Source organism: Saimiri boliviensis, chromosome 19, assembly GCF_048565385.1.
Source record: "Saimiri boliviensis isolate mSaiBol1 chromosome 19, mSaiBol1.pri, whole genome shotgun sequence".
Classification (NCBI taxonomy): Eukaryota; Metazoa; Chordata; class Mammalia; order Primates; family Cebidae; genus Saimiri; species Saimiri boliviensis.
The window spans coordinates 22,480,609-22,552,697 of record NC_133467.1 but is presented as its reverse complement, the minus strand read 5'-3'; the positions used below and the strand labels follow the sequence as shown (position 1 = coordinate 22,552,697).

Sequence of the window (72,089 nt, the reverse complement as noted above, 5' to 3'; positions counted from 1 at the left end):
TCGATTGTGGTTCAGCAGTTATTTATCTTACTCTTGTCTTTTCTTTTTTCTCCACCCAAAGATTATAAAATACTGGATAGAGTCAAAGGAATTCCCAAAGAACAGAGGGAACCAATTCATTATGACTTTCTTCTTAAATTTTAAATTCAGAAAAGCACAGAAAATAATACAGCAAATATTTGTGTGTCCAGATTTTCTTTAATAAAAAAAAGATTATGGAAAAAGTTGATTTAATTTTTTTCTTCATTCTAGTTTTAATTCTCTATCACTATGATGCATGTGGTATTTATCCTCCTATCCAATTGTGTTTAAAAATATACTTTATATCAAAAATACTGTTTTTCACCCAACAAAAATACTATTCAGTATATATTCTAATTGTATGGTAATTGTCATACCATAAATATTATTCTGTACTTTTTTCATAATTTTCTATAGCTACCCATGTTTAGATATATAATCTTAGTCCATTATTTTAATTGCTATTTCCATTATATGAAGAGATCACAATTTATTTAATGTTAGAAATTTTTTTCAACTGTTTTTCTATCAAAACAAAGCAGTGAAAGCATTTTTAGAATGGTAGGGTAAGGACTTCTGCTGTACAGAAAGCATGGCTGCAAAGGCCTCAGGAAACTTTCATTCATGGCAGAAGGGGAAGCAGGCATATCTTACATGGCTGGAGCAGGAAGAAGAGAGAGAAAAGAGAGAGAAAGGGAAGATGCTACACACTTTTAAACAACCACATGTTATGAGAACTCACTATCATGAGAACAGCAAGGGGGAAACCCACTCCAACAACCCAATTGCCTCTCACCACACCCCTCCTCCAACATTGAGAATCATAATTTGTCATGAGATGTGGTGGGAACACAAATCCAAACCGTATCATTCTGCCCTTGACCCCTCCCAAATCTTATGTCCTTCTCATATTGCAAAATACAATCATCCCTTCTCGACAGTTCTCCAAAGTCTTATTTCAACATTAATGCAAAAGTTCAAAGTATCATCTGAGACAAGGCTAGTTCCTTCTGTATATGAGCCTTAAAGATCAAAAACAAGTCAGTAACATCCAAGATACAATGGTGGTATATACAGGCATTAGGTAAATACTTCCTTTTCAAAAGAGAGAGATCAGCCAAAACAAAGGGGCTACAGGTGCCAGGCAAGTCCAAAACCCAGCAGGGAAGTCTTTATATTTTTGTTGTTTGTTTGTTTTAGGTTTAGGTTTTTGTTTTGTTTTGTTTTGTTTTGTTTTGTTTTGTTTTGAGATGGAGTCTTGCTCTGTCACCCTGGCCAGAATGCAATGGCTCAATCTCGGCTCACAGCTCGGCTCACTGCAACCTCCACCTACCAGGTTCAAGCCATTCTCCTCCCTCAGCCTCCTGAGTAGCTAGGATTACAGGTGTGCACCACCATGCCTGGCTAATTTTTGTGTTTTTAGTAGAGATGGGGTTTCACCATGTTGGTCAGGCTGGTCTTGAACTCTTGATCTTGTGATCTACCTGCCTCAGCCTCTCAAAATTCTGGGATTACAGGTGTAAGCCTCCAGGCCCAGCCCAATCTTTAAATCTTAAAGCTCCAAAATAATCTCCTTTGACTCCATGTCTCACATCCAGGCAACAATAACGCAAGGGGTGAGCTTCCAAGGCCTTGGGCAGCTTTGCCCCTATGGTTTTTTTGTAGGGTATTGTCCCTACAGCTGCTTTCACAAGTTTGCACTGAGTGCCTGCAGCTTTTCCAGGTGCACTGTGCAAGGTGTTAGTGGATCTATTCTGGGATCTGGAGGACAGTGGCCCTCTTCTCCCAGCTCCAGTAGTCAGTGCCCCAGTGAGCACTCTGTGTGAAGGCTCCAACCCCACATTTTCCCTCTACCCTGCTCTAGTAGAGGTTCTCCATGAGGGCTGTGCTGCCACAGCAGACTGCTGTCTGAACATCCATGCATTTCCTTATATTCTCTGAAATCTAGGTGTTGGCTTCCAAGTCTCAACCCTTGCCTTTTGTGAACCTGCAGGCTTAACACCATGTGGAAGCCAGCAAGGCTTATGGTTTATACTTCTGAAGCAGTGGCCTGAAATGTATATGGAGCTTTTTTAGCCACAGTGGAAGTTGTAACAGCTGGGATACAAGAAGCAGCGTCCCAAGGTTGCACAGGGCCGTGGGACCCTAAGCCTGGCCCTTAAAACCAATTATTTTCTCCTAGGACTCCAGGCCTGTAGTGGGAGGGACTGTCATAAAGTTCTCTGAAATGCCTTCAATTCATTTCCCCCACTGTCTTAGCTATTAACTCTAGCCAGGAATCGCAGAATACACTTTCCTCTCAAGTGCATGTGGGACATTCTTTAAGATAGATCATATGAGGCCATAAACAAAGCTACAAAACATTTAAAAGGATTGAAATCATATGAAGTATGTTGCCTATATATAATGGAATAAAATTGGAAATAATTACAGAAGGAAATTTTGAAAATACAGAAACATACAAAAATTAAACAGTACACTTAGATAGCCAAAAAGTCAAAAAATAAATCATAGGGCAAATTAGAAAACATATTGAGATAAATGAAAACAAAAACATAACATGCCAAAAGTTATGAAATGCAGCTGAATTTGTAAGAGTAAAGTCCTATATTAAGAAAAATCTCAAATTAATGACTTAACTTTTTACCTTAAAAAGCAGAAAAAAGAAGAAAAAACTAACTGCAAACTAACAGAAGGAAAGAAAAAATTAAGATTAGGATAAAAATAAATTAAATAGAGATTAGACAAAGAAGTTAAATAAGACTAAAAGTTGGCTCTTCAGAAAACATAGTCAAACTGACAAATTCTTGCTAAGTCGTCCAAGGAAACAGAAAGAAAACGTAAATGACTAAATTTAGTAATGAGAGACCATTATGACCAGCCTTATAGAAACAGAAAGGATTATAGAATACTCTCAACAATATATGCCAACGAATTAGATAACATAGGTAAGATGAACAAATTTCTGGAGAAAGAGAAGCTACCAACATTTATTCAAGAATTTGAGAAATCTGAATAGATCTACAACAACTAAATAAATCGAATTAATAATCAGAAACCGTCTCATAAAGAAAAGCTAAAGACCAAATGGCTTTACTGGTAAATTCTATCAAATGTTTAAAGACAAATTAACACCAATTGTTCACAAAAGTCTTCCCCCCCCCCCCCAAAAAAAAAAAAAAAAAAAAAAAACAGAAAATTTGGAGCACACCCCAATTTGTTCTGGGAGGGCAGCATTACCTTGATACCAGAATTATAAAAAGGAATAACAAGAAAACTACAGACCAATATTCCTTATATAGATGTAAGAAAATAACAGCAAACTGAATTCAGCAACATGTAAAAAGGATTATAAACCATAACCAAGTGGAATTTATTTCAAAAATGCACTGTTGGCTTAGTATCCAAAAATTAATTAATACAAAACACCAAGTTAATAGAATGAAGGGTAAAAAAGCATTATGAGCATCTTAATAAACACAGAAAAAATTGACAAAACTTAACACTTTCATGATAAAAGCATTCAACAAAGAATAGAAGAGAAATTTCTCAACCTGATAAAGGGACTCTACAAAAAAAAAAAAAAAAAAAAAAAAAAAACTACAAGTGACATCATATTCAGTCGTGAAAGACTAAATAATCTCACTACATCTACCTACATCTATAATATTAACATTGTACTAGAATTTCTAACCAAGGCAATTAGGCAAGAAAAGGAAATAAAAGGTGTCTAGATGAAAAAAGAAACAGTAAAACTACCTTCATTCATAGATGGGAAAATCTTGCATATAGGAAACCACAAAAAAAATTGAAACTAATAAACAAGTTAATCAAGTATTAAGTGTACAATGTCAATATACAAAAATCAATTGTATTTCTATGCACTAGGAATAAAATTCCCAAATGGAAATTAAGAAAAGAATTTTCTTCATAATCACAAAAAAAAATAAAGTATTTGGTATACATTTAACAAAAGAAGTGCAAAACTTTTATACTGAAGGCAACAAAACAATGTTAGATGAAAATTAAATAAAACCTAAATAAATAGAAAGACATTTCATTTTCACAGATTAGAACTTAATATCATTTAGATGGCTGCATTCTCTAAATTAATCTACAGATTTGACACAGTCCCTACTAACATGCCAGTTGCATTTACTGTAGAAATTGATAAGTTAGTTCTAAAATGCATATGGAAATTCAAGGAACTCATGATGGCTAAGACAATCTTGAAAAAGGAGAACAAAGTTTGAAAATTCATACTTCCTGATTTCAAAACTTACTACAAAGTCACACTAATCAAGATGGTGTGCTACTGGTATAGGAAAAACATATAGATTAATGGGATAAAATTGAGTTCAGAAATAAGCCACTTTAGTGAATTTATTTTTTACAAAGATGTGAAGACAATGAATCAGGAAAAGAATCATGTTTTTAACAAATGATATGAGACAATTGAATATCCAGATGCAAAAAAAAAAAAAAAATAAATTAGACCCCTACCTTACACTGTATAATAAAACTAATTCAAAATGAACCAAAGATCTAAAGGTAAGGCATAAAACTCTTAACAGAGTTCTAAACTTTTGTGATATTGGGTCAGGGAATGCAGGTAATGCCTTTTTTTGTTGTTGTTATTATGATACCAAAAACAAAAGTAACAAAAGGAAAAGAATGGCAAATTAAATTTCACTTAAATTTGAAACTTTTGTGCTTCAAGAGGTACTGTCAAGAAAATGTAAAGGCAACGCATAGAAAAGGTAGAAATATTTGCAAATTATGTATTGAATGAGAGACTAGCTTCTAGAATATATAAAATTTCACAACTCAAAAACTAAACAACCTAATAATAAAAAGTCATATATTATATAAATCTATTTACATAAAATATCCAGAAACAGAAAGAAGATTAGTGGTTGCCAGGTACTGGAGAGAGAGGGAGGGAGAATGTCTGCTAACAGGTACAGTGTTTCTTTGAAGGTTGTTGAAAATGTTCTAAAGTTAGATAGTAATAATGGTTGTATACCTCTGTAAATGTATTTAAAATGATTGAATTATATACTTTGAGAGGATAAAATGTATGCTATATGAATTATATCTTAATAAATCTATTATAAAAAGTGTTGCAAAGAACATCCTTCCCCATGTCTCTCAGTGCATCAATTGCATACATGTTTATATCCTCTATGGACCTACAATTGGAAATTCTGAGTTGCAGATTTTCAGTTTTGCTAAAACTTGAAACATTGCTCTACAAACTAGTTTTATGCATTTATAATTCCACCAGTCACGTGAGAAAGTTCAAGTTTCTTTTATCTTTGCCAATATTTGAAATTATCAATTTTTTAAATTATTTTTACTTGTATTTTAGTATTTTTAACTTATTAGCTAGGAAATAGTATTTCAGTGGTTTACATTTTCATAACTTCAAGTAAGATTAAAATCTTGTAAAATATTGCCCATTCAGTTTTCCTTTTCTGTGAACTTTTCTATTCTTATCCTTTGCCTAGCTTCTATTGGACTGTTGGTCTGCAGAACTACCTTTCAGTGCTGGTAACACAGAAACCAGAAACTTCCCTGCCCCTCAATAGTGACAGGTGAGAATTAGCAGTCACTTGGGCATGCCAGAACATTCTACCACATTCATTCCAGAATGGAATCTTTGAAATATATGGTTGCCATGACAAGTGACAACATTTCACAGGGTTTGCTTGGTTGGTAACTATCTAGATTATTTTACCTTTGGCTAAGAGGTAATATACTAGAATTTCTATTCACAACTTTATCTCATGAGTGATTACAGAGAAGTTAAAAATATGTAAGTGAATTTCTATTAATATTTCAGTCAGTCAAATGCTTTTCTTTTTTTTCTAATCCTGACCACTTTTTAAAATTTTTGTTCTGTTAAGAGAAAGAACTATGAAAATATTAGAAAATTATATTACTATGGGCCCTTATCCGGAAATCTTGCCAAATTTGCCAATTGGAAGAATTCATCTTTTTTTTTTTTTTTTTTTTTGAGACGGAGTTTCGCTCTTGTTACCCAGGCCGGAGTGCAATGGCGCGATCTCGGCTCACCGCAACCTCTGCCTCCTGGATTCAAGCAATTCTCCTGCCTCAGCCTCCTGAGTAGCTGGGATTACAGGCACGTGCCACCATGCCCAGCTAATTTTTTGTATCTTTAGTAGAGACGGGGTTTCACCATGTTGACCAGGATGGTCTTGATCTCTCGACCTTGTGATCTACCCGCCTCGGCCTCCCAAAGTGCTGGGATTACAGGCTTGAGCCACTGTGCCCGGCCCAAGAATTCATCTTTGTCAATTAATCTCCCAACTTCATAACTTACTAGTAAGGGTTCTCTTACTAGTAAGGGTCAGAGAAAGCACAACTGTATAGATAAATATATTTATTATAAGGTATCAGTTTACACAATAATAGAAGCTAGGAAGTCCTAGATTCTACTTTCTGCAAGGCAGAGATCCAGGAGATCCACTGGTGCAGTTTGAAGGCCTGAGAACAAGAAAGTTGATGATAAAAATTCCAACCTGGGTCTGAGGACCTGCCAACCAGACCAGTGAGGACAGCAGATCAGTGTCCCAGCTCAAGTAGAAAACTAAGCATTCTTCTGCCTTCTTGTTTTATTCAGGCCCTCAACAGGCTGAAAGATGTTGACCCACATTAGGGAGTGTCATCAACTATACTAAGAACACCAATATAAATGCTAATCTCTTTTGGAAATACTCTCACAGACATTCCCAGAATGTTTACCAGATATCTGGGCATCCTACAGCTCACTCAATGTGACACATAATATTAACTAACCATCATGAGTTCCCACTTTGAAAATCTGGCACCCATATATATATCCTTAATCCATATTTAATCTCCAAATAAGGTCAATAACAAGCTCATAATTCCATCTAACATGTAACTATGTAACATATGTCCTGAATACAACTAAAAATGCACTAAACCCTTCTCAGAGGAGGAGATAAAGTAACTTTGTGAGGTTTACTCTCTTCCTTAATGTCCTGTAACTTAAATACTATGATGTAACATTAACAGTACTTACATACTAGAATATGAAGTCAATGCATTTTATACTATAAGAGGATAAAAAATTTTTTGATATCTAATATATACACACAGAAATGTATTTAGAACAAAATTAAGAGGAAATATTCATAATAATTACAGTCCTCATTTCTGCACTGATCACAGCATCATAATTGGTATTTTAAAATCCCTTTTTTCTACTACCCATTCTGTAGTTCCTTTGCTTTCATTAAGCACCTCAGCTGGTTGTGGTTCTTTAAATACTAAAGTGACCCAAGAAAGGTCTGGGTCATTAGTAGTCCCACCTGGATTTGATGGTTGTAGTTTTCCATTGATCTTAGTCACAGGACACAGTAATACTAAGAGACACACTAAGGGATATTTCTTATTGCAGACACTTTTCCTTACCTACACTATGGAATAGTAGTCCAATTTCTCTTTGGTAGTCTGGGTCAGTCAATCCAGCCAGCACCATAACTCTCTTCTTAGCCTATTGACTCAGAAGCACAAAGAAACCAAGGTGGCCAGGTGGCAGTCTTCTAGTTCAACTGAATTATTGTGTCTCCTGATGGAATAATTCTTCCCTCCAGAACAGAGATTTCTAAGTCAGCAGAGCATAATGTCACAGGAACAGGAAGCTACTGGGTCACTAAAGATATTAGTGAGTGGTGCAACTCCTATTTTTATCCCTTAATCCCTAGGCCCAGGAATCCTGGTTATAGGAGAAATAGCACTATAAATTGAACATATTCAGAACATATTCAGTTTTCTGGAGAACTTTGCCCCAGCTCTTCCAAGTACTGACAGCTAGCTGGTAATATAACTGAGTCTTCAAAAGGTCATTCCACCATTCCATCAAACAAGCGGCTTTAGGATGGTGGGGAACAACATGGTAAAACTAGTGAATTCCATGAGCATAAGCCAATTGCCTCACTTCTTTTGCTGTGAAGTGAGTTCCTTGATCAGAAGCAATGCTGTGTGGAATAACATGATAGAGGATAAGGCATTCTATAAGTCCATAAATGGTAGTTTTGGCAGAAGCACTGCATGACCGGAAGACAAATCCACATCCAGAGTAAGGGTCTATTTCAATAAGGACAAAATGCTTCCCCTTCTATGATGGAAGCAATCTAATGTAATCAACCTGCCACCAGGTAGCTGGCTAATCACTCTGGGCTACATCAAGGACTCAAGTGTTTTTCTCTGCTACTGGTATATTGGGCACTCAGTAGTGGCCATAGCTAGGTTATCATTGATAAATCAAAGTCCATGTTGCTGGACCCATACATAACTTCCATCCCTGCCACTATGGTTACTTGGCTCATGAGCTTATTGGGTGATGACAACAGTGGCTAGAGAAACAGCCTAAATGTTATGTCTGACAGAATGGGTCATGCTATCTACTTGATTATTCAAATAATCCTCAGCTGAGATCACCCTTTGGTGAGTATTCATATGGAACACAAATATCTTCAAACTTTTCACTCATTCAGAGATGTCTATCCACATATCTCTTTCTCATATTTCCTCATGAATTTTCCAATCACATCCCTTCTAAGTTTCTGACCATCTAGGAGAATCATTGGCCACAGTTCATGAATCAGTCTATAATCATGCATCTGGCCATTTCTCCTTCCAATCAAAGTAAAAAATCAGATTCAGTGCTTCAAGTTCTGCCTATTGGGAGAATTGAACTGCTTGAGATTGTGCCCACTGGGAGTATTTCTCTTGACCATTGTCCTTCAGAGATGTCTCAATTGGGGGCTATAGGGATACAGTCATTTACTTTCAAGTTGTGCCTGTATATTATGCAGAACCATCCATAAACCAGGCTGAGTGTTTCTTCCTCTGTCAGTTGATCATAGGGAACTCCCCATGAGGCCATAGTTGCAGGCTAAAAAAGAGAAAGCAGAGTAGCAGGAGGAAGAATCATGGGCTTTTGGCTACTTCTTTATGTAATTTATTTGTACCTTTAAGACCAGCTCAGACCTGATCACGCATATATATCACTTCCAGTTGATGATCAACTACTGCTGTGCACACTCAACTTATGGCTTGGTGTACTGAATAACACCCAATTCAGGACACATGGTAACTTGGTGTTACATGGTCAAGCATTCAGTCTCTACTAAGGCCTAGTAGCATGCCAAGGGCTGTTTCTACAAAAAAAGACTATCTGCAGAAGATGGTAAGTCTTTGCTCCAAAAATCCTGGGGGCTTGCACTTCAGTTCACCTGTAGAGACCTGCCAAAGGCTCCAAAGAGCATCATTATCTGCCACTGATGTATCAAGCACCATTGGATCTGCTGGATTCTATTGTCCAATACCAGAGCAGATTGTATAGCAGCCTGGGCCTGTTTCAGAGTCATCTTCTATTATGGGCTCCATTCAAATTAGCAGCTTTTTAGGTCACTTGGTTAATGGGTTGGAGTAACACACCCAAATGAGAAATATGTTGCCTAAAATATATAGAGGACCATTGGGCATTCTGCTTCTTTTTGGATTTTAGGAGGTGCAGATGCAACAAGTTACCTTTAACCTTAGAAGGGATATCTCAACATGCTCCACACTACTGAACCGCTAGAAATTTCACTGAGATAGAAGGGTCCTGAATTTGTGTCAAATTTATTTCCCACCCTCTGGCACACAGGTGTCTTGCCAGTAAGTTTAGAGCATTGCTACTTCTTGTTCAGAAGGTCCAGTAAGCATAATGTCATCAACATAATGGACCAGTGTGATGTTTGTGGATGGGGAAGTGATCAAGATTCCTGAAAACTAAATTATGACATAAAGCTGGAGAGCTGACATGCCCCTGTGGTAGAAAAGTGAAGGTGTATTGCTGGCCTTGCTGGCTTAAGACAAACTGCTTCATGTGCACCTTACTGAAAGGAATGGAGAAAAAAGCATTTGCCAGATTAATAGCTGCATCCAAGGTATCAGGGAATATGTCAATATGCTCAAGCAATGAAATCACACCTGGTACTGCAACTGCATTTAGAGTTGCCACCTGGTTAAGTTTATGGTAATCCACTGTCATTCTCCAAGATCTATCTTCTTCATAGTCCAAATAGGTAATTTAAATGGGGATGTGGTGGGAATCACAACCCCTTAATCATTTAAGTCCTTGATGATGACACTAATCTCTGCAATCCCTCCAGGAATGCAGTATCGCTTCCAGCTTACTATCTTCCTAGGTAGAGGCAGTTCTTGTGGCTTCTACTTGGCTTTTCTCACCATAATATCCCTCACTCCACAGCTCTGGCAACCAGTATGTGGATTCCACCAGCTAATCAGTATGTCTATTCCAGTTATGCATTCTAGAACTGAGAAAATAACCTCAGTTATAACAAATAACTGTAATAACCCAAGATTGATCTGAGGACTCACTGAACCTACTGTGAAAAGGACCTGAGCTACACTCCATTCATCTCCTGACCTCCCTAGTTCCCTACTCTGACTAGAGGGACATAATGCCATTTTGGGTCTCCTGGAATCATTGTCAGTTCAGAACCATTGTGTAGTACTCCCCAAAATGTCTGGTTTTTTCCTTTCTCCAAGGCACACTTACCCTAGAAAGGCCATACGTCCCTTTGTGGCAGTCTGGGAGAAAGATTGGCAGTATAAATTTTGGTAGTATACTAAGGTCCTTCTTCAAAGGGACCCAGCCTCCCCTTCACTCAATGAGTTCTGGGTTTATAAGCCAGTTTAATTCTGGAAAATGATTGACAGATCATGACTCAATTTTTTAATTCATGTTAGATTTTTTTCCACTTGTCCTAGAACTTTTCTACATATACAAATCAAATAAGAATTTAATAGGCCTCCTATCTGTTTAACTTCTAAGAACATTATGATCAATTAGCCAATACCTTAGCTTCACAAGGGTCAGACTATTTTGACTGCTGCTTTGAATTTTTATCGTTCATTAAGGCAGCCACACTCGTCTTTCCATTGGCTGTCGAGCTTGCCTCTTTGCCCCTGCCACTATGAAATCCAATTATTCTCATCACATTTACATTTCCCTAATCCAGGCGTCCCCAAACTATGGCCTGCAGGCCGCATGCGGCCCCCGAGGCCATTTATCCGGTCCCCCCGCCGCACTTCAGGAAGGGGCACCTCTTTCATTGGTGGTCAGTGAGAGGAGCACAGTATGTGGTGGCCCTCCAACAGTCTGAGGGACAGTGAACTGGCCCCCTGTGTAAAAAGTTTGGGGACGCCTGCCCTAATCAGTGGCTGCAATTTCCACTCGAGAAGGGTTTGATCTGTAGAGAAGAGCAAGCACAGAGCTCCTCAAGGATGATGAAACTTCCCTTACAAATTGCTTGCTGTAGTGGTGAAAGGTGTGTCTTCTGGACACTCCTGGTGTGAGGGACTCGGTCTTAAATGACAAATTCACCCTACCATTCCAATCTCCCTAAGCCTTTGAATGCCTTTTCTACATTAAGCCAAGGCAGTTCTGGCATTTTTAACTTTCTCCTCGTGGGCCACTTTTTGGTCCATGTTTTAGCCAATCAACCAAACAAGTAGAGCCATTTCTAACTCCCTGTTGGTGGGAGTGTAAATTAGTTCAACCATTGTGGAAGACAGTGTGGCAATTCCTCAAGGACCTAGAAATAGAAATTCCATTTGACCCAGCAATCCCATTACTGGGTATATATCCAAAGGATTATAAATCATTCTACTATAAGGACACATGCACACGAATGTTCATTGCAGCACAGTTTACAATAGCAAAGACCTGGAAGCAACCCAAATGCCCATCGATGATAGACTGGACAGGTAAAATGTGGCACATATACACCATGGAATACTATGCAGCCATCAAAAATGATGAGTTTGTGTCCTTTGTAGGGACATGGATGAACCTGGAAACCATCATTCTCAGCAAACTGACACAGGAGCAGAAAATCAAACACCACATGTTGTCACTCACAGGCGGGTGTTGAACAATGAGAACACATGGACACAGGGAGGGAAGCACTACACACTGGGGTCTGTTGGGGGGAAATACGGGAGGGACAGAAGGGGGTGGGGAGTTGGGAGGAAGATGGCATGGGGAGAAATGCCAGATATAGGTGAGGGGAGGAAGGCAGCAAATCACACTGTCACGTGTGTACCTATGCAATAATGTTGCATGTTCTTCACATGTACCCCAACACCTAAAATGCAATTAAAAAAAATTTAAAAATGTGATCTCAAAGGAGAGATATAAGAATTTAGTAAAGAAATGGTGCAGCTCAGGAAAAAAGTAGAGTGTTAAAAATACTCTGAAAGGGCCAAAAAAATGTTGAAAACGATGCATAGAAAATGAATACTGCTAAAAATGTGGTAAGGCGAATTAAGGACCAGACTGAGGTAAACTAGAAAGATTTCTGAAATTAGATAAAATATAAGCATAACTGATATCACTAAAGAAGAGATCCAAAATAATAGAAGAAAATACGTAAATAAATTTTAATAAAATGTTCCATGAACATAGATTCAAAAGCAGACTATGTCCCTAGAAAAATTAAGTCAATCAATAATGAGCTCTTTCCTTGTAAAGTTACTTAGTTTCAAAAATAAACAAAGAATCCTTTGGAAATCCAGAGAGGGAAAACGAGTTTCATTTGATCTATACAGGAGAAAAAAAAAAAAAAGTAGCTAACTCTAACCTTTTCCACAACAATGCTAGATGATAATGAAACAACGTCTGTAAAATCCTTATGAAAATATTATACCTCAAGAATATTATATGCAGCAAAACTTTAACTCAGTGTAACAGTTTTAATGTGAAAAAAATCAAGGAATATGATTCTTATGAGTCTCTCCTACATAAAGTCAAAGACAACAAACTTTAGCTCAACAAGATATGAATGGAGAAAGTCTGGCAATATGCACAGAATCTATTTAGATGAAGGGCTAAGACATGAAAGAAGTAGGGTTATTCTTACAGAATTGAATATAAATATTATACATCTTGAAAGTATAAAAATGATATAGCTAATAACAATTATAACAAAAATAAAAGATAAGGGGAAAGTTAATAAACACATTGATTTCATTTTTTAAACCTAGGTGTTATTAAAGCAAACAAGCACTATAAACACAACTGCATAAACATTTCACTAAGTAAAGTAACTAAATCAACTAAAATTGCATGAGGAGTGACAGAGAGGAGAAAATAGAAATGAACTAATTTCATCTTTGCTCATAGTTTGCAATCAACAGATTCTGTCTAAAGTTTTGAGGAATAAATTATTATAAGGAGTTATTATAATCCTAAACATCATTACAACAGGAATATAAAAATTTTTTTAAAGAAAAACACAAAAACAAAAACACCACATCACACACACTCAAAGTAAGGGGGAAAATACCAAATAATAAAATATTTAAAGATAACAACAACAACAAAAGCATATACAAAATATAGTGACAAAATCTGTTATGTAATAAATGACAATGGATTGAACTCACGTAGAAAGAGAAAGAAATATGGTAAATTACTAATAAAGTCCAGCAATATGCTACACAATAGAAGCGCTTATAAAACAAAGTATCTCAGAAAGGTTGCAAATAAACAGATGGAAAAAAGGTATACCAAAAAAATATAAACAACCACAAAGTAGGTGTTGGGATTTTAATGCAGACAAACTAGAATTTCAGGCTTTAAATTCAGCTCTACAGCAGTAAATTTTTTTTTTCAAAAATGCATCACGTTATTAGAAAGTTTATAATCCATTATGATGATAAAATAATTATGAAAATCTATGTGGTAAGAAGAATTCTCAGATGGCTCCCAATATTCTTGTCCCTCTAGTATCCGTGTCTTGTATCAATCCCCCCACCTGAAGCTGAAATATTAAGAAAGGAAGATTATGGGATGAAGCTCTGAATATGGTGGGAAATCATTATCATGATTATGTTATATAACATGGAAGAAGGAATTGTACAGCTATAATTAAGGTTACTAATCAGTTATCTTTGAGTCAAAGGAAGAGTATTTGAATGGTCTGACCTACTCACATGAGCCTTTTAAGTCTGGGTCTGGAGGTTGGAGACAGAAGTCAGAGATTGGTAGCGTGAGATGGCCTCTGGAACGGGTCACATGGCAAGATACTGCAGACAGCTTCTAGATGCTGAGTGTTACCCTCAGCCACAGCCTGAAAAAGAATAGAGTCTTCAATTTGACAGCCTCAATTGAATTTTGCCAAAAATCTAAGTGACCGTGAAAGAGAACTCTGAACCTTAAATGAGATAGCACTCCCAGGTGACATCTTGAGTCCAGCTAGCTGTGTGAGACCCTGAGCAGACTACACTAAACTGAGACTGAACCTTCTGACCTACAGACACTGAAATAATAAGTAGGTATTTGCAAGCTATTAAATTTGTGATAAATTGATGCATATAGATAATTAACACAATCCTCATACTATAATATACCATAGTACCATCCAAATTTATAGAGCAAAACAAAACTATAGGAAAGTTTCTGGTTTACGTACTAATACATGATACTTTTTTGCAGCATTAGTAATGGAAGACTTTAATTCATCTGTCAACATGTCAACAAAGAATCCAAAAACAGGTAAGGCTTTAAGGACATAATAGATAGCAACAGGAGGAGGTATTTTTGTGTCTATGTGTTTGTATGAGTGACAGATGACAGAGAGAATCCTGGACATCATTCTGTCTCCGTGATAAAAAAGAATGTACCTTTTTTCCCCCTAATACCTGTAGAACATTCACAAAAGTAACCATATGTTAGGCTAGAAATTTCTGTATAAATTCCCAAAAGTAGAAATAGAAGACATATTCCGATTACAAAGCAAAAAATTAGAAACTAACAATGAATTCATAAAACAAATGAAAAACAACCTACCACTTGTCAAGTAAATTTTCTATTTTAAACAACGCATGGATCAAAGAAAAAATTAATAAGTAATTACAGAGTATTGATAATACTACATATCAAACCCTATAGTATACAACCAAAGGAGTCACAGAGAAAAATTCATAGCCTTTAATACTTAGAAAAATAAACCAGAAAAGAATGAGAATATAATGAAATCAAGTATCCAAAGCAATAAGTTATAAAAATAAAACAAAATAAATCTAAGGAAGGCAGAAAGAAAACGACACATATAAAGATGAAGTTGAATGTTTAAATTCAGGAAGAGAAAAATAGTAGGACTAATAAATAAATTCAAAATCTTGTATTTTGTTCATAATGAAACAGGCACTCTAATATTTTCCCCAAATCTATATTCCTGTTCCAATTATGTGAAAAACAATCATATAAATCCAAATTGAGGTACATTTTACAAAATACCTAACCAGTGCTCTTCAAAACTGTCAAGGTCATAAACAAAGAAAGATTGCTAAACTGTTAAGAGACCAGAGGAAACCATGGAGATATGCTGACTAAATGCAACATGGAATTCTGGGCCAGGTCCCAGAACAAGAAGAGTGTATTAGGGGAAAAATAGGTGAAATCCAAATAAACTCTGAATTTTAGTTAATGTAATTGTACTAATGTTAATTTCTTAGTTTTGAAAAAAATGTGCTATGATTATGTAAGATGTTAGTTAACATTGGGGGGAGCTGATTGAAGGATATATGAGAATTTACTGTCTTTGCAACTTCCCTATAGATCTGAAATATTCCAAAGTAAAAAGTTTATTATTAAAAAAAAAACAAAGAATATGTAGAAAATCTAAATACAAGAATTAAAAAGAAAACACAAAATAATTATCAAAGGGCTACCTCCTCCAAACAAGCAAAGAAAAACATAAGAGGCTCTAAAAATTTAATAAGGCAATTTATCAATCATTTCAGTAACTGATAACTCAACTTCTAATTAAATTATTTTGACAACATTGAAAAATTTAAAAGCCCCTCATACTCTTTCCCATGAAGTTATAATTCAAACAAAATTATATTTTCCTTTCTGATTTTAGTATACACATTTATTTCTATTTTTAAATTTTTAAATGATATTTGATGATACTTCCAGAAATGGTAAATGATGGTGGTAGTATTGATAATCTTTGTTGTATTCTATACCTTAATAAGAATGCTTCTAAGTATTTTTTTAATTTCACCTGTTACTGACCTTTTTAACTACCACATTAAGATATGAAGTACATATCCATTGTATTTTAAAATGTTATCAAGTTCATATTTAAAATCTTACGAATTTTGAACTCAAAAATTATTGTGTAGGGTTTCTTCTTTAGCGATTATAGATTGTCTTTTATTGAACCACCCTCTGTGTAATAAATACTACTTGGGTATAGTGTTTTAATCTTTTAATGTGCTGCCATAGTCTGCCTGCTAATCTTTTTGTTAAGTGTTGTCCAGTAATAGTCACAGTAAATTTATCTATAGTTTTAGTGCATGTGTGCATGCCCTTGTTGAGTTTGACATCAAGGTCATAGTAGCTTCAGGTTTGGAAATAAGGTCCCATTAAGATGATAAGAGGCTATGCTCATTCCCTTTTAACTAGTCTCCTTCTTTCTGGCTAGTGACTAATCTCCAGATTCTGCAATATGGCATGAAATGGCATCACATGGTAAGTGATATTCTATAAAGATGTCAACGTAACTAACATCTCTTGGAAAAAATAAACTTTTTACTGTCTCCATTATGAGGATGTTACAAGTAATGTTTAACGTATGTGTGTGGAGTAGAAAGGGGGGAAAAAGGCAATTTGGTTAAAAAGTGTTTTTACCTTTTAGGTCCCTGCACCGTAATTTCTTCCTCACTTTCTCATGCTCCTGGAATTGACCTTCAGTACTAATTCAAAAGGATGAAACATTTTACCCATCCTACTATTTATCCCACCCACCCTCCATCAACTGACTGGTCTCTAGGATAGTCTCCTCACTCATATTTTCCCTTCCAATATCACTGTGGAAACTCTTTCCACCAAATTGAAGCCCTTTCTACATAGCCTCTGATTGAATGATATTATTTCCTTATTTGAGAACCATTCTAAGTTTGCATTTTTCCTTTTCCATTTATCTTATTGTTTTCCAGGCCTTTGGCAGATTTCTTGTCTTTGATCTCTTTAGAGCAGAGATTGTGATTATTCATCTTTGTCTTCTCTGCAGTGTGTAGCAGAATGTTGTCTTGGTGGATATTCATCCAGTGGTTTTTCAAAATTGTATTAAAATTATGAACCTCTAATAGACTCTACCATTAATTTACATCCAAATTAACACAGAAGAAATAGTGAAGGATTATCATAAGAAAATATGTAATCTTCTCTCTTTAGAAAAGAAATGCTTCAGTGTGGATATTAAAACTTTTCTAGACTGTTTCTTCATAATCCATAGGTCAAAATCACTGATAATTAAAGCAAAACATTGATAATGTTTAGTGGACAAACTGATTTTTCCAGTCAGGACATAAGGAGAGTCATTAATAAAACCATGTTCTATTAAACAGGGTCTTTTAATCCTTTCCCATTTGCATAGTCCAAAGAGTCAGACAGATGCAGTTTAGAATTTCACTCATTCAATAGCTCATTCATTTATTCAACAAATATTTATTGAGAATCTGCTATGCATTAAATATTATGCTATCCTTTTGAGAAACAAAGTAGAATAAAATCCAAACACTAGCCCCAAATTGCTTATAATCCAATGGGAGAGATTTTTTAAATTCAGCAGTTAGAAACTGCTATAAGTTATGAAGAAGTTACAATATTCAGAAAAAGACGGAAGTACATTTGAAGGCACATTCAAATGTGACTTTGGGGCAGAGAAGATTTGAGCTGAACTTTGAAGCATGAGTAGAATGCCTAGATGAAGGTGTAGTATATTCCAGGAAGAGGAAACAGCACCTGTAAAGTCATGGAGAAAGAAAAAGCAACATACATTTGTAGAATTATAGATTTTAACTATGGTTTTCCAGGAAGCACACTGTAAAATAACAGTGGATGTGCTCTTTGGATCAACACTTGGATTAATAGTGGAGGCAAAGTCTAAGAAGCAGAATTGGGTACAAGGAGGCGCTGAACTGCAATACACTTGCAAAACAGGGTACCAGCTACTTCTGCAGGGTGCTCTGTAACTGGGCCTTTCATCCCAACTGACCCTCTTTGAGGCAAGGAGGCTTGGTCTTTATTTCCCCATGTCAACTAATCATTAAATGTAGTTTGCCCCCAGAGAGGGGATATGATCTTAGGTAGGGAGGCTCTTTGGCTAAGGGAATTCTCAAGAACACTTATCTAAGAGCTCTCAGCTGCCAACACTTCCACAAGCTGAGGAAAGAGTATTTCAATATTGAAATGGAGAGGGGTGGTCTAAACAAAACCCCGCAGCATCCATCTAAGACAAAAAGTGTATCTAGAATGAAGACTAGCCAAGAGGAAATGATAGGAGTTGTGGCTAGAGAGGTAAGTACAGATTTAGTGAAGAAAGTTCCTTAAAGCTTTGCTAAAAAGTTCAAAACAGTGTGGACTTATTTAATCAGGAGAGAGTGGGGTCGCTCCAGCAAAATTATAGACGAAACACAAAGAAACTCATTATAAGTAACAACAGACATCTGAGTTGAAGGGTATAATTGAGGGCTGATGGCTGTTGGGAACCCCTGCACATGGGTCCAGTGCGCTTGTGTTTCAAAAGTCAAAAACAACAACAAAAACAAAACACAGCACAGTGGGGATCTTCCAGAACATGTAGCTGGGCCTTGAAAGTGACACTGCCCTAGTGGATTGAGTTCAGCAGGGCTGTTGGAGGCACCACCTGCAGGGTCAGAATGAATCACAAACAGGAAGGTGACAAATTATTTCATGGATGAACCAAAAAGTAAAAATATTTCCCTTAATTTGTCAGCCACCCACAACTCCACAGATACAAAGACAGGGAACATGGGGAAGGGTACAGAGTACAGAGAGGTGTGAGATAGGGAAATCCCTTCCCCATTCCAATGATAGTAAAAATAGCTAAAATTTATCTAGTACCTATAACATGTTAGGCGTGCTCTAAGTGCTTTAAATGAATAACTCATTTAATCCCCACAGCAGTCCTATGGGGTAAGTACTATCTTGAAAATGGGGAAACAGAGGTAGAAAGTGACCTGCTCATGGTCACATAGCTAGCAAGTGGCAGAGCCAGGCTATAAACTCGATCCTGGCTGCAGAGTTGCTAGTCTAAGCACCAAGTTATACTGTGTTTACCCTAAAACCAAAGTCCTTGCCTGCTCTAGGGATCAAGAAAGACTTTTGAACAAACAATAACATTGAAGATTTTAAATAAACAGGATTCAGTATTAACAATAATGATGACACAGTATTAACAACCAAAGGAGATGGAGAATTTATGAAATCAAACTTAGAACAGCCCATAAAGGAGACAGCCATCTATCAGAGAAAGATAGGACAAGGAAGTTGGCTGAGAAGAGGGACAGAGCACAGTGGCAACAGTTATAGGAAAGCATAGAACCAGTCATATATACATACACATACGTATATATATATATATATATATACACATATATATATATATGTTGTATATATATATACACACACACACACACACACACACACACACACACACATATCTTAGAGGCTGAAACTGCTCATTCAAAAAAGTGTCATTAACATTCCTATATCGCATATCCTATTACTAGGAAGATGCACAGGAAAGCAGTAACAACCGCAGACTCTAGGGATGGAAATTAGGGGACAGGAGCCAGAGAAGGGGAAGACTTGAAGACATTGTTTACTGTTTACACTTTTGCACTGTACTGCACATGCATGTGTATTACCTTTTTACATGTTCAAATAAATACATAAGGTATACTATTTTAAAAGTCCAAAGACATGCTTCTATGAATAATCTGTTTTATTGCCAGATCAAACTGTATCTATATTTTGATGTAGTCTATATCTATATTTATAATCTGTCTTTTGCTCTGTAAAGGGGCTATCTACTATGCATGTTTGTAAATGTCCTTCACCCTTAAATCCTCCATTTTGTCTTAATTTTTATTCTTTAGTTTCTTTTAGCCTTTATTTTTATATCATTGAATTGTTTTTTTGTCTCTAAGCCACTGAAAATTCCCCTTTTTTCCCTAGTATGGGAGGGGAGTCCTAATGAATAAATTGAAAGATATCTTCCTATGTGGATTTGAAGGAATTTTAAAATAGAGACTTGCCATCAGTTAGAGATGACCACGCAAAATTTTGATACAGTTGGGTATATACACTGTTACAGAAGAAGAATAGTACAAACACAATTATTGCCAATAGAGTGATAAGGAGTTCTGTTGAAAATATAAAGTGCACAGAAAATTTAGAAAGTGCAAAGAGTTAATTGATGGCATTCCAATTACAGAAACAAATTAACTCCATCAATTTGTCTCTACAAGAATAACAGGACTTCGGGAACCAGCTCCTAAGCATGCATAGTAAGACTGTGGTTCTAAGAAAGCAAAGACTGGACTACCATGCCAGGTCTTAATTTGTTTTTCAGCAACAGAGTCTACATTTCTCTTAGCTGTGGAAAAGGTCAACTTCAGAAACCCAATTATATTCAAAAGAATGACACAGACTTAGGTTGGAAATAGGAGATGCAAGCAGAGAAAAGGAGATAGTCAAATGGCTCACTAGAAACAAAGCATAAACTTGATGTAGAGGTCAGAATTTGAGTTTAAACTGAGTTCTTGCTAGCATTGAGGCATGTCTGGGCCACTCAAGATAAGGTAGGACTGGCAGGATGGAAGAGCCTGCAGGGAAAGACACCTTCTAGATGAAGATTATCAAGGTGTATGAATATGATTCAAAGACGGTGGGCTAGTATGAGAGGTTGATGAGTGATTCTCACTATATTAATAGCACGGTCTAGCTGCTAACTCCTATAAAGACAGGGCTGTTGTAAAAGAGAACAAAACAATGACCATCTGAAAATGATGAGGGTGAATTCAGTCACCTGTGACTTTAGCTATAAAGGGAAAGCACCTTTTGTGCAGAATCTAGTTCTTTTGATAATGGGTTACAGTAGCCATGGGACTGTAATCAATAAGCACTAGCAACAGGATCAAAGCTTTCAAGAGATGGCAGAGGCAGCAGCACCTTTTGACTTCAGCAAGGATAGGCAATGTCAGCACATCAACTTATAGCAGTAAAGGAGGTATCAGACAAATCTTCAACTACTACAGATAGCTCAGATGTATAACACAAAACATTTTTTAATCTACCCAATTATTTCTGTTTTTCAAAAATATATTGGCTACTTTTAATTATTTACACTTTCAGAGGAACTTTGGAATATACTTGTCAAATTCCATAAGAATTTCTCTTGGCATTTTGATTTAAAACACGGATTTTGTAGATTAATTTATGAATACTTCCTTAAACCATTGTCTTGTCATCAGAAACATGTTTTATTCCTTGGTACTTACTTGAATATTTAGTAAAGATTTTTCTTTACTAAAGTGTGTAAAATGTATGATATGGAAATATATTCTCTCAGTATATGGTTTGTCTTATTTTTCTTAATGGTGTCCTTTGAAGAGCAAAAGGTTTAGTTTTGATCAAGTCCAATTTATCATTTTTTTTCTCTTTTGTGGGCCATGGTTTTAGCGTTGCATCTAAAAAAAAAAACTTTTCTAACCAAAAATGGCCAATATTTCAATATTTTATCCTCTAAAGGTTTTATAGTTTTAGCTCTTACAATTTTATGTAGATGCAAGGTAAAGTATAAATTCATCTTATTACATTAACATTTATTGTCTCATTCTTATGTTTGTAACATAAAGTCTTATAGCATTGGCCCACAAGTTTCTAACTTTCAGAGCTTAAGGAGATTTTCTTCATGAAGTGGAAATATGATTAATTTCAAATGCTTTTATAGTCTTACAAAAAATCACATCCTCTCATTTTTAAAAGCCATGCAATGTAGATTAGAAAAAGAAAGAAAAGAGAAAGAAGAAAAGAAAGAAAGAACCACCATGTAAAGAGTCATCACCAATTACTATTTCAACCATTTCTTTAGGCCACAAGTCATTTTCTCTTAAAAAACAAAACAAAACAAAACAAAACAAAAAAACCAGAAAGCATAACTCATTTTATGGCATCCATTATGACTGAAGAAAAACACGATGGGGTCCGATTCTCTAGCCTTTGTCACCTGGATTCTTTCCCTAGAAGCCTTTAATATTTATCTTTATTTTTGGTAAACTGGAATTTTATAAAAATGTGTCTAGGTATATCTTTAAAATTCAAATATACTGGGCACTCACACATGTTTTCAATCTAAAGATTCCAGCTACTTATCTCTGAGAAATTATACTGCACTATTGACTGGATAATTTTTCTCTTCATGTTTTCTCCAGTCTTTCCTTATGAGACTCCTATTAGCTATATATTGAATTGTAAATTCTTAAGAAATTTTATGATTTGATGGCTTTAAATTTTGGAACTCTTCAATATCTGATACTATATTTTCTGTATCAATTCATCTATCAAAAGACACTTAGGTTGATTCCGTATCTTGACTATTGTGAATATGCTGCAATGAACATGGGAGTAAAGATGTCTCTTTGATATCCTGTTTTTATTTTCTTTTGATAAATATCCATACATGGGTTGTACCAATTTACATTCATGCCAAAAGTTTACATGCATCCAAGGGTTTTCTTTTTTCTATACTTTCACCAACACTTACTATCTTTCATTGTTTTGATAATACTTACCCTAACAAGTGTGAGGTAATGTCTCACTGTGGTTTTAATTTGCATTTCCTTGATGATATTATTATAATATTGAGCATTTTTTTTCACATACCTATTCACCATTTGTATGTCTTTTTTTTCCCATAAGTTATTGGGGTACAGGTGGTATTTGGTTACATGAGTACATTCTTTAGTGGTGATTTGTGAGACTTTGGTGCACCCATCACCCAAGCAGTATACATTGCACCATATTTGTAGTCTTTTATCCCTTGCCCCCTCCCACTCTTTCCCCCAAGTTTCCAAAGTCCATTGTATCATTCTTATGCTTTTGTGTCCTCATAGCTTAGCTCCCACATATCACTGAGAATATACAATGTTCGGGTTTCCACTCCTGAGTTACTTCACTTAGAATAATAGTTTCCAGTCTCATCCAGGTCACTGCAAATGCTGTTAATTCATTCCTTTTTATGGCCGAGTAGTATTCCATCATATATATACCAAAATTTCTTTATCCACTCTTTGATTGATTGGCATTTGGGTTGGTTCCACGATTTTGCAATTGTAAATTATGCTGCTATAAACATATGTACGCAAGTTTCATTTTCAAATAATGACTTCTTTTCCTCTGGGTAGATACTTAGTGGTGGGGATTGCTGTATCAAATGGCAGTTCTACCTTTAGTTCTGTAAGGAATCTCCACACTGTTTTCCTTAGTGATTGTACTAGTTTACATTCCCTGACTACCACATCCATGCCAACATCTACTGTTTTTTTTTTTTTTGTTGTTGTTGTTGTTGTTGTTGTTGTTGTTGTTTATTATGGTCATTCTTGCAGAAGTAGGGTGGTATCTCATTGTAGTTTTGATTTGCAATTCCCTAATCATTAGTGATTTTGAACATTTTTTTCATGTTTGTTGGCCATTTGTATATCTTCTTTTGAAAACTGTCTATTCATGTCTTTAGCATACTTTCTGATGGGATTTTTTTCTTACTGATTTGAGTTTGTTGCAGATTCTGCATATTAATCCTTTATCACGTGTATAGATTGTGAAGATTTTCTCCCACTCTTTGGATTGTCTGTTTACTCTGCTGACTGTTTCTTTTGCCGTGCAAAAGCTCTTTAGTTTAATTAAGTCCCAACTACTTATCTTTGTTTATATTGCATTTGCTTTTAGGTTCCGCTCATGAAATCCTTGCCTAAGCCAATATCTAGAAGGATTCTTTCAATGTTATCTTTTAGAATTTTTATAGTTTCAGGTCTTAGCTTTAATTCCTTAATCCATCTTGTGTTGATTTTTGTTCATATAAGGTAAGAGACGAAGATCCAGTTTCATTATCCTACCTGTGGCTAGCCAGTTATCCCAGCACCATTTGTTGAAAAGAGTATCCTTTCCCCACTCTGTTTTTGTTTGCTTTGTCGAAGATCAGTTGGCTGTTAAGTATTTGGGTTTGTTTCTGGGTTCTCTATTCTGTTCCATTGGTCTATGTGCCCATTTTTATGCCAGCATCATGCTGTTTTAGTGACTATGGCCTTGTAGTATAGTTTGAAAGCAGGTAGTGGGATGCCTCCAGATCTGTTGTTTTTGCTTAGTCTTGCTTTGGGTATGTGGGTTCTTTTTTGGTTCCATATGAATTTTAGACTTTTTTTTTCTAATTCGGTGAAGAATGACAGTGGTATTTTTATGGCTCTTGCATTGAATTTGTTTACTGATTTTGGCAGTATGGTGATTTTCACAATATTGATTCTACCCATCCATAAGCATGGGATGTGTTTCCATTTGTTTGTGTCATCTATGATTTATTTCAGCAGTGTTTTGTAGTTCTCCTTGCAAAGGTCTTTTAACTCCTTGGTTAGGTATATTCCTAAGTTTGTTTGTTTGTTGTTGTTGTCGTTGTTTTTCAGCTATTATAAAATGGGTTGAGTTCTTGATTTGATTCTCCACTTGGTCGTCGTTAGTGTGTGGAAGAGCTGCTGATTTGTGTTCATAATTCCAGTACCTGGAAATTTTGGCAAATTCTTTTATCAGTTTTAGAAGCTTTCTGGAGGAGTCTTTAGGGTTTTCAAGGTAAACAATCATATTGTCAGCAAACGGAGACAGATTGACTTCTTCTTTGCTAATTTAGATGCCCTTTATCTCTTTCTCTTGTCTGATTGCTCTGGCTAGGATTTACAGTACTATGTTGAAGAGGAGTGGTAAGAGTGGGTGTACTTGTCTTGTCCTAGTTCTCAAGGGACTGCTTTCTGTGTGTCTTCTTTGGAAAATATTTTATTCAAGTCTTTTGCCGATTTGTATTTGGGTTACCTGATTTATTTTTATTTATTATTTATTTATTTATTTATTTATTGCTATTGAATTGCATGAGTTACATTTTGGATACATTTTGGATATTAACCCCTTATCAGATTCATGTTTTACAAATATTTTATCCCATTCCATAGTTGCATTTTTAAAATTTTGTTAATTGTTCTCTTTGCTGTGCAGAAGCTTGAAGTTTGATGTAGTCCCACTTGTTTACTTTTGCTTTTGTTGCCTGTGCTTTTTATGTCATAGCCAAAAAATCTTTGCCCAAACCAATGTAAAGAAACTCTTTCCCTACGTTTTCTTCTAGGAGTTTTACAGCTTCACATCTTTCCATTTGTCTTTAATCCATCTCAAATCAACTTTTGTATATGGCATAAAGGTCCCATTTCATTTATTTGTTTGTGGATATTCAGTTTTCCCAGCACCATTTATTGAAGAGACTATCCTTTACCCACTGGAAACTCTTGGCTCCCTTATCAAAGATTAGTTGACCATATATTAATGAGTTTATTTCTGGGCTTTCTATTTCATTAGATTTGAGTCTGTTTTTATAGAAATTCACACAATTTTAATTACCTAATTTTATATGATAGCTTGAAATCATAACTGTGATACCTCCATGTTCTTTCTCAAGATTGTTTTGGCTATTGAAGGTCTAGTTCTCCAGTTTCTTGTAAACAAGAATAATACATTTTTAGTGGAATCCCTTTAATTACCACTTTAAAGATTAAATGGTTGTATTCAACAGCTGCACATTGTCCTGTAGTGGTTCTTATTCTATGGTGTAAGTTTAGCCATTTTTTTTTTTTTCTAATAAGACCTTATTTAAATCACCCAGCTGGCATTTTTACAGGCAATCTCCACACTGAGTAGATGGGTCTTAACAGTTATATTTGTGTATAGAAGTGCATCTGGTAAAGAGCACACCTAACAAAATGCTGTCTGGAAATGCAAATTATATAAGCATAGTGGTTGACTGTAAAAGACCTCCACTTAGGCAAACATACTATTGTAGATTTAAATTTACAATTTGGTCTCAACACTTCTAAGAACTCTTCAGTGTGTTTTCCAGTCCGATTTGGTTCCTTTAATCTCTGTAAAAGGGCGAAGTACACATGCTATTATGAGTCTCACTGCTCTGTAATCATTAATTCTTCTCCTTTTTTTTTTTTTAAATGGGGTACTTAGGAACATGAAGCTAGAAGCCTATTGGATGTATACTCAGGGCTGTTAAGTAATCAATCCGTGATCCTGGCCATGAACTCCAGGTATGATAAGCTATTATGCTCTCTTATTGCACTAACTGGATGTATTTAAAATGTTATATCTTTAAAAACATACAATTATGAAAAATAAGAAATTACTCCAAATTCCACCATCATAATTTGGCAACTATTATTTCTTTCTCATACTCTTTCTCAGTCTTTCTCTATTGCATAGACATGCAGATAATCTTTCCAGCTTTTGAGGCAAGCTTCATTTGCCATCAATTTGAAGATGCATCTCAATGTAAGAAATACTAAGATGTAAAAAATATATTATCAATCATTACAGAAACTGTGGCAGTAATATAGTTCAGTTGTTTAAGCTTAGCATGGCTTTGTGAAATTGGCTGGGAATGTAACTACTCTTTGCATTATTATGATTATGGAGAAATGTATTCTGATTTCTAAATAACTACAGATAATATTTACAAAGAAATTAATTCCTTTATATTTAAAACATTATCATTTTTAAGAGAATATTTAAGACTCATCTGTCATATAAAGCCAAAAGCTGAACCTCATTTTTGCTTATCACTAAGAAATAGACACTAAATTTTGATTACATTTGGTCTCTCATCATTAATAATTACGCCTTTTTTCTTGTCAGCTTTGTGGACCCCTTACGGCAGTTTGAATCTCAGTTGAAGAAAATACAATCATCCTTTAGAATGCTAGTTGCCATGCCAAGTCTTGACAAAGTAAAAGAAATGGGGAGCAGCAATGAGGACATTGAGGACCTGGAGGTAAAATTTTTCTTCCTTTAATCAATACAGGACATTATTACACATCACAGCAATCCTGCAGAATATGTCTCAGCCCGTTATAATCTTTATAGTCCTCCTCTTCACTCTTTTTAGTTATAATAGTCAGTGCACTAATCTATACCCCTGGACCATGTGAATTCTACAACCCATGGGATTTTAATGGATTCTATAGGATTTACAGAAGCAAATGGATAAAGATATTTTTGGTTAATTGGCTTAGCAAGAATAGGGAGTTTGCTGGCAAGTCCCTCAAAGAACGGAAAAGGAAAAAAGAAAAATGGAAGTAGGAAGAATCCTATAGTAAGATTAGCAAACATCTGTGGTCTCCATTTCTTTACCATGAATTCTAGCTATACAGTGAATTTGCTCTAAAAGCTAGAGAAGAAATTCATGGCATATGGTATAGGGTGAGGTCTCAGCATAGCCACCTCTCTCCTTTCTTCAGTTTGTGGAGAGAACTTAGAACACTCAGATGCAAAACTATTAGGCTAATTATTTCTTTTTATAAGAGCTTCTATATAAATCTCAGAGAATTATAGTCTTTTCTGCAATTGATGCAAGGTGACTTTAATGAAGAAACTTTCTCAGCTATATTCCTATATCCCTAACACAAATTTGTAGACTGCTAATTTTCCCAAATGTGCAATTCTTTTCCAACTTGACCTCTTCCAAATATTCCTAAGCAGCTACCTAAGAATACCCAGTGATACTTTTACTTTTTACTGCTGAAGACCACTCTGGTAGTTGAGAGAAGAAAAATAATTTCTGAGTTAAATAAAACCCTTCTTCCAATACTAGAAAGAAAAAAAATGTGTTGTTATATAACATTTCAACATCCAAATGCCCCATGTTTACTAATGTTACATATATTTTATATATCAGTTACTCACACATGGAAATTTCCAATGCCCACATAGAATACAATTTCCAGTACCTACATAATGTGTGGAACAATAAATCTTACTGTTTCCATCTATTTAGATATAAAATGTATTCAATATTTTCTTATTATTATTTGAGACAGAGTCTTTCTCTGTCACCCAGGCTAGAGTGCAATGGCACTATCTTAGCTCACTGCAGTCTCCATCTCCTGAGCTCAAGCAATTCTTCCACCTCAGCCTTTCAAGTAGCTAGGACTACAGACATGCACCACCATGCTTCACTAATTTTGTTTATTTTTCATAGAAATGAGGTCTCACTATGTTGCCCAAGCTGGTCTCAAACTCCTGAACTCTAGTAATCCTCCCACCTTGGCCTCTCAAATTGCTGGGATTATAGGTGTGAGCCACTGTGCCTGGTCTGACTTATATTTAAATATGATGTCTGGGTAACTTATAGTTGTCAGCTAAAACAAGAACCAAGTCACATCATGCTTAAGTCTTCTATTTAAAATCACAAAGGCCAAAAGTCTATTTTTTTATAGAAATATAGTAATTAACAGCACTTAAAATAGCAATTACTGTCCACTTCTATCAGAACTATTCAGGCAGCTATTCACAAATTACTGCTTTCAATAAACTTAAAGCAACAGTTAGAATAAAATATATTCATGTTATTACATTTTAAAAGACAATGGAAAATTGAAAAGTATATGTACAAGAATATCTCAAAGCATGCTGTAGAAAGATAATCTATAAACAGCGAAAGCAAGAGAAAACGTAAAATTTTAAAGGTGAGAATTTTTCTAAATGTTCATCATTAAAATAGGAAATAAAACTTTGTATAACTAGGGGGAAATCTATTAGCCAAGCCTATGTTCTTTTTGAAACTGAACTTAAAATCATGCATCCAATAAAAATAAATCCAACATACTGAGTTCTCAAGCAAAATCACATTTAAGCACAAACAATATTGAGAAAATACTCATAAGCACAGAAAAGCAAATTTTTATAAAATTAAATTTTAGCTTTTCCTCCTATAAACATGGTAGATGCTTATTACAAAAAAATTAAAGATTATAGAACACCACTAAATAAGAAATACCCATTGTCTTTTTACTTTGTGTATTTTTAAATATCTGAGATAATGCTAAAATTCTTTAAATGTTTGTGGCATTTTACAATTTGATGTTAAGTATTTTCTGTGTCACTCACTGATTTTCAAGGAATTGAAACCCAATTAAAAGCAACTTTTACGTAAGAAAAAAACTATAGACATTAGGTAAAGTTTTATCTAAGGCTGCTGACTGTGCAATGTCTCTGTGTTTCAGAATTTATACCAAAATATTTTAAATATATTTGAGTACAGTCTTCTGAACTTAGTATCTACAGACTTCTACAAACTACAGATCTTAAAGGTAAAGAGGAAATAAGTAGTTTTATTTTCTTGTCATAAAGCTAGTATACTTACTATGCTTCACTATTTTATCATTTGCTATATTTGCATCTCCTTCAAGTATTTGACAGCTGAAAGTTTTTCTTTATCACCAAAGAGTGAAATGAAGTCACTTCCCTTCATTTGAATTACAGAGGCACACTTTTAGGAATTTAATTTGGGGAGGACAGCATCAACAGGTACTTGAGAAACCAGGTCTCATACGGTGATACATGGGTGAACACAATATGAAGTAGCAGAGAATAGCATTATAGAGTACTATTAGCCTAAACTACCCTCAAGTTCACATAACAGTGAAACTATGCTGTGTAACTGTATGCATCCTTCTTCCTCATCAACTCAGGTGCTAAGAAAATGCTGAAATTCTATTTTCATGGATAGTACTGTATCTAAAGAAGACCTAACAACAATTCAAAACCCTATTTTTCACAACTGAGACCTCACTGCATTTTTTAATGTCCCAACCACAGACAGATGTTCTTCACATATATAGTCCCCACTAGAGACCAAGACTGCACCGCATGTCTTATGGTCCTCAATTTTGCATTCCTAACATGTTGGCATCAGAGGCCAACTGTCTGGAAGTACTGGCAAAACAGATTGATTTATCCTACCAGGTGCATCTATGAGTTGTACAAATCATAAATACAAGTAAAAAAAAAACTGTATTGGTATTTATGAAGGCAAAAATGAATGTGAAGAAAAATAAAATGTATTGGGCTCATTTGTGCCTAATTTGAGCCAACTTGTTTTGTGCATTTAAAAAATGTTATCCATTGGCTAGCCATATGCAGAAGATTGATATTGGACCCCTTCCTTATACCATATACAAAAATTAACTCAAGATAGATTAAAGACTTAAATGTAAAACCCAAAACTATAAAAATCCTGGAAGACAGCCTAGGCAATACCATTCTGGACATAGGAATGGGCAAAATTTCATGAAAAAGATACCAAAAGCAATTGCAACAAAAGCAAAAATTGGCAAATAATATCTAATTAAACTGAAGGACTTCTGCACGGTGAAAGAAACTATCAAGAGAGTAAACAGACAATGTACAGAATGGGAGAAACACTTTGCAAACCATGCATCTAACAAAGGTCTAATATTCAGTATCTATAAGGAACTTTAATTTACAAGAAAAAAGCATCCCCATTACAAAGCGTACAAAGGACATGAACAGATATTTTTCAAAAGAAGACATACATGTGGCCAACAAGCCTATGAAAAAAAGCTCAACATCACTGATCATTTAAGAAATGCAAATCAAAACCACAATGAGATACCAACTAACAACAGTCAGAATGGCTATCATTAAAAAGTCAAAAAAACAATAGAGGCTGGTGGGGTCATAGAGAGAGAAGAAGAAATGCTTATACACTGTTGGTAGTGTAAATTAGTGCAACCATTGTACAAAACAGCATGGTGATTCCTCAAAGACCTAAAAACAGAAATACCATTTGACCCAGCAATTCCATTACCGAGTATAACATATCCAGAGGAATATAAAATGTTCTATCATAAAGACACATGTACCCATATACTTGTTGCAGTATTACTCACAATAGCAAAGACATGGAATCAAGCTAAATAGCCACCAATGGTAGACTGGATAAAAATCCTGTAGCACGCATACACCATGTGATACTATGCAGCCATACAAAGAATAAGACTCTGTACTTTGCAGGAATTTGGATGGAACTGGAATCCATTATCCTTAGCAAACTAATAGAAGAACAGAAAATCAAATGCTGCATGTTCTTGCTTATTAGGGGGGGCTAAGTGATGAGAAAACATGGACACATATTGGGGAACAATAGATACTGGGGCCTAACAAAGGGTGGAGATTTGGAGGAGAGAGAGAATCAGGAAAAATAACTAATGGTACTAGGCTTAATACCATGAGTTTATCTATATAAAAACGTGCACATGTATGCCTGAACTTAATTAAAAGTTAAAAAAAAAGTTGTTATCTTCAAAACCCTTCACCATGATTATAAATCCTCCTCTTCCCCACCCATGCATGCTTTTTCATTCACCCCATGCCACTATCAGTAGCTTCCATTTATTGAATTAAGCACTGACTCCGTATCAGGCACTAAACTGAATATGTGGGGTTTCTCATTTAATCCTTAAAATAATCCGTTGAGGGGATTACTATTATTTCTTTCATTTTGCAGATAAAAAAATAAAAACAGAGAAAGGAGCAATAATATGTATAATGCTAATGTGTGGAGAAGCCCCTCTAACTTGGAAGCCTGTTACTTAACCACTTTGTTAATACCTACCATGCCTAAAAGCTCCCCTCATTCTCAGAAAGGGCTGAACCTCACTCCTGAAAAGGACAAGGCAGAGGTTGACCCTTCTAAGATTTAGAAACTCTTTCACCTTAGGAAACAGACATCAGTTTTTACAATGGGAGTAAGAGAAGGTGAAGAGGTTTGGCCAACCATTGACATAAATACAGCAGACCCTGACAGACTGCCTTAAAAAAGACTATTAATGGCGATTGGCATATGAGGCATATGCAGTATTCTTCCCCATTCAAGGGTGTAAGTGTGTCCCTGCCTCTGAGGATTAAGAACAACTAGAAGGTACAGCAAGACAGATTTGAATTAAAATGTGCAAGAACTTTCTCACCAATCTACCTCCAGTAATGTACTCTCTAAGTATGAGCCAGAATATTTGAGGGGTGAATTAGCAGCGGAATTCTGGAATAAGATGATACTGCAGATTCAGACAAGATTTTAAGTCTCTCTTAAAGCTGAAAGGCAGCTTGTCATTTAAAAATAAAAGGCAGAATACATACTTTGAAAGAAAAAGAGGAGGCAAAGCAGCTGATTATCGTATCATAGCTTCATGTTGAACTTTTCATGGTGCCTAACGCAGTGAGTATTATAGTGGATATTAGTAACTATTTTTAATATAATAAAATAAAATAAAACCTAGATACAGTTGCTATAGTAGATGAAGTAGTATGTTAGATGCTTATTGTCCGTGTTTTTGAGATAAATGTAGGTTCAGTGTGAAGTAATCAGGAGACTGTAGGAATGCCTGAATTGGTGAAGTTGGAGAATAGAGGAAAGGTTCTTGGAAAATGAAAAGTTCATGGTTCTAGGGTGACTTTTGTGTTTCCAACAGGAAATGCTCGTGTGGATGAGTGAAGATAGCTCATACCTGCAAGGCAGAATAATGATGATCATCAATAGGGTGTTAAGATTTGCAGCCTGGAAAGCCAGAGGACATGTAAGTCACAGAGTATAACAATGCCACCCGATTCTGAAGACTGCATTTCTATAGTGCTGCTTTCCATGTCTTGAGTCCTAAGAGTACTTGACAGCTCCTTGGTACTACTGTACTGGTAGGTTGGTTGGGATTCCAGAAAAGGAGTCAATATCCTATATGACTTTGTGTCAATCAGAACAGAGTTTCTCAAACAATTGGTTAAGATACATTATCCTTTATGCAAATAGCATGAGTATGTCAAAACCAGATTCTTGCCGACTCTGAAATTTTCTCCGTAGACCACAGTTTGTAATTTCATAAATTCTTCCAACCTTACCTGTCTTCTTACATACTTTTCCTAAAATAATTTGAAAGCCGTTATTTAACTATTTTAAATTTACACAAGTAATCCTCAAGTTTTCATTGTGAAACATGCTAGAGGTAGAGCATAAGTCTTCCTTTACTATCCTCTCCACACCAACCCCGTCCTTAGCCATGTCAGCATGAGGTGTGTCCTACCAAACCACTTTTAATGTATGTATCCACATATACATACACACACTGAAATACATAGCTTTATTACTTATTGTTTCTTACTAAAGTTATTTTACATATGGTTCTGCAATTTGCTTTTTTCACTGAAACAATACATCCTACAGATACTTTTGTCAACATATGTAGATTCATTTTATTATTTAAAATACAGTAAATAGCCCATGTTTTTGACATATTATGATCTGTTTACCTATTTTTCAGTTAATGGATGTTAAAGTATCATTTAATTGTTTCTGCTTCAAGCAATACAAAATGGGCATCTTTGTGCAAGTACATGAATGTGTACCTGGAAATAGTAAGATAATGGTCAGATAAAGAAGTATGATAAGTTAAAGTTTAGTAACACAAAATTGTCCACCAATTTGCATTTTTGTAAATATTAAAGGGCCCGTTTCCCCACACCTTCACAAACACTGGGATACAATCAGACTTCTTAATTTTTGCATTTCAGATGGAGAACAAATAGTTATCTCATAATAGCCAATATTTAGTGAGTTTGTCTCTACTTCGAATAATATTGTGGTCTGCCTTCTCAGAAAACCTATGAACATTTCGCTTTTGTGGATACTGTATATTCAGCCTCTGTTTCCCAATTCATCCTTCACAGTGATTTTTAAACATCCTCTGCTAATTACTTACCTGATCGCTGGAGTCACTTCAGGAGGAGAGATAAAAGTAAAGAGGCTAAGAAACATAAATTCATGATGTTATATTTATCTACTTTCTCCTGCTTGTACAAACAGTCCCCACATTTATTGAGATGAAGAATCTAGATTAGCTTTGTAATATATCTGAGTTTTTACCAGGTTGTTTAAACTCAGCTTTGGAACATAAGATAATTTACTTGCGTAGGGGATACAGTCCAGGATGTTCTTTGCATCATGCAGATTCCCTATTTTAGTGTCCAAAAGAGAGACAGAGTGGCTTATTTCAATCTTCTGATTCTCTGATCTTGGAAAGCAGCCTTTCTGTAACTTCTAAAATAGCTTGAGTTATCCATTTAAATGCCTAGAAGGTTCACCATTGAAAATTTTGCAAATGAGTCTTGAGATTAAGGGTATCTCACCACTCAAGACTGTTTTCTGCACAGCTCCTAAAATGTGTTATATACACAGCAAGTATTTGATGACAGTTCTTTGACTAGGGCCTAGTCACATGTTTCTCTCTGCATCTGATATATTCTAGTGAGTTCCACTCAAGTAGTAGATGAACATTTTGGAGTTTCATCTTCTATCACCTCCTTCCATTACTGTAGTAGAGTTTACTCTCCTATGCATACATCCCATTATTCAACTGCAAAGGAATAAATATGTAAACTCATATGTGTAGCAGAAAATTCTCATAAATTGTTAATTGAGGGTTCCTAGCTATAACTCAGATTTGTTCGAGAACTCAAATGGAATAAAACTATTACTCTGTTCTGCAATGTTCACTAGGTGCCACTAGGTGGAAGTACTTCAGCATTTTTCAGAACACTGAAACTGTCCAGAGCTAGAATCAACCACCTCATCACAATCAGGGAAGCATAAAACTTCATTGTTAGCTTTCTCTTTAAATTAATGTCTTATAAAGATGATAAAGCCAGTGCAATTAATGGGAGAGGCAAATATCAAAAAAAATTTTAATATTGTGAACAAATTAAAATCTAAGATTCCCACAACCTAGTCTGTGCATCTCTATCTGACACACTGTAGATCATCAATGAATATTTGTTCTACCCTTCTCTAAGTGCAGCCACCTCATTTGTTCTCTGGTACTGTTCCTACATTGAATAGACTTTTTTCTTCCTAATAACTCTAGCCTAGGTCCTCCAGAGTGTCACAGATTCTTGTCCTATTGAAGAATTCTATCATTTTTATCTTGTCATAAGTATTTTTAAGGTGATAATTTGTCTCACATGACTCATGTGTCCATCAGGGTAGAGAAACTCCTACACTCAAAGCACATATTTCTTTAATTAAACTTTCAACAGGCAAAGAAAGGTAAGTTAAGCATGCCAACTTACAGCATTAACAGAAAGATTTTTTTTCCTAGCTTTATTCCTTTGCCACATCAGCATTTTAAAAATGAAGGATTCCAGCTAAATCTAACAAGTTGTCCCATTGTGTATATCTCCTACTTATCCAGAGTCCTCACAAAATGATGGTAATAAAAATTTGTTAAAGGTATAAATACACAGCAACAAAAAAATTAATGAAGTGTTTTCAATGGGCTAGTGATGCCAGCAAATTTTTAGTAGACATATTAAGTAGAAGATAAAACCTGAAGGCTGGGCGCGGTGGCTCAAGCCTGTAATCCCAGCACTTTGGGAGGCCGAGGCGGGTGGATCACGAGGTCGAGAGATCGAGACCATCCTGGTCAACATGGTGAAACCCCGTCTCTACTAAAAATACAAAAAACTAGCTGGGCATGGTGGCACGTGCCTGTAATCCCAGCTACTAAGGAGGCTGAGGCAGGAGAATTGCCTGAGCCCAGGAGGCGGAGGTTGCGGTGAGCCGAGGTCGCGCCATTGCACTCCAGCCTGGGTAACAAAAGCGAAACTCCGTCTCAAAAAAAAAAAAAAAAAAAAAAAAACCTGGAAAGGGAAATGAATGGTGGGAACCCATGAGCCGTAAGACAGAAGTTAGCTGAAAGAAAAGCAGCTTTCCCTATAGAACCCTAGAGAGTGAGTTATGAAAGGCCAAATAATGATAAGGGGTGGGAGTCAAAGGCAGGCTGAAAACATATGCATTAATTTAAAGGATTAATTGAAAGCATATACAGCAGAACCTATGTTGTCTCCCATTCCTCTTGACACACATTGGCAGACAGAAGTTGAAAATTTTATTTTGCAAAAAGCATTGTTAAGTTCCCTGAGAAAAGATTCTTGCATTCTGTTTAGAAAGACTACAGCATGATCCCAGTCTCTACTCCTAGTTGCTCTAAAACAAAGTATACCAGGCGGCAAGCCTTGCTCACACACAAAACCCCATCAAGAGGCATTACATCCTTAAATAAGAAGCAGAAACCATGCTTTGTGAAATTTGGGGAAACTTTCCAAATAAAAGAGACAGACAAAAGTAAATAAAGAAAAAAATTACTATTAAAGACAGAGAGATCGCTCATGCCTATAACCTCAGTGCTTTGAGAGCCTGAGGCAGGAGGACTCTTGAGCCCAGGAGTTCTAGGCTGCAGTGTGCTATGGCCACATCACAGCACTCTAGCCTGGGTGACAGAGTGAGACCCCATCTCAAAAGAAAAATTACAAATAAAAATATTTTTAAAAATAAAAGAGATAATGCAGGGTAGAGATGAGAAAGATGTATGTACATGCCGAAAGGAGATATAACTAAAGTGAGCATGACCTAGACATTGAATAATTTTACCTAGTCACAGTGACACCATATTATTGATTTTCAACTTTTAGAATTAATCTATAAACCAAGTACAGGGAAACTGAAATGAGTTACTGAATACAGTGTAAATGCTATGAGCTCAAAAATGCAAAAATAAAAGTGCAGGGAATAGTTTACTGGTTCTACAACAAGTTAAAAACAGAATTGTCATTTGACCTAGAAATCTTAGATATATACCTGAAATAATTTAACAGTTGTTCAAACAAAACTTGTACAAAGTACTCACTGCAACAAAATTCACAATAGCTGAAAAGTGCAAACAATCTAAATGTCCATCAACATGTAAATGAACAAATAAAATGTAACATACTCATATGGCATATTACTAACTCAAAAAAAGGAATAAAGTTGTATACATGCTACAACATGCATAAACCTTGAAAACATTATACTAAGTCAAAGAAGCCAGGCACAAAAGTCTACATTTTATATGGTTCTACTTATGTTCCTATTCTGTTATTATGTTTTATCCTATTATATTCCTATTCTGTTTTTCTGTTCCATGAAACAAGAAACAAAAGTAGCAACATATTATTAAAACACAAAGGTAGAAGAATTAAAAATAATATACTATGATAAGTATGTTCTCTATTGAGAGAACTGTGGCAAAGTGGAGGGATGGAATTGAGACAGACAATGTCTCAAACTGATGTTAGAAACAGAAGCAAAGGTACACTGTTTAGAGAAATAGGAGTTACTTCCAGAAGCAGCAGCTGAAAACGTTAGAATTGGTTGCTTCTGGAACCTAGCACTTAAAACTATCATTATTGTTATGAAAAGGGACTGGAAAGGCCAGATCTACAAAAAAAGGGCACAGTAAAAAGGGACAGAAAACTCAGCAGGAATATTTAGGAGTGAATACTGAGAAGCTACTTTTCTCCAGTTTTTAACTATTTGCTTCTTTTTAGTGCTTGGGTATATTGTCTATAAAGGCAGGATATATCATACTAAAAGCTCTCAAAATCTTGTCTTAGTGGAGGGGTAAATGTGGTTGTCACACTTCTGAAGGGGCTGTGCAGGATCAGTGTGCTCCACAATCTATGCTGCTTTACTTCCTCCCTCAGCCTACCCTGGGTCAGGTCCCACTCCTGCAGCATGCCTTTTTAGTTGGTGACAGTAAGTGGAAATGCAGTCTAGGCAAGACCACACATAGTCTGCTAGAGACATACACCTAGATAGATCCTAACTGGCAAACAGAACAGAAGGAAACCACTAGGAGCTTCATTAACAAAAACATCTACGAAGAACTAAACTTCTAACAAGTTCCTGAGCAGGGATAATCAGAGAACATTTGAGGCAAAACCTGTAATGTAAGGTGACTGTAAGGCCAATCCCCTGTAAGTGGTGCTCAGCTTCAGTAAGTTAAGCTGTGAGAAGTACTCCTCTTCTCTCATGCCCAGCAGAGAGAGAAAACTTGCTCCTTTTTCTCATGCCTATACACAATGATGGTTTTTAAGATCTTGCCATTAAGTGGAAAAAAAAAAGAAAAAAAACTTGGAATACAAACCCAAAGAAAAGGACATCCAGGGAAAGAGGGCATTTTTCCCTAGGGCCTAGAGCCGAGGCACTACTACTGTCTGCTCCCAGATTCTCCTAAGCCACACAGCTGCTAAAAGGGGAAGGACCAGGCCACTCTTTGTATGGGTGGAAAAGAAGACAAGGAGAATATCCATGGAAGAAAGATTTATAAACTCTCTTTTCCTACTGAGACCATCACTCCCCACATCACAATTCAATTACAGCCTTGGCCCATGACCCAGATGACCCAAATCACTTCACACTTCTTCCTTAGGAATTTCTGTGTGTGTGAGAGAGAGAGAAACAGAGCAGGCAGGGAGTGGTGAGTTAAGCCATGTGAAGGGCAGGGAAAATGGGGCATGAAGAAGGTCAAAAGAAGCAGAAGCAGGCCTTGGGATCCCCCTGGAGTTTGCCATCAACAATTGCTCCAATCATCAAACTCTCTAGCTAAGAAAAGTAACCTTGTCTTGGAGGCAAGAACTATTTGCAAGCCATGCTGCCAGTTTACCAAGTCTACATATAGTCAGAGCCCTTCTTTGTCTAAAAAGACACACAAAATTGGTAAAAGGCACTCATACTTTCATAAAAACAAATGTCCTTCTACCTTTCCTCTTTTCTCTCTCTACTCCCTTCTCTATTTGGATTTGATCTAGCCAAGCAGGTCCATTAAGATGAAAATTAAATATTTCATCAGTCTAAGTGTTGAAGAAGTTGCAGAAGGAAATAAAGAAATGTTCTGGTAGTAGCTTTGACATCAAAAGCAAATGCTCTGCATTTTAAAAAAAGAATTTCCCTGAGAGCAGTCAGAACAACTTCCAGAGGAAAAGTCATAACCCTTAAGTGATTTGCAAAAACACCTAGTGCTTCATATGTAAAGAAGGAAGCACTAAAGGTTTCAGAAATACACATCCCACCTTACTTTTCCATATCTTGGGAATTGGCTACCTGCAAATGGCTACCCACTTCATCACACAGAAACTAACATTAGTTGAGTCACCATTATGTCCAAGTACTTTTCTAGAAATTTTTCTTCTTGTCATCACTGTTACCCCTTACTTTCCAAAATAACAGTTAAAAAGTGGAATTTATTATCATCTTTTCATAATGAGGAAATTGGAAGTCAGTAACAGAGCCAGGATTTGATTACAGATATTGTAAATTCTGAAGCTTATCTTAAAATCTTAGTCTGATTTATAACAGGATCAGATGCATGCAGACATTTCATGTTGGCTATGCATAGCAAATGCATGTTCTCCTTTGTTTCTCCATTAGACAAGTGTTGATGCTCCATGTTTGGGTGTCCTGGCAGCAGAGCTGTCTCTTTTGTGTTCCCATGATAATTCCTCAATTGCACAACAAGCATCATTGGGAATGTGTCATCTCTTTGACATTGCAAAATGTCAGCATGGTAAGAATGGTTCACCATATTTTCTCAGGATGACTAAGAATATGTTCCTCATTATTCGATTTATGGGTCCTGGGAAGGCTCTATGTTTGTAAATTTCTAAATCCTGCCCTAAGAGTCATAGCTCTACTTTCTAAAATGTATCTTTTAATGTTTTTAGCATTGTCAAGAAATTCTGGTAATAGCGTGGTTGGTTCTTCAAGATTTATAAAGCAACATGCTTACATTTCTTGGGTGTTAATGATGGGGAAAGGAATTGTGGGTGGAGTCAGGGAGGAAAAAGGAGGAGAGTTTACCAATGGGACTTTTAAAATGATATTTTTTTCCATTTAATTGAGCATCTGATAGACTACTTAGAAGATTATTTCTTCAATGGTGGAGAAAAATCAGCCAAGGATTAAAATAAATGCTGTTATGGTTTGTCTAACAAAGCATAAAAACAAGACCTGAAAGTATTAAGCTATCTCCAAGTAATTTAATTGTATTTTAGAATAAAGCCTAAAAATATTTGCATATTGCAGCACTGTTTATAATAGCAAAGAGTTAGAACCAACCCAAATGTCTATCAATGACAGACTGGATAAAGAAAATGTGGCACATATACACCATGGAATAACATGCAGCCATAAAGAGGATGAGTTCATGTCCTTTGTAGAGACATGGATGAACCTGGAAACCATCATTCTCAGCAAACTGACACAAGAACAGAAAATCAAACACCGCATGTTCCCACTCATAGGCGGGTGTTGAACAATGAGAACACAGGGACACAGGGAGGGATGTATCACACACTGGGGTCTGTTAGGGGGGCAAGGGAGGGACAGCGGGGCGATGGAGAGGTTGGGGAGTGATAACATGCAGAGAAATGCCAGATGTAGTTGACAGGGGGATGGAGGCAGCAAACCACCTTGCCATGTGTGTACCTATGCAGCAATCCTGCATGATCTGCACATGTACCCCAGAACCTAAAGTACAATAAAAAAAAATTTTAAAAAGAACATAAAGACTTAAAGGAGAAAATGTATAAATGTGTTTTAAAATTCTCCTCCTATGCACAAAGTTATAAAATAATACTTGAAAGTAAACTAAGCCACCACTAAGATAATATAGCAAAGAGTTATATATAACAAGCCAAAATTGAGATAAAATGGAATCATAGAAAACAATTCAAAATAAGGTAAAAAAAGAACAGAAAAAACAAACAAGAAAAATAGAAAACAAATAAGAAAAATTTTAAACCCAGTGATAATAAATGTAAATGTTCTAAATGCCCCAAGTGAAAAGGCAGAGATTGTCAGACTGAATAAAAAGCAAGCCTCAACTATATGCTGCCTCTAAGAAACTCACTTTAAGTATAAAACACAAATGGATTAAGTGTTAAAAGTTAGAAAATGATACAACATGTTCACAATGATAAAAAAGAAAACTGAAGTTGCTGTATTATATTATTGTAAAAAGATATGTTTTAGAGAAAAGGATTCTTCTTCCAGGGAAAAAGAAAGTCATCTCATAATGATAAAGGAATCAATTAATTAAGGAGATATAATTGTTTTTTAAATAGATTTAGGGGGTGCAAATGCTGCTTTGTTATATGAATATATTGAGTAGTAACCATCACCTAAAGAAAGCACATTTTACCAGTTAAGTACTTTCTCATCTCTCACTCCCTTTCACCTTCTCACTTTTATTAGTCTCTAACGTCTACTAATCTGCTCTGTATGCCCATGTGTACACACGATACAGCTCCCACTTATAAGTAAGAACTTGTGGTATTTGACTTTCTGTTTTGAGTTATTTCAGATAATGGCCTTTTTTTGCCTCAATGATCTAATACAGTCCGTGGGATGTTTAAGACTCCCATTATTATTGTGGGATATTTTGAAATCTCTCACTATTATTGTGTGAGAGTCTAAGTTTCTTTGAAGATCTCTAAGAACTTCCTGTATGAATCTAAGTGCTTCTGTGTTGGGTGCATATATATTTAGGGTGGTTAGGTCTTCTCATCAAATTGAATCCTTTACCATTTATGTAAATGCTCTTCTTTGTCTTTTTTGATCTTTCTTGGCTTAAAGTTTGTTTTGCCTGAAATTAGGATTGCAACCCCTGCTTTCTTCTGTTTTCCATTTGTTTGGTAGAGTTTTCTCTATCTCATTATTTTGAGCCTATGAGTGTCATTGCATGTGATATGGGTCTCTTGAACATAGCATATCACCGGGTCTTGGTTCTTTATTAAGCTTGTTACTCTGTGTGCTTTAATTTAAGCATTTAGCCCATTTACCTTCAAGGTTAATATTGACATTCATGGATTTAATCCTGTCATTATGATGTTAGCTGGCTAATTATGTAGACTTGTTTGTGTAATTGCTTTATAGTATTACTGATCTGCATAGTTCAGTGTGTTTTTGCTGTGGCTGGTACTGGTCTTTTCTTTCCATATTTAGTGCTCTTTTGAGGAGCTCTTATCAGGCAGATCAGTGGTAACAAATTCCTTTGGCATTTACTTGTCTAAAAAGGGTCTTATTTCTCTTTTGCTTAGGAAGCTTAGTTGGGCCAGATATAAAATTTTTGGTTGAAGTTTATTTTCTTTAAGAATGTTGAGGCCAAGCACAGAGGCTCACACCTGTAATCCCAGCACTTTGGGAGGCTGAGGTGGTTGGATCAATTGAGGCCAGGAGTTCAATCAAGCCTAGTCTGGCCAACATGGAGAAACCTCATCTTTACTAAATATATAAAAATTAGCCAGGCGTGATGATACATGCTTATAACCTGTCTACTCAGGAGGCCGAAGCAAAAAAAAATTGCTTAAACCCAGGAAGCAGAGGGTGAAGCAAGACAAGATCACACCACTGCACTTCAACCTAAGTGACAGAACAAGACTTGGCCTCAAAAAAAAAAAAAAAAGAATGTTGATTACAGGCCCCCAGGCTCTTCTGCCTTTTAGGGTTTCTGCATTAGTCTGATGGGCTTCCCTTTGTAGGTGATCACCCTTTCTTTCTGGGTGCCTTTAACATTTTTTTTCTTTCATTTTGACGTTGGAGAATCTGACAATTATGTGTCTTGGGGATGATCTTCTAGTGTAGACCTATGCAGGGGTTCTCTGTATTTCCTGAATTTGACTGTTGACCTCTCTAGCAAGGTTGGGGAAGTTTTCATGGACGATATCCTGAAATGTTTTCTAAGTTGTTTTCTTTATCTCCATCTATTGGAGGAATGGCAATGACACATAGATTTGGCCTCTTTACATAATCTTGTATTTCTCAATGGTTTTGTTCTTTCCTTTACATTTTGTTTCCTTTTTTTCACTCTATCTTAATTCAGAGAGCCAGTCTTCAAGTTTCAGTATTTTTTCCTTAGCTTGGTCTATTCTGCTGTTAATACTCACATTTGTATTGTGAAATCCTTGTAGTGTGTTTTTCAGCTCTATCAGGCCAGTTAGGTTTTTTATACTGGCTATTTCATATGTCAGCTCCTGTATCATTTTATTGTGATTCTTAGTTTCCCTGGATTGGGTTTTGCTATTCTCCTGAATCTCAATGATCTTCATTTCTATCCATATTCTGATTTCTATTTCTGTAATTTCAGTTAAATCAGCCTGGTTAAGAACCCTTGTTTGAGAACTACTACAGTCATCTTGAGGACATAAGCCACTCAAGCCATTTGAGTTACTGGTTCTTTCTCAGCTCTGCATGAAGATATTCCTTTAACTGTAGTGTAGATTGAGTATAGTCAGTAGACTTCTTTTCTGGATGTCTTCAAGGGCTGAGCCTTGTGCAGGGTCTGTATTTGAAACTGACTTCTCATCTTTGCTTTCATGAGTATGTTAGTGAGGTAATTTTGATGTTGAAGCCTTGGGGTGTGATCTGGTTGATGGCACTTAAGCATAGTGGTCAGTTGGTAGACTCTTGCTCAGTTGTGACACCCCTATATTTCCTTACAGTTGCAGCTGTGCTCCTTCTCAGTGCTCTGAAAGAGTGGGCTCCTCTCCCACTTGAGTGTTGGCTTTAGATTATGGCTTGGCACTTCTGGGATGCCCACCATAACGTTGGGGTGATCTCAAGGTTTATGTTCCCTTCTCAACTTGGAGACAGCAGAGAAAGGGACCTCAGCATTCCACAACTTTATATTTACTTGAGAGAAATGAAAGCAATTGTTCATACAAACACTTACTTATACATGAATGTTCATAACACCCTTATTTGTAATAGCCCCAAACCAGAAACAACCTGAATGTCCATTAATAGGCAAATAGATAAAGAGATTTGGGTATGTACATATAATAGAATAACATTCACTGGTAAAAAGGAACAAACTAATAATATGTACAACAACACGGATAAATCTCAATAGTTTTGCTGAGGGAAAGAAGCCAAACCAAAAAAAAAAAAAAGTGTATACAGTATGATTCACTTATATAAAATTAGAAAGTACCAACTTGAAAGAGAGCAGATGACAGGAAGTGGATCAGCAGTTGCCCTGGAGTCAGAGGATGGGTAAGGGGAGTAGGTGTGAGAGGTTACAGAAGGACATGAAGAAACTTTTGGAGGCAATAGATATGTTCATTTTTTTCCTGTGGTAATGTTTTATTGAGTATATAGATATACAAAAACTTAACGGGTTGTGCACTTTAGAAACGTTATATGGGTTGGGCACAGTGGTGCATACCTATAATTCAGGCACTTTGGGAGGCCTGGGCAGGCAGATCACTTGGAGACGAGCCTGGGCAACATAGTGTGACCCAATCTCTATGGAATATTTTAATTAGCTGGGCATTGTGACACGTGCCTGCAATCCCAGCTACTGGGGAGACTGAGGTGAAAAGATCACTTAAGCCAGCAGGTCAAGGCTGCAGTGAACCCTGTTTGCACCACTGCACTCCAGCCTGGGTGACAGAGTTAGATCCTATCTCAAAAAAGATAAAAAACAAAACAAAATAAATAAATGACAATTATATCTCTATAGAGCTATTTTTTAAAAAACAAAATCATTTAAAACTCACTTTCTCTGGAACTGAAGTTATCTGCACCTGAAGCTTTTGCTGAGCACTTCTGGCTTCCCTGATCTACTACTCCTCAGCATTTTTTCAAATGCCTCCAAGTCTACTCTCCCTGCCAGTAGACCCTCCAGCTTGGCATTAGCTTTTCCAGCATACTGAACTGTGCGTTTGATGCTCTATATGTATTTGTTATCTTGTCAGTGTATTTTAAAAGTATTTGTCCTTCATTCACATTTCACATGGACTCTCTTAAACACTTTATAAATCCTGGGTCGGTGCCGTAACATTTTGTGAGACTAAAGTATGAGCAGAGAGTTAAATAATCAGAAAACTTTAGCTCTCCAGAACTAGGCAGGAAAAGAAAATTGGAAATACTAATGCCATAGAAGAAACCATTGATCAAATAACAACCTTAAACTCTTTTGCTTAACACAGGGGATATTGGAGAAAGCAACTCTACAGACAGTAAAGGTAATAGCGTCCTGTTTTCTTCTAATGTAGAATTTCTTGCCAAGAAGTTTCGACATGACAAACATGAAATTGCTCAGGTAACTTAGCCCCCACTTTTTCCAGGGGCTTTGTTTATATGTATTATTATTCTTAGCAGCAATTTATTTCAACAAAGTTTATGTTGTTAGTATTTTTCCATTTCCTTTTAAACTCAGTGTGGTAAAATATAAATGATTATAGACCATTTCGTTTTCTGATTTTCATCTCTATTAATAATTATACCTAGTATTACCAAATATACTAATTTGCATTAATCCTTAGAGAAAGAAAACGAGGTATTTCCTAGTTACACTTCTTTTTCTTTGGCTAACAAATAGTTCACTATAAATGGAGAACTTCTGCTTAGTTAGAAAAATTAACAATTTACCAGTTAACAGACTTGCCAATACTATCATAATTTACTCTGCAAACATCATAATGACACTGTGATTTTGATTTTGTTTAGAAGAGCTATTAAATGAAAAATAAACATTTTAAAAGCCTATACGATAAACCTCAGTACCAAGTAAGTAGTTTTTAAACTGTTTCAACCATTGGGAGAACCGTGAGGCTCTACAGTTGTATATACTCCCTCACCTTCTTCAAACTACATAAGTTTAGCCATAAGCTCTAGAAGTTATACAGCACTGGGGCCAGGTTGGGCTGTCTAGCACCTTCCAGACACACACATTGAGCCAGTAGTTTAGCAAAACTTCTGGGGAAACCCTTTAGGCTAGCTCATCTCTTGGGATGGGAAGATCTAGGGTTTCCTCTTAAAACTACATGTATAAAGCAGTGTCTTCTTCCATGGCTGAGATTGGTAGAACTGTGGGAGGCTGAGGAGATGCAGAAGCAATACATCTAACATGATATAGTCAAAAATACTGCATAGATGTCTTAAATATGTAGAAGCCCAATGGTACCTCTTGCCAAGATCAAAAGTTATTCTTTCCCACCTACCCTCAAAAATCTCAAGCCTAGTTGACTACATTCATTTACATAAAGAAACCAAGCATCTGTTTGTTTACTAGCAAATCTTCCCTCATCCTTCCATCCTCCACCCCAGTATCCTGGAATTGAAATCCTGAGTACCATGACTGGACTAGTGAACCTAGAACCAGCAGTCTGCTGGGGCCTCTTCCAAGCTGTTCATGAGATTTATCACAACCTCTAGGTTGGCATCCTTGCTCATCTGAGTTTAATGTCCATAAGGTTTAAAAGTCCTCGGGCTTGGAGGAGGTGCCCTGGGTCCTTGTGTTCATGACCTGTTATTCATTTCCCATTTGGGAGACCAAATCAAGCCCAGCACTACATGCAGGAGCAGTAGCTAGAAAACCCAGAGGTGGGACTTCCAGAAGTAGTAACAGGTAAATTGAGAGGATACAAGGTTATAGCAAAAAGACCAAAAGGAACATTGCCAAAGATAAAGTTCAAAGCATGCAAACAGGAGTAGAAGCAGAAAGGTTGCTAGCCAAGGAAGCTGGAAGCAATGCACCATTTAACGGGAGGGTTGGACTGAAAAACAGTAACAACAACAAAAAAAATTGCCAAATGATAGCACTCTTTTTTTTTATAGAGTGGTCAGTTGTAACAGATGACACTGTCTTGCAAAGGATTCACAGAGAGCCACACAAGTGTCATTAACTAAAAAATATCAGAGAGAGATCCAAGATGGCTGATCACTAGCAGCTCAGGATTGTAGCTCCCAGTGAAAGCACAGAGAACGAGAGGATGCCACACTTTCAGATGAATTCTTGTTGCTCACGCACCAGGAGATTCCCAGCAGAGGAGCCCCACGGGTTGCCAGCACGACTCTTGTGAACAGCGAGGCAGTTTTGCCGGCGCCTTGGAGCATCGGTTCTTGGTGCAGAGTCAGAAAAGCCCCATCAATCTTAACGCCGCTGTTTTAGTCGGTGCAGTGGGTTGCTCAGATTTCGGCGCTGAGAATCAATAAGTTGGACATCCACTCAGAAACCCAATTACAAAGACGGTAATTATAAAGACCAAAGATGGATAAATCTACAATGAAGGGAAGAAAACAGCCAAAAAAGGCTGAGAATGTCCAAGATCAGAACACCTCTCCCTCAGCAGGGGATCACAGTTCCTCATCAGCAACAGAACAAGGCTTGATGGAGAATGAGTGTGTTCCAATTACAGAAGCAGGCTTCAAAAGGTGGATAATAAGAAACTTCCCTGTATTAAAAGAACTTGTTCTAACCCAATCCAAAGAAACTAAGAATTTTGAAAAAAGGTTTGACGAAATGTTAACAAGAATACACAATTTAGAGAGGAATATAAGTAAATTGATGGAGCTCAAAAACACAATACGAGAACTTCGTGAAGTATGCACAAGTTTTAACAGCCGAATTGATCAAGCAGAAGAAAGGCTATCAGAGGTCGAAGACCAACTTAATGAAATAAAATGAGAAGACAAGATTAGAGAAAAAAGGATAAAAAGGAACGAGCAAAGTATCCAAGAAATACAGGACTATGTGAAAAGACCTTATCTATGTTTGATAAGTGCACCTGAATGTGACGAAGAGAATGAATCCAAACTGGAAAATACACTTCAGGATATTATTCAGGAAAATTTTCCCAACCTAGCAAGGCAGGACAATATTCAACTCCAGGTAATACAGAGAACACCACAAAGATATTCTTCAAGAAGAGCAACCCCAAGGCACATAATCGTCAGATTCACCAGGGTTGAAATGAAGGAGAAAATACTAAGGGCAGCCAGAGAGAAAGGTCAGGTTACCCACAAAGGGAAACCTATCAGACTTACAGCAGATCTCTCAGCAGAAACCCTACAAGCCAGAAGAGAGTGAGGACCAATATTCAACATCCTTAAAGAAAAGAACTTTCAAACAAGAATTTTACATCCAGCCAAACTAAGCTTCATAAGTGAAGGAAAAATAAAGTTTTTGGTGAACAAGCAAGCACTCAGAGATTTCATCACCACCAGGCCTGCTTTACAAGAGCTTCTGAAAGAACCACTACACATAGAGAGGAACAAACAGTATCAGCCTTTCTGTAAAATACCAACAAGTAAAGAGCATCAATATAATGAAGAATTTACATCAACTAATGGGCAAAACAGCCAGCTAATATTAAATGGCAGTATTAAACTCACATATATCATTATTAATTCTAAATTTAAATTGACTAAATCCCCCAATCCAAAGACAGACAGGCAATTTGGATAAAAAACTAAAACCCATCGGTATGCTGCATCCAGACCCATCTCACATTCAAGGATACACAAAAACTCAAACAAAGTGATGGAGAAAGATTTATCAACCAAACGGAGAGCAAAAATAAATAAACAAAAAGCAGAAGTTACAATTTTTGCCTCTGATAAAATAGTCGTTAAAGCAACAAAGATCAAAAGAAGCAAAGAAGGACATTATATAATGATAAAAGGATCAGCGCAACAACAAGAAGAGCTAAAGATCCTAAATATATATGCACCCAATACAGGAATACCCAGACATACAAGACTTATAAAGAGACTTAGACTCCCACACAATAATAGTGGGAGACTTCAACATTAACATTAGACAGATCAATGAGACAGGAAATTAACAACGATATCCAGGACTTGAACTCAGATCTGGAACAAGTAAACTTAATTAACATTTATAGAAGTCTCCACTTTAAATACACAAAATATACACTCTTATCAGTACCACATCATATCAACTTAGAAGTTTAAATGAAATATTGGTTGGCTCCTTGTTTGTTATTCTCTTCCCTCATTTTCTTTCATGTCTCCATTATTAAGCACAATTATAGGCATACCCATATTTAGACTGCATTCTAGCCCGGGCAATAAAGCAATACCCCTATTCTCTCTCCCTCTTCCTCTTTCTTCCTCTTCTTTATTCTTTTTCTTCATTCTTTTTTTCTTTCTCTCTTTAAAAAAAATATATATCTATTTATATATGTTCATACCAAATAAACTAGTAGGGTAATATAACCACTTCAATATAATGAAGCTTTTGCTCCTTTTAAATTCTTACTCATGGAAATTGATAGAAAGAAATAACTCGAAATGATACCACTGTTTGTGAGAAGAGCTTCTTCACAGATTTATCAAAGCATATGCCAAACATAGAGGAATAAATGAAAATCTGTGGACTATTAATAGTGTATTATGCAAACATTCAAGTGAATGGTATCTAGAATATATAACAACATGGTATAGTGGTAAGAAGTAGGAAGAGATAAAAATGACCTCTAAAGAGTCCAACTGATCCTGTGTGATTGGTGTATTTCTGGAGAGTTATATGTAGATCATATTTTACAAAGCAAACTTATAATTTTATGTAACCTACCATAACATCTTCACCTGTACATGACAGAAACTTCTAACACTAGCTCTAAGTTTCACTGGGAATTGCTTCTTCTACAACTTTTTAGATAGATAGTAAAGTAAATTTTTTTGTTGAGTAAGCAAATACTCAAAAGAGAGTATTCTGCCTCCCAATATTTTTTAAAAATCCAGTGTGATGTAATTAAATCTGGCTTTCTTAAAGTAGGGCAAACTATGATATTCAGTCTACCTCACCAAGCCTTGGTTACCCTCCTCTAATTTTCTTCCATAGCTTTCCAAGATTCCCATCCATCACCTGTCTGCCCAGTGGGAAAGGAGCTAGTGATCAACATTTCTCACACAGACCTCAGTCCTGCCTTATGACCAAAAGAGCAATACTCTGTCCCTTTAAAGAGGGTGCAGAAAAACTTCTATTGATTAGATTGGGTATCCTCTGTACTTGGGAGAATGACTTTTTTTGCCGTACAAAGGCAAAAAAATAAAATTTGGCTCATTTATCTTTCTTTGAGAAATCTATAATCAATGTGATTTTGTTCCAATTTTACAATCTATGGATAGTCCTCTAACTTTAAAAAGGGATTGTTTGAATTGTAGTTCTTATACCTCAATCATGGACACAAAGGTCTTTTATTTCTTTCTGCTTCCTGATCCTTTTCTGTAAAAGAGGAACATGCATGCCTTTGAGTTCCCTCGGCTTTCTCACCCTGTTGCCTCCTGCATCGTCTGCTTTCTTCATACTTGTTTCTAATCCAACTCATTTTCAAAACTGAAGAAATTCATGATAATATTTGAACAGCTGAATTGCTTTAAAATCAGAAGAAAAAATAATTTCACTTGGATTGCAGTCATTTTTGTACCAACATTGTTGTAAAATACAATTTTTAATATTTTTCATAGAAGAAGGAGCCTCCAACAAGATGCATATGCCCCATGGAAGTCCTGGCTCCTGCCCCGACCAAGTCTGAGCTTAGCTGTCTTATGTTGGAATAAGGACTGAGGTCATGATTCTCCTTTTTGGTTGCAGACAGTAGGACAAACCTTACTGCCTTCCTTGCTGACTGACTTCGTGCGGAGTCTCCTGATGAAACTCTCTTCACCTGATGATAAAATTGCATCTAAGGCAGCATCCATACTGACACTGACTCTAACATTTCATTCTGAGAAGGTCACCATGGTAAGACACTTGACAATAAGCAGGAGAGCACAGGGTTTACTTTCTAATGTACCTTTTTGCTTTTGTTGTATATCCACTTCTTCCGATATGCACTTCTTGCCATTGTTCATTATATTACTTCAATAGAATAAGGCTTTTGGGTTTTTTTTTAAGTTTACTTGCTCTGTGGCTCAGACTGGAGTTCAGTGGTGAAACCTTGGCTCACTGAAGCCCCAAACTCCTGGGCTTAAGCAATCCTCCAACCTAAGCCTCCTAAGCAGCTGGGACCTACAGTTGTGTACCATCACACCCAGCTAATTAAAAAAAATTGTAGAGATGGAGGTCTTGCTATGTTGCCCAGGCTGGTGTCAAACTCCTGGGCTCAAGCAATCCTCCTACCCTGGCCTCCCAAAGCACTAGGGTTACAGGCATGAGTCACCACACCTGGACTGAGAATTGTTTGCATGAAATAGTCCAAGTATACAAACAATTTCAAAGAGTAAGTAATGAATGCTTGTCCACCTATCATATTAAATCATAATATCTTGCCATATTTGCTTTAGAATTTTTAAAGAAATACATTAATAGCAATAAAATAGTATAGCTGTAATTGAAATCCCCTGTGTATTCCTTAAGGAGAGATTTCGAAGACCCTCAGCTTGCCATAGAGCTGCCTATATAATTTGTGGGGTTCTGTGCAGAATGAAATCTGGGACTGCTTCTCACAACATGGGAAATGATGTTACTAAATGTATAAGCACATGCATTGTTTGCCTTTCCTCCACAGTCTCTCTCAATTCTTCACAGTGGTTTTATTTGCTACTTAATGTCTTTCTAAGCAAAAAGAACAATTAACAGTTTTTAGTCATGAGCACAGATTTTACTATCCATACATATATTGTGCAATGCCAGTTACAAATGTAAACATGGAATCATTTAGCTCATATGCAGAATCACCAAAATAATGCCATTTGTGTTTCAAGCTCACATATGCATACATATCACATTCTTTTCAAAAGGGCAGAAACACTACACAAAACTAGCTTAACTTTAAAATTTTCACTTGTTGTCATTTACATATCCTACCAACATTGTCTTCCTTCAGCTTATTGATGGGTAAGGAAAACCTGAAAGGAAAATAATTTATGGGCTACCCTCTCTCTTTCCTTCTATGTCATTTTCAGACTAAGTAGGGATTTTTTAAGTAGGTTAAAGTTTCAATAAGATGTTTTTCTTGTTTTTCCACTGAGTTTCACATTATGGGTCCCCTGGAATTCTGTGAACACTACATGTGTATGGGACCACAGGAACAATGGCAGACTCACATACTGTATCTCCTCTGCTCCACTGTCCCATGGGACTTGATTTGCAAAACACAATCACAAAGATAAAATTATTTAAAAGTTAAAGATGATAGTGGAAGAGCTTTAAACAAAGTAAGTGTATCTTCTCAGCATCGAGCGCTGTGCAAACATGTAGGTCACAGGCCCATGAAACCAGCACTGATGGTGACATAAGGAATGAAACTCCAGTTCCCTCTTCTGACACAGGAGTGCAAAGTAACTGAAAATAAACTGAGAAGTCTTACTTAAATTCATAGAGCAGGAAAGGGGAGGTGATGCTTTATACAGAACTCACAATGCTGCTGCAAATGGGAGCATTCTGTAGTGCAAACACAACCACAGGGAGAGGTGGAGGGCAACGGTCACCTTAAAAAATTGAGTTCTCCTCTAGTGAAGTGGGAAAGCGCACTCAAAGCAAGGTGAAATGAAACCTTAGCAAGTCCCTAGAGAGGAAGAGTGACAAAACAGAAAACTAGATGTGTAAAACTAGCCTCTGCTACAGTGAAATCACTAACTACAGAAAATTTGAACAAAATAGGCTCCTCAATTTATGACCCCATCCCTGCTCCCACAAGCAACTGGACTAATGAACACATTGGATTCTTGTCTTACACAGGGTTAGGTTCTAAAATGAGTTATAAGGCTAAAAATATCCCTAAAAATCCTCTAAATTGCATTTATAGTATATGGGCATATAATCTCTAAATAATCCTAACCATCAAATATTCATCAAAAATTGAAACAGACTATCATTAATATAACTGAACATAAATTGGCACAAATTTCTATAATTAAGCACCCAGTGACATAGGTGGTTTGCTTTAGAGGTATCTGTACTTAAACTAGGAAGAGGACAAGTGCAAGAAGCTCTAAATCCTATAGTTGAAAGGTCTATGGAAAAGCGTAGTTTAATGTCTCTCATTTCTGGCTCACCTTGGAGCCTACGTAGTTGGAAAAGCACCCTGCACTTCTTAACATTTTATTTATTTTTCTTTTGTTTGCCATAGAAAGTTGTACAGATAACTGAATTGTATGTGGTGTAACTGCAGGGCATTGTAAATTTGCATCAACTAATTTTTCAGCTTATAATCTCTGTTAGACTAAAATTTATGATCTAGAATCATAAAAAATATTTAAGAAGAAAAAAATGCAAAGGATTATTTTCAAAATAAGACAGATGATCTGGGTGGATTAAATCTGATATTGATACACAGCCACTGATTTAAGACAAACTTCAGATCCAGCTAGAACTCTCCTTGTGCTTTAATGAGTAAAAAGAGGGGGGAAAAATGAAATTAACATGGGGCCTATGAGTAGAGTTTGCAAGACTATAGCCTAGTGTTTACCATTCTGGGTCATTTCTCTGATACATGGTTCATCCCTTCAATATGTGGACTCAAATCATCTTTAACTTACAAAAGTTTTTTTGAAGTATACGCTGTGGTTTTATTGTTATTCTGTTCCATTGTTTTGATTTTCTTCTTTAAGTACTTGAAATATATGTATGTTTCCTATACTGAGCTTATATTTCTTATAGAATGAATTCAACACTCCCAGAATAAACTTTTAAGGAAATGGACATTTTCCTGCTATCCATAAATGAACAGAGTTTGTCTTCATCCAAATGAATATTTTGCATTGTGTAGTCACATATATAAATATGCTTTCTACTAGTGCTTATTTGTGTGCTAGTTTTTGCCTTGGTAATTGTGAAAAAGCAAATTCTTATGTCCAAGAAATGCCTTGGTTTAGAGGTGGCCATGGAAGAGGAGACTCTTGTTTACCTGTGGAATTTCTCTTACAGGTGTCTAAGATCGTGGATGCTATTTATAAGCAATTGTGTGAAAATTGTTTTCACAACATGAAGTGTGATATGTTGGGGGTTATCACTTTGTTGACACGTACTTCACCCAAGAAGGTCATCTTTCAACTTATGGACTACCCAGTTCCAGCAGATGAGTAAGGCCCCCCAATCCCCTGACTCTTCCAGGAGGGCTTGTTCACATGGACCTGGGCTCAACTCTCAATCTACCATAGTCAGGCCTGGTTTCTTTTTTCTGAAAGAGAAAATCTATTTTTGCATCATGTGGGATGATTGTAAGACTTAAATAAGATCATATGTAGTATGCATATCTTTGTATAATACCTAAAACACAGTAGGCCCACAAGAAATGATCAATGTCACTGTTATTTATCTGAGGCATTAAATTGTGTTCTGGTGCATGTCCCAGAGGAACAAAACTCTCCTCAAAGTGACAAAGGATTTTTATTCCCATTTGTGAATTTACTCATTTCTGTTGAGGAAATAAATTTGTACATGTAGTGTTTTCCTTGTTTTTGAAGGACAGATGTAAGATATTTCTACACATCAGTAACAAACATTATAATTGGGTGTCCTGTGTCCTTTGACTGCTAATCTGAAACTTATGATTCTGAATCACAAGAAAAGTTTAATTAGAAAAAGTGCAAATATGAGCCTATAGAACAATATGAACCTAACAGGTACATTAGAAGAGCTTAGAAAAATCACACCACTCCATTTCTACAGTTTGCATAAACACTAGAAATCAAGGTAGTACTTCTTAACTATGAACAGTATAAAAGGCAGGGAGTTTTATTATGAAGAGGACTAGGTCTTTGGAAATAAATGAATCTGTTTCCGTCAACCTTGATCCTTACATTCTGTGTGACGTTATGCAAGTTTGATAAAACTCCCTGATGTTAAATTTCCTCATCTAGAAAATGAGGAAAGTTCTTTCTAACTATAGATATGTGAATTAATTTCTGTGACAGATCATTGAGATCAACAAAAGTTTAAATAAATCACATAACTTTATTTTTCAGACTGAAAGACTGTATTTATTTAGGAAGCTTTAACTCACAAAGTATTTTACTATTTATAATAAATTCCTAGAAAGATCTTCATAAGACAATCTAACATCCAGGAACTAGGCACCCACTTTGTGTAAGGTATTACTGGCCCTCAAACATTTTGTTGAGGAGAGGGAATATATCCACATGCATATAAGCTAAAAGTTGCCAATAAATCTGGTACAAGAAATATGTGCTGGGGAAGTACAGAAAGCAGGCACAATTAATTAGGTGAACTTAATCAAAGCCGCCACCAGCAGGTCTAATTATAGGTAAGGGTTGAGGTAGAAAAGGCCAGGATTTGGAGTGAAACTAAACCAAAGGAACACATGAAAGATTTGCTCAGCCAAAATGTATGAACAAGAGATAAGACAAAGAGACACGGCATTTGAGAGCTGATGTCCATGTGATTAAAAGTGAGACTTGCAGGCAGGAGCAGGTGGGTAGTAGGTGCTACAGAGCTGGGTATGTCCATATTCCAAGGGATCAGGCACCCATATGATGAACTCAACAGAAAGGCTGAGCAATAGGTGTCAGAACCAAGAACTGGCAAGATATCAGAAATTTATCAGTGCAGAGGTGTAAAGCAGTTTTTAAGATGGGCAATAGTGGGGCTAATCTTGAAGAGTGTTGAGTACACAGGGAAAGGAGTTAGGGACTGGAGGTTGAGAAGCCAGGATTTTTAACAGCATCTGTGTCACTAATTGTGCGACATTTGACAAAATGACTCACTCTTCTGAGCTCAGTTTGTTTTTTTTTTATTTTTACCATTTATATGGTTTGTTTTTTAGCTGAGGTTAATTTTTTATTTTTATATTAATCTGCTTATTAATTTGTATTCCCATGCCAGTTTTTAAATATTATTCCTTGACCAACAAAGTCACAAAGCGAGAGGAGCAGAGGAAGTATTGAGTACAGAAAGCTGATCAGTTCTTGACAGTGAGTTAGACAGACATTTAAATAGCAGTAGAAATCAACTTGCAGACCAGACTCTAGTATTTTCCATAGGTCTTACTGAAATTCTGTTTTCCAGCATAGAAGGCTTGTGAGATCCTTTGGAAATGGGAATCTCAGTTTGTTTTGGACATGTCTGCAGCGTCTTTGCTATTTAAGGATGTAAAACCAAGACTCTTTTCCTGATTCTTGTTATTCTATCAAGTAGGACACGACAAACATGATTCTCATTGTATGGGGCGGGGCTGTGTTTGCAGCACTCTGATACAGATGTGGCAGGCGGCAGGTTCTGAGGCGACCCCGGCCCCTCGCGTACTGAAGACAATCTTACTGATACTGAAAGGAAAGCCTGGGGAAATGGAGGACAGCCTAACAGAAAAAAAACGTTTCTCTCTTGATGCTACCAACATGATGCCTTTGGCGGTAAATAACATGATGAGTGTTTCTTATTCTCAGTATTGTCTTCCCCATTGTAAAAATCCCTATCTGCCCACAGATTTAATCATACTTTCTTAACACAGTCCTCCTCTCATGCATCCATTCATGCAGCACATATTTATTGAGCGTCTATTATGTGCTGTGCCCTATCATGGAGCTTACATTTTGGTAAGAAACAGATAATTAACAAATAATCGTGCTGTAATTCAGATGGTATAAACCTTAAAAGACATATATAGTGGTGTGGCAGAAAGAAAGTGACTGGCAAAGTTTAGGTAAGTGGGTCAGGGCAGGCCTCTTTGCTGAGGTGGAATCTAATCAGAGACCTAAATCAGGTGAGAACATGAACCTTACATATGTCTGAGATAGAGAGTTCTAGACTGAGAGAAGGGAAAAGTCTCATACTGATGGACATTTACTTAGTATGTTAGAGAATACAAGGAGGCCAAACAATCAGAGAATTGGGCAACTGAGATGAAAGTATAAGAGATGATATGAAAGAAGCAGACAGTGGCTAGATCATATAGGCTTTTATAGCCAGGGAAAAGATCTAATCTCATTTGTGTCCATCATTTTATATCTCCTGAAATCAAAAATGTAAACTAAGGTCTTACAGAGACAGAGTAGTATAAAGTTGGCATTATTTCACAAATGTGATATGTTGGAATATGTATTTTTACAACGCCAATTACAATCCCTAAAGGCAAAATCCTGAACACTATAATCCTGAATATTGAAATTCTAAAAGATCAAAATTCTGAAAGTCTAAAATTTCTATCATCTGATTGAATCCCCAAACTGTAATGATAGATTTGGAATCAGGTACAATCAAGACTTCTAGAAGTGACTTTTAAGTTGTCACAAATAATGTTTGCTTTTTCCATTCGGTCCAAAGAATTTCTAGGAAAATTCAGATGAGTGGATTAGCCAGGCAATATGGCAATGATGAAAATTTTAGTTGTAAAATATACCATTTGTTTACATTGGCATTCCTTGCAGCTGATGAAATTCCAGGAGATTTTGATAAATTAAAGCCGTATTTGCCTTGAAGAAGCCAGACAAGTTACTGACTGGTCTAATTATGTGTACAGTAGGAGTATCAAAGCCGTATTTGCCTTGAGAAGCCAGACAAGTTACTTGATCTAATTATGTGTACAGTAGGAGAAGAAGACAATTATGGAATGCTGCCGCTGTTCAATCACCAGTATTGCTTCCTCCACATCTGTGGTCCTTCTATGAGTGCATGTGAAATAGATTTCTGCATGCCAAAACAACATAAAAGCATGGTACAGAAGATGGGAAAATGTAATAGGAAATGCTCAAGTTAGCATATGTCAAATCATAAAAGACTTTCAAAAAGAGTAGCATCACATATAAAATGAATGTAAACATATCCTCCAGGGAGAGCCATGCCCTAAAAGAAAAAGAAAAAATAACAGCCATTCATCACAATGAAGGACTTCAAAATATAATTAATGATCATAAAAGTTGACCAGGTCTAATGGACCGTCTCTATGCAATTGCCCATAATTTATCCCTATTGTTTTTTAAATGTTGAATTTTCTTTTTAGATTTTTTCTACTTTCTTTTTAATGTATTTCTCTCATTATTTTAAGTTGTCAGCATTATTGCTTCTAATTTGCTATACTACATATTTCATTTCCAATACCAGAGATATAAATTGTGTAAAAACTTTGAGGGTTCTAATTCTTTTTATGCATTTTTTTTTGCAAATTTGTCTCCATGAAGACGCATTGTCACAACATTAACTTTGTGTTTAAGCATTGCACTTGTATATAAAAATGTTGAAACTTCCTCAATAAATGAGATGTATTGTTGTATATTTGCTTTCTTCAAGAAAGATAAAATTTACTGAGATCTTGGCTCTTTGGCTGACAGCATATATGCTGGTGATCCATTGGTCTGTCTTGTCAAAAGACTTATATTGTCCACCAAGGGAATTCAGATGACCACAGTTATATAAGCTATTTCTTTATGAATATGGTTTGTCTGCTCATAACTGTTACCCATATGACTGTTGTTAATATACCTAAGTGTTTATGTTTGTAAAAATATGTATGTTATTATTGCCTAATTTATTGTATAAAATGACCTATGAAGTTTTCTGACATGTTTTCCCACTGGTTTGGCAGCCAGGGTGTTTGTATAGTGCCTTAAGATTCCCTTATCATGGTATGCTTGGCACAGTTCCTGGCTCACAATTGATGTGGCAGCTGTTAATGAATGAATGGGTACCCACATATGCTTTAGGTTTTCTTCAAGGAGGCTGTCACTCCATTGCTCCCCTCAGTAAGGTTGAATGGGTTTAGAGAAAAACTGTTTACATTTCTACCTTCTATTTCTTTCCCTTATAGGCATCCCAGGCCCTATGCACCTTTCTGCCTCTTGGTTCCTACAAGAAAGCGGTGGTCCAGTTTTTCCCCCAGCTCTTGATGGCCCTTATGTTCCAAGTCTCCTACAGCAGTGAGCTGAGCCTGATGCTCAAGGACAGGACTTTGTGAGATAATGCTGGTTATTTCAGATTATGTAAGAGATAAGCATTCAGCTTTCAATACTTCTACCCCGTTGGAGGTTCATATGGGATTCTTTACAGTCCCATGTGCAGTGTGTTCATTTATTACCGTTTTCTCTCCTCTGAGTGGTAGAATTCCTTCAGAAAAGGAACCAGCCCGAGTACCTAGAAGTTAGCTCACCTTCCATGAGCATGTGTAGCATATAAGAGCCATGACCACAGAATTCTGTTGATTCCTACCACACTCCCTATCAGATCAGTAAGAGATTACCACAGAAAAGAGAGCAGAGCATTGCATCCAAAACCAGATACATTTTTGCTCTGCTATCTACCTACTTTTTGCTGGAACCTCTTCAGAGTTATTCTACATGTAAGAAAAAAACAATGTGCTCACATGTACTTTGTGAACTGTAAAGTTAATTTGTGGTTGGAGGTGTAATATATAAGTTTATAACTACATGAAGTTGTCTGTCCACATAGAAGTTTGGTAATTCTCTTTTGTCCAAGAAAGTACCGTTGATTTTGCTACCCAACAGGGAAATCTCAACCCAAATGTCTACTATTTTCCCTTGTCTAGTGTGGATTTTAAGCCAGGCAGAGTTATAAAACACAATTAGTTCTATTAAGGTATATAATCTACTACCTATTCTCCAAGAAGACATACACCAAAGCATCCCCAACTAGATGAGAATATATCCTATTCATTTAAGACAACCATAGAAGAAAATGGACACCTTTAGCAAGTCATTGCATCATTGAACATCTCTTTCAAATTCATCTCTGGCAAATGAGCTACTAATAATAAACATTATAATTTATTATTATAATGTTTATATTATATTAATTATATAATATATGTATTATATATAATATATTATGTTTATTATAATAAACATAATTTATAATAATAAACATTAATTTATTAATAACAAACATAATAAACATTATTGCTAGATTTTATGTGCCACAATTTCAATTTATCCCCTATCCCATGTACTGTTAATCAGGGAAGATGAAGGACATTTAGCAATTTTTTTTTCCTTTGAGACATCCCCTTTCTCAAAACCTGTATTCTGTCCAATGTGGAATGAAAAAGGCAGGTAATGTGCACTTAGTTTTTTAAATATCATTGGCATGTGACGACCCTACTCTCTTTTGGGGCTTTAGATATGCCCAGGATGCCCTGAGAGTTCTGCTGAATTGTTCTGGACTACAACAAGTGGATATCATTCTAACGAAAAATAGTTTCTGGGACCATCTATCTGAAGAGCTGTATCACCGTTACAGAGTCTACCTTCTTGCAAAGTAAGAACTGGGGGCTCTGTAGGATTCTTGGTCTCTATCCCACCTTCTCCAACTTCCTTCAAGTAAGCTATGGAGGAACAAAATAGGCATCTACTCCAATTCTAAATCTCTCTTAATCATCTGAGTTGCTATTTGATTTCTACTTCAATTATTTTGAAGTGTTTTTATTTGAGAATTTTCTTTTTTCTTTTTTTTTTCTTTTTTTTCTTTTTCCCTCTTACTGATGATACAGATGCCCAATGATCCTCCCTCCACAGAACAGGTTTCTTTTTCTACAGATTAAAAAAAAAACTAGAGGTGAGTTTGTTTGTGTTTTTTTTTTCCTCTGATTTTAGCTGATTCCTGCTCTGCAGGCATCAGTTTCAGATGTATTCCCACTTGAAAGAGGTCCAATAAAAACCTACTCAGTGAGTCAAATAAACATGGCAAAGATTAATAGAAGAGGGTTTTTTTTCTAGTTAGCCCTTTAGTAAACAGCAAGTTTCTGATGGTAGGGATCAAATTCTCTGATCAAGAATAAAAATATAGGCTCTTGGCAACTTCAAGTTGTGCCTGACCCAGAAAGTACTCTCTATGTGGTCTCTATGAGGCCTTGGTGCTTTTACAAAAGCATCTCATTTGCAAATAGATTTTAGAAACACATACTGTGTTAAAGTGTAGTACATCTGCACCCTATAAGTTGTCACAAGTTGAGTGTCACTCTAAGAATATCTAAGAAGTAACTCTGGATCTTCTTACTCAAAGTGTGGTCCACAGACAAGCAGCAACAGCATCACCTGAGAGGGCTAAAAATTCAGAATCTCATGGCCCACCCCAGACCTTCTGAATCAGAATCCGTATCTTAGCAATATCCCCAGGGTCATTTGTTAGCACACTGCAGTTTGAGAAGCACTGGTTTGGAAGGCCAGCTGGGAATCTTAAAATGGAAACTTTTTCTGCCCTTACTGATCTGATCCAGGCCACTATATCAGGACAAGCATGAGGCTGGCCACCATCCAAGTGTGTTCTGGAGGACAGCATAGTGAATCAGAGCTCATCACCTCTTTTCCTGAGTAATCCAGGACAGTCCCAAACTCTAATCAGCATTATATCATTCAAAGAAAGAGCTTGGTCCAAAACCACAAAGATGACCTGCATCCAGCCATCTTGGACTGAGCACTAGATTTTTATTTCCTCTCCTTTTAGTCAAGAATTGATGGGAGCTTGTAATAAAATAGGGTATTCTGTTCTGTGGCAAAGGATGGGAGAGACAAGAAAGAGAAGCGACATTAAGGAAAGATGCTGAAAGGGATTCAATTATATATAATTCTGCAGAGTATGTGTGGAATTCACTGTGGGACTATAACTTATTTAGGGAATATTAAAGAATATCTTTCTTTTTATCTGGGAGGTACAAGATATTAGAATAATGATTCTCTCTTTACCACTATTAGCATAGTGCTTTCTCCTTTGCCAATTCAGTGCCTTATTCTCTTTTACAGAACTCTCAGTGACTGTAACTTTCCACAGTTTCCAGAGACACTGCATTATCTCTATAAGCTCTCAGTAGAAGGTCCTAGAAGGTCAGAAGACAGTCTTATGATAGTAATATTCCTCACTGAAGTGAGTTTTATAGACTGTGAATAGCTGTGTTCTCATTTCCTTTCCTTATCCAAATTTAAATCAAAATTCCAGTTTCTCATATGTCTCCCTCTGAATATTGGTTCTCACCAATACTTAAGGTCATGAACAATATCTGAAGTTGGGTGGGGAGAGGTGTGGAGTTAGATCTGGGTTATGGAAGCATTGTCCCTTCAGCTCTATCCAGCAGTTGGTTTTCATCTGTTTCTAGCGGTGTGGATTTGCACAAATACTAATTATTTTTTTAGTACCAGTTTATATATTTCTGTATGATTGTTAAAGTATATCAACGGATAATTGGGTTTAATAAGGATGGTAGATAACATCTGGGATCTAGGTGGTACTTCTGACCATCTATGGGAGAAAAGGAACTGGCTGGATAACTGAGTAAAATGGAGATGTGGAACCATATTATTTTGTGTATGAATATTGTGCCGTGTACTGTAATACTATAATGGAGTCAAGCAAATTGATGAACCTTTTGATTACAAAACATAAAGGCTTTATAACTTGAAATTATGAGAGTCAAATCTAATTTTTCATAAAAATAATAATACGCATGTGTTACATAGGTGTAGTGTCCAATATTTTCAAAATTTGAGATGATTTCAAACACCACAGTAAAAGTTAAATTATAAAAAGCATACTCTTATACCATACCATCTACTTCTAAAGCTTTCAAAAGTATACATAAATGAATTTAACCAAACATGGCAGTAGATAGTCATCAATGATTTCAAATGTGCTTAGTCCATTTTCACCTCTCATTAATTTTACTGTGTAACTCATTACTGAATTAATTATTCTTTGTTCAGTGTCTATTCATTGCTTTCTTAAAATCAATGTTTAGTTGACTGTATATAGGTGGGTTTCTTTTTTTTTCCCGTAAGTTATTGGGGTACAGGTGGTATTTGGTTACATGAGTAAGTTCTTTTGTGGTGATTTGTGACATTTTGGTGTACCCATCACCCGAGCAGCATACACTGCACAATATTTGTAGTCTTTTATCTTTTGGCTCTCTCCCACTCTTCCCCCCAATTCCCAAAGTCCATTGTATCATTCTTATGCCTTTGCATTCTCATAGCTTAGCTCCCACATACCAGTGAGAACATACAATGTTTGGTTTTCCATTCCTGAGTTACTTCACTTAGAATAATGGTTTCCAGTCTCATCTAGGTCACTAAATGCTGTTAGTTTATTCCTTTGTGTGACTGAGTAGTATTCTATCATACACACACACACACACACACACACACACACACACACACACACACACAACCGTTTCTTTATCCACTCATTAACTTATGGGCATTTGGGTTGGTCCACAGTTTTGCAATTGTGAATTGTGTTGCTATAAACATGTGTGTGGGTAAGTTTCTTTTCTGAATAACGTTTTCTTTTCCTCTTGGTAGATACCCAGTAGTCAGATTGCTGTATCAAATGGTAGTTCTACTTTTACTTCCTTAAGGAATCTCCACACTGTTTTCCATAGCAGCTGTACTAGCTCATATTTCTACTAGCAGTGTAGAATGTTCCCTGATCACCCCATCCACACCAACATCTACTGGTTTTTGACTGATTTTTTTTTTATTATGGCCATTCTTGCTGGAGTTAGGTGATATTGCATTGTAGTTTTGATTTTCATTTCCTTGATCATTAGTGATGGTCAGCATTTTTTCATGTTTGTTGACCATTGTGTACCTTCTTTTGGGAATTGTCTTTTCATATCCTTAGCCCACTTTTGGATGGGATTGTTTGTTTTTTTTCTTACTTGTTTGAGTTCTTTGTAGACTCTGGATATTAGTCTTTTGTCAGATGTATAGATCGTGAAGATTTTCTCCCACTCTGTGGGTTGTCTGTTTACTCTTGTCTGTTCCTTTTGCTGTGCAAAAGCTCTTTAGTTTAATTAGGTCCCAGCTATTTATTTTTGTTTTTGTTGCATTTGCTTTTGGGTTTTTGGTCATGAAATCCTTGCCTAAGCCGAGTCTAGAAGTTTTTTTTTTGCCAATGTTACATTTAGAATTTTTATAGTTTCAAGTCTTAGGTTTAAGTCCTGTATCCATCTTGAGGTTTGATATTTGTATACGGTGAGAGATGAAGATCCAGTTTCCTTTCATGTATGTGGCTAGCCAATTATCCTAGCACCATTTCTTGAAAATGGTGTCCTTTCCCCACTATATATTTTCGTTTGCTTTGTCAAACATCAGTTGGCTGTAAGTATTTGGGTTTATTTCCGGGTTCTCTATTCTGTTCCATTGGTCTATGTACCTATTTTTGTACCAGTACCATGCTGTTTTGGTGACCTTATAGTATAACTTAAAATCAGGTAGTGTGATGCCTCTGCATTTGTTCTTTTTGCTTAGTCTTGCTTTGGCTATGCAGGCTCTTTTCTTGTTCCATATGAATTTTAGAATTGTTTTTTTCTAACTCTGTGAAGAATGATGGTAGTATTTTGATGGGGATCGTGTTGAATTTGTAGATTGCTTTTGGCAGTATTGTCATTTTCACAATATTAATTCTACCCATCCACAAGCATGGGATGTGTTTACACTTGTTCGTATTGTCTATGATTTCAGCAGTGTTTTGTGGTTTTCCTTGTAGAGGTCTTTTGACTCCTTTGTTAGGTATATTCCTAAGTATTTTATATTTTTGGCAGCTATTATGAAAGAGGCTGAGTTCTTCATTTGATTCTCAGCTTGATTGCTATTGTTGTATAGAAAAAGCTATTGATTTATGTACATTAATCTTATATCTGGAAACTTTACTGAATTCTTTTATCAGCTCTAGGTGCTTTCTGAGTAGTGTTTTCAAGGTAAATGATCGTATCATCAGTAAACAGGGACATGTCTCCCTCTTTACCAATCTGCATGCCTTTTACTTATTTCTCTTGTCTCATTGCTCTGGCTAGGACTTCTAATACTATACTGAAGAGGAGTGGTGAGAGTGTATTGTTCCTTGTATTGTTCTGGTTCTCAGAGGGAATGCTTTCAGCTTTTCCCTGTTCAGTAATATATTGGCTGTGGGTTTCCATAGACGGCTTTTATTACATTAACCTATGCCCCTTTTATGCCGAATTTGCTCAGGGTTTTAATCATAAGGCAATGCTAGAATTTGTCAGATGCTTTTTCTGCATCTACTGAGATGATCATGCGATTTTTGTTTTTAGTTGATTCTGTGGTTTGTCACATTTATTAACTTACATATGTTGAACCATCCCTGCATATCTGGTATGAACCTACTTGATTATGGTGGATTATCTTTTTGATTTGTTGTTGGATTCATTTATCTAATATTTTGTTAAGGATTTTAGCATCTATATTCATTGAGGGTATCAGTCTGTAGTCTTCTTTTTTGGTTGTGTCTTTTCCTGGTTTGGATATTAGGGTGATGCTGGCTTCATAGAATGAATTAGGAAGGGTTCCTTCTTTCTCTATCTTTTGAAATAGTGTCAAAAAATTGGTGCTAATTCTTCTTTGAATATCTGGTAGAATTCTGCTGTGAATCTGGTCCAGGTCTTTTTTTGTTGGTAATTTTTTAAATTATTTCAATCTCGCTGCTTGTTATTGGTCTGTTCAGGGTATCTAATTCTTCCTGACCTAAACTAGGAGGGTTGTATTCTTCCAGGAAATTATCTGTCTTTTCTAGGTTTTCTAGTTTGCATGCATAAAGATGTTCATAGTAGCCTTGAAGGATCTTTTGTATTTCAGGGTTGTCAGTTGTAATATCTCCTGTTTCATTTCTCAGTGAGGTTATTTGTATTTTCTGCCTTCTTTTCTTGGTTAATCTTTCTAATGGTCTATCCATTTTATTTATCTTTTCAAATAACCAGCTTTTTATCTTTTGAATTTTTTTTGTTTCCATTTCATTTAGTTCTGCTGTGATCTTGGTTATTTTCTTACTTCTGCTGGTTTGGGTTTGCTTTGTTCTTGTTTCTCTAGTTCCTTGAAGTGTGCCTTAGTCTATTTGTGCTCTTCTCTTTCAGACTTCTTGAGGTAGGCATTTAAAGCTATGAACTTTTCTTTTAGCACCACTTTAGATGTATCTCAGAGGTTTTGATAGGTTGTGTCTGCATTATTATTCAGTTAAAAGAATTTTTTACATTTCCATGTTGATTTCATTTTTAACCCAATGCTCACTCAGGAGCAGCTTATTTAATTTCAATGTATTTGTGTCATCTTGAAGATTCCATCTTGATGAGTTGATTTCCAGTTTTATTCCACTGTGGTCTGAGAGAGTGCCTGATATAATTTGAATTTTCTTAAATGCATTGAGGCTCACTTTGTGGCCTATCATATGTTCTATCTTGAAAAAAGTTCCGGGAATGCTGGGAAGATGGCCGCCAAAGAACAGCTCAGGACTTCAGCTCCCAGTGAAAGTGCAGAGGGTGAGTAGACGCGGCATTTCCAGACGAACTCTTATTGCCCACAGACCAGGAGATACCCAGGCAGAGGGGTCGCCAGCGTCGCAGTCCCAGCCGGTGCCGCTGTTTTGGCCCCCGCGGGGCTGATTCCGCCCGCGCGGCTGCTGTGACCACTCCCTGTTGCTGCAGTTCTCCATACAAAAGCCAATGGTCTGGGAGCCCTCTTAGCTGGCGAGCAGAGCCCTGAGACAGCAGAGTTGCCCATTCATCTGAAATAGTGAGTCAGGCCAGGAGATTCCTAGGGAAAAAATCCGTCAGGAGCCGGCGCCGCAGTTCGAGCCGACTCCGTGAGTCGCAGCACAGGAGATCCCGGCGCCTTTTCAACAAACGACCAGAACGCGGGGTCGTTCAACTTAAAAGAAAAGACTCTGAGTCAGGGAGCCAGGTGATCAGGCTCGGTTGGTCCCACCCCTCCACCCCCAACAACAACGAAAACAAAAACAGTAATTGGAAACCCTCTGGGTTGAGCCCTTCAAACCAAGCACAGCTGAACCGGGACAGTCTGGCTCCGCGGGGGAGGGGCTTCCGCCATTACTGAGACTCTCCACCTCTACAGAGGCAGGCTGCCGTTGCCGAGGCAACTTGCCACAACAGAGAGAGTCCACCATAACAGAGGCGGGGCCACCATTGCCTAGACAGTTCTAACTACACCCTTATAAAAAGGACTACAGGGAAGAGCTCAGGGCAGCTGGGCGGAGCCCACAGCAGCTCAGCAAAGCCCCTGCGGGCAGGCAGTGGCTAGGCGTGCTGCTAGCTGGGCAGGTCCGACCTGAAAAAAAAATCAAAAAAGGCAGTAGTGCAAGGGAAACTCATAAAGCTCCAACTCCCTGGGACAGAGACAGACAACAGGTGGATAAACCCACAAAAATGGGAAGAACCCAGCACAAAAAGGATGAAAACTCCCGAAACCAGAACACTTCTCCTCCTAAAAGTGATCACAACTCCTCACCAGCAAGGGAACCAGACCGGATGGAGAAGGAGGGTGATGAAATGACAGAATCAGACTTCAGAAGGTGGGTAGTAAGAAACTACAATGAGCTAAAAGAACATGTTCTAACCCATCGCAAAGAAAATAGGAACCTTGAAAAAAGATTGGACAAACTGCTGACGAGAATGGACAGCATAGAGAGGAGTATAAATGAATTGATGGAGCTGAAAAACGCAACACGAGAACTTCATGAAGCATGCACAAGCTTCAACAGCCGAATTGACCAAGCAGAAGAAAGGATATCAGAGGTCGAAGATCAACTCAATGAAATAAAAAGAGAAGGCAAGAACAGAGAAAAAAGCGCAAAAAGGAATGAACAAAATCTTCAAGAAATGTGGGACTATGTGAAAAGACCTAATCTACGTCTGATAGGTGTACCTGAATGTGATGAAGAGAATGAATCCAAGCTGGAAAATACTCTTCAGGATATTATCCAGGAAAACTTCCCCAACCTAGCAAGGCAGACCAATATTCAAATCCAGTAAATACAGAGAACACCACAAAGATATTCCTCAAGAAGAGCAACCCCAAGGCACATAATCGTCAGATTCACCAGGGTTGAAATGAAAGAGAAAATGTTAAGGGCAGCCAGAGAGAAAGGTCGGGTTACCCACAAAGGGAAGCCCATTAGACTCACAGCAGATCTCACAGCAGAAACCCTACAAGCCAGAAGAGATTGGGGGCCAATATTCAACATCCTCAAAGAAAAGAACTTTCAACCCAGAATCTCCTATCCAGCCAAACTAAGCTTCATAAGTGAAGGAAAAATAAAATCCTTTGTGAACAAGCAAGCACTCAGAGATTTCATCACCACCAAACCTGCTCTACAAGAACTCCTGAAAGAGGCTCTACACATGTAAAGGAACAACCAGTACCAGCCACTCCAAAAACACACCAAATGGTAAAAGAGCATCATCACAATCAAGAAGCTGCATCAACTAACCAACAAAACAGCCAGGTAGCATCAAAATGACAGCATCAAATTCACACATAACAATACTATCCCTAAATGTAAATGGACTAAATGCCCCAACCAAAAGACACAGACTGGCAAATTGGATAAAAAGCCAAAACCCATCAGTGTGCTGTATCCAGGAAACCCATCTTACATGCAAGGATACACAAAGGCTCAAAATAAAGGGATGGAGGAAGATCTACCAAGCAAATGGAGAGCAAAAAAAGGCAGGAGTTGCAATTCTCATCTCTGATAAAATAGACTTTAAAGCAACAAAGATCAAAAGAGACAAAGAAGGACATTACATAATGGTAAAAGGATCACTGCAACAAGAAGAGCTAACGATCCTAAATATATACGCACCCAATACAGGAGCACCCAGATACATAAGGCAAGTTCTTAATGACTTACAAAGAGACTTAGACTCCCACACAATAATAGTGGGACACTTTAACACCCCATTGTCAATATTAGACAGATCAACCAGACAGAAAATCAACAAGGATATCCAGGACCTGAATACAGACCTGGAACAAGCAAACCTAATAGACACTTACAGAACTCTCCACCCCAAATCCACAGAATATACATTCTTCTCAGCACCACATCACACCTACTCTAAAATTGACCACATAATTGGCAATAAATCACTCCTCAGCAAATGCAAAAGAACAGAAATCATAACAAACAGTCTCTCAGACCACAGTGCAATCGAGTTAGAACTCAGAATGCAGAAACTAACTCAGAACCGCACAGCTTCATGGAAACTGAACAACTTGCTCTTGAACGTTGACTGGATAAACAATGAAATGAAGGCAGAAATAAAGATGTTCTTCGAAACCAATGAGAACGAAGACACAACATACCAGAATCTCTGGGACACATTTAAAGCAGTCTCCAGAGGAAAATATATAGCAATGAGTGCCCACATGAGAAGAAAGGAGACATCTAAAATTGACACCCTATCATCAAAATTGAAAGAGCTAGAGGAGCAAGATCAAAAAAACTCAAAACCTAGCAGAAGACAGGAAATAACTAAGATCAGAGCAGAACTGAAGGAAATAGAGACACAAAAAAACTCTTCAAAAAAATCAATAAATCCAGGAGCTGGTTTTATGAAAAGATCAACAAAATAGACAGACCACTAGCCAGATTAATAAAAAAGAAAAGAGAGAAAAACCAAATTGATGCAACAAAAAACGATAAAGGTGATATCACCACAGATTCCACAGAAATCCAAACCATCATCAGAGATTATTACAAACAACTCTATGCACATAAACTAGTAAACCTGGAAGAAATGGATAAATTCCTGGACACCTGCAACCTCCCAAGCCTAAACCTGAAAGAAGCCGAAACCCTGAATAGACCAATAACATGGTCTGAAGTCGAGGCAGCAATAAAGAGCCTACCACCCAAAAAAAGCCCAGGTCCAGATGGGTTCACAGCTGAATTCTACCAGACATACAAGGAGGAGCTGATACCATTCCTTCTGAAACTATTCCAGACAATCCAAAAAGAGGGAATCCTTCCCAAATCATTTTACGAGACAAACATCATCCTGATACCAAAACCCGGCAGAGACTCAACAAGAAAAGAAAATTTCAGGCCAATATCCATGATCAACATAGATGCAAAAATCTTCAATAAAATACTGGCAAACCGATTGCAACAGCATATCAAAAAGCTCATCCACCATGATCAAGTAGAATTCATCCCGGGGATGCAAGGCTGGTTCAACACACGCAAGTCCATAAACGTAATCCACCACATAAACAGAACCAAAGACAAAAACCACATGATTATCTCGATTGATGCAGAGAAGGCTTTTGACAAAATTCAACAACCCTTTATGCTAAAAACCCTCAATAAACTAGGTATTGACGGAACGTATCTCAAAACAATAAAAGCTATTTACGACAAACCAACAGCCAATATCATACTGAATGGGCAAAAACTGAAAGCATTCCCTTTGAAATCTGGCACTAGACAAGGATGCCCTCTCTCACCACTCCTATTCAATATAGTACTGGAAGTTTTAGCCAGAGCAATCAGGCAAGAAAAAGAAATAAAGGGTATCCAAATTGGAAAGGAGGAAATCAAATTGTCTCTATTTGCAGATGACATGATTGTATATCTGGAAGACCCCATCATCTCAGCCCAAAATCTCCTGAAACTGATAAACAACTTCAGCAAAGTCTCAGGATACAAAATCAACGTGCAAAAATCACAAGCATTCCTATACACCAGTAATAGACTTCAAGAGAGCCAAACCAAGAACGAACTGCCATTCACAATTGCTACAAAGAGAATAAAGTACCTAGGAATACAACTAACAAGGAACGTAAAGGACCTCTTCAAGGAGAACTACAAGCCATTGCTCCACGAAATAAGAGAGGATACAAACAGATGGAGAAACATTCCATGTTCATGGTTAGGAAGAATCAACATCGTGAAAATGGCCATACTGCCCAAAGTAATTTACAGATTCAATGCTATTCCCATCAAGCTACCAATGACCTTCTTCACAGAACTGGAAAAAAACACCTTAAACTTCATATGGAACCAAAAGAGAGCCCGCATAGCCAAGTCAATTCTAAGCAAAAAGAACAAAGCGGGAGGCATCACACTACCGGACTTCAAACTATACTACAAGGCTACAGTAATCAAAACAGCATGGTACTGGTACCAAAACAGAGATATAGACCAATGGAACAGAACAGAGGCCTCAGAGGAAATACAACATACCCACAACCATCTGATCTTCGACAAACCTGACAAAAACAAGCAATGGGGAAAGGATTCCCTGTTTAATAAATGGTGTTGGGAAAACTGGCTAGCCATGTGCAGAAAGCAGAAACAGGACCCCTTCCTGACACCTTACACCAAAATTAACTCCAGATGGATTAAAGACTTAAACATCAGACCTAATACCATAAAAACCTTAGAAGAAAATCTAGGCAAAACCATTCAGGACATAGGTGTAGGCAAGGACTTCATGACCAAAACGCCAAAAGCAATGGCAACAAAAGCCAAAATAGACAAATGGGACCTAATCAAACTCCACAGCTTCTGCACGGCAAAAGAAACAGTCAATAGAGTGAATCGGCAACCAACAGAATGGGAAAAAATTTTTGCAGCCTACCCATCTGACAAGGGGCTGATATCCAGAATTTACAAAGAACTAAAGCAGATCTACAAGAAAAAAGCAAACAAGCCCATTCAAAAATGGGCGAAGGATATGAACAGATACTTTACAAAAGAAGACATACAGGAGGCCAACAAACATATGAAAAAATGCTCATCATCACTGGTCATCAGAGAAATGCAAATCAAAACCACATTGAGATACCATCTCACACCAGTTAGAATGGCGATCATTAAAAAATCGGGAAACAACAGATGCTGGAGAGGATGTGGAGAAATAGGAACACTTTTACACTGTTGGTGGGAATGTAAATTAATTCAACCTTTGTGGAAGACAGTGTGGCGATTCCTCAAGGACCTAAAAATAGAAATCCCATTTGACCCAGCAATCCCATTACTGGGTATATATCCAAAGGATTATAAATCATTCTACTACAAGGACACGTGCACACGAATGTTCATTGCAGCACTGTTTACAATAGCAAAGACCTGGAACCAACCCAAATGCCCAACGATGATAGACTGGATAGGGAAAATGTGGTACATATACACCATGGAATATTACGCAGCCATCAAAAACTATGAGTTCACGTCCTTTGTAGGGACATGGATGAACCTGGAAACCATCATTCTCAGCAAACTGACACAAGAGCAGAAAATCAAACACCATATATTCTCACTCATAGGCGGGTGTTGAACAATGAGAACACATGGACACAGGGAGAGGAGCACTACACACTGGGGTCCGTTGGGGGGAAATGGGGGAGGGGCGGGGGGTGGGGAGGTGGGAAAAGATAGCATGGGGAGAAATGACAGATACAGGTGAGGGGACGGAAGGAAGCAAAGCACACTGCCATGTGTGTACCTATGCAACAATCTTCCATGTTCATCACATGTACCCCAAAACCTAAAATGCAATAAAAAAAAAAAAGAAAAGAAAAAAGTTCCATGCAGTCTTTTTTTTTTAAATTGAATATATATTTATTGAATATGTATGTATAAATGTATATATAAAACTTTATAGGGTAGCCTTAAGT

The 72,089-nt window shown here is 36.7% G+C and overlaps 1 protein-coding gene across 1 annotated transcript; it reads left to right on the top strand.

Annotated features, from left to right (window-relative positions):
* Nucleotides 1–16,615: 16,615 nt before the first annotated feature.
* On the top strand, nt 16,616–61,548 carry MROH9 (maestro heat like repeat family member 9). Its single transcript, XM_039460070.1, has 13 exons — nt 16,616–16,633; nt 26,234–26,313; nt 26,918–27,053; nt 29,284–29,370; nt 32,551–32,655; nt 39,375–39,510; nt 44,936–45,048; nt 50,350–50,499; nt 53,626–53,780; nt 55,904–56,069; nt 58,460–58,602; nt 59,785–59,922; nt 61,404–61,548. Exons 1-13 carry the CDS (start codon nt 16,616–16,618, stop codon nt 61,546–61,548), a joined length of 1,572 nt encoding a protein of 523 aa, XP_039316004.1.
* Nucleotides 61,549–72,089: the final 10,541 nt, after the last annotated feature.

Excerpts from the sequence above, each read along its gene's own strand:
- MROH9 (XM_039460070.1), top strand. Across the intron at positions 27,054-29,283 it reads AGGACATTGAGGACCTGGAG|AATTTATACCAAAATATTTT; the intron begins GTAAAATTTTTC and ends TCTGTGTTTCAG. Across the intron at positions 58,603-59,784 it reads ATGCTCAAGGACAGGACTTT|ATATGCCCAGGATGCCCTGA; the intron begins GTGAGATAATGC and ends TTGGGGCTTTAG.